The sequence below is a fragment of the Schistocerca americana genome, unplaced genomic scaffold, assembly GCF_021461395.2.
Source record: "Schistocerca americana isolate TAMUIC-IGC-003095 unplaced genomic scaffold, iqSchAmer2.1 HiC_scaffold_34, whole genome shotgun sequence".
Taxonomy (NCBI): domain Eukaryota; kingdom Metazoa; phylum Arthropoda; class Insecta; order Orthoptera; family Acrididae; genus Schistocerca; species Schistocerca americana.
Window position 1 is genome coordinate 4,104,121 of NW_025726060.1, and position 72,089 is coordinate 4,176,209.

The window sequence follows — 72,089 nt, forward strand, 5'->3', positions numbered from 1 at the left end:
GGTGACGACGGTTAGTCCTTGGCATTGTGCAGCTATTATATTCTGTTGGGAGCATTGGTCATTGCCCCTAGGGCTATGTTCCTGGTCATAACCTCCATGGCGAATGCAACTGCGGCTGCGACTGCTTCTTTGAGCATGCGCATGGTGACTGGGCTGTTGTCTTCTGGCGGTGTCGGTTGAACTGTTGTCTGCATGTGGGTTGCCTTGGTTGTCGTCGGGGGAGGTGGCGCAGGTCGGTGCGGGATGTTTCGTTGCCGGGTGTCTCTCGTTGCTGCGTTCGCGTATGTGACTCCTGGTCTCCGGTTTGCTGCTGGGCGCTTTTGCCTGACAATGTGAGCCTTTACGACTTCACACCCCATGTAGTTTGCGGGGTGTTGCTTGTGACAGCAGGCACATGTGGGCGGCGCGTCTTTTTCCTTTTGGCATTCTGTGGCTGGGTGGTTTCATCTGTGGCTGGGTTTAGAGTGAGCACCAGGTACCTCGCTTTGTTCTATGATCCACGTGCTCCTGGCGAGGGATCAGGGCTTTCGGCTGCTTGCGACTGCTACGGTTGCAGGTTCGAACCCTGCCTCAGGCATGGATGTGTATGATGTCCTTAGGTTAGTTAGGTTTAAGCTGTTCTAAGTTCTGGGGGACTGATGACCACGGCAGTTAAGTCCCATAGTGCCCAGAGCCATTTGGCTTCGGCTGCTGTGTGGCTGGCACGTCTGCTTGCATCGGGCTACGCCAGTGGCCGGTTCTTCCAGCCAGTTTTTTTTTGCATTTCGTAAACACCACCATGATATACAATTGCTTTGGTAAAGTGGAATCTGCCATAGTGTACAGACAATATCCTCTTGAATTATAGATTGTTGTGCAACCGAAAAATGATAGAGTTTTTTCCGACATGTGAATAGATTGCGTGAAACAGGCTGTTCTGTGATGACTAAACTGCTTACAAAACTACAACGTAGTAATCTGCTGCTATTGCAAATTATGGTCTGCTGGGTATGGTCTTATTCTTCAAGTACAGATGACAAAAACTTTATGCACAAGTCGATAGAGGCGAGTTATGGAGCAAATGTGTCCGAAGTCAGAACACAGACGATATTTGTTTTCCATGTATCGGTGAAATCTTGTAGGGCTCTGCTAGGAGATGTTAGGAAGTTCTATTATAAAGCATGCTCAGACGACTTGTTTTTTGTGTGTGGTAAACGCCACCATGTTATACCACTGTATTTGTAAAACAGGATCTGCCAGAGTGTAAAAACAAATCCTTTTGAATTATAGCTTGTTGTTGCCAAACGTAAAATGATAGTGTCTTTTCCGACATGTGGACAGATAGCGTGAAAGGCTGTATTCTGTAACGTTACTTCATGCGTCTCAAATTTTTGTAATAACCACGTGTACGACAATTTATTTACATATACTGACCTGAATGTCAGAGACGCTCTAAAACCATGCTGTAATTTTGTCTATCAACCTGAAAGAAATCGGTTAACACGGATGTTTCATTAGACAGTACTATTTTTCTTAGGTGTTTAATGTTCTAACTTTTTCTGTACTCTGATGAAAATTTCGAAATAAAGAGTACATTCTGCAGTGATTGATAGTTTTCAGAGCAACACAGTGGAAGTTTTTTATATGGAAGATGTGAGATAAGTTAATACATCTGTCAGATGTATAACTATAGAGTTCCAGCCTCTGTAGTTTGCTCATATGTATTCAACAGCAATGCTGTAGTTTATTCACTTTGTTGGACGTCACAAAATAACAGGAGGTGGGGAGAGGAAGAGAGATGTGAATTGTATTCTGGAGTCGAACGTAAAGACGACTGTATAGATCCTGTTCTATACTGATAATTCAGTTGTCTGAAATGAGTGTAATACCCTCATGCATGAGGAATGCTAGTAATATATCTATGAGGCTTATGCAAAAAAAAAACACATTTTTTAAAAACTCTCTAATATAAAACAAAAATTTTAGTTATATTTTTTCCTCCATCTAAAAATTTATCTATATTGAAGAACGAAATTTTCATTTAATAAAAAAAAATGAATTTATTTAAAACACAAATTTAAAAATACAAATTTTCCAAAATTTATTCAAACGCTACAACATGAACTGATTTATACTTATTTTCGTTTTTACCTCAATAAATAAAATGTGATCCAATAATTTTCTGTGATTTATCATTGTCTTCTGAAAATATGTTAGTATAATGATACGGATGATTTATATATATATATATATATATATATATATATATATATATATATATATATATATATATATATATATATATACCCTCCGCGCTGCCCTCCAATACTATATTGGTGATCCCTTGATGCCTCAGAATGTGGCCTACCAACCGATCCATTCTTCTAGTCAAGTTGTGCCACAAATTTCTCTTCTCCCCAATTTTAGTCAATACCTCCTCGTTAGTTATGTCATCTACCCATCTAATCTTCAGCATTCTTCTGTAGCACCACATTTTGAAAGCTTCTATTCTCTTTTCATCTAAACTATTTATCGTTGACGTTTCACTTCCACTTTTCCAAAATTTATTCAAACGCTACAACATGAACTGATTTATACTTATTTTCGTTTTTACCTCAATAAATAAAATGTGATCCAATAATTTTCTGTGATTTATCATTGTCTTCTGAAAATATGTTAGTATAATGATACGCACATCCGTGCCCGAGGCAGGATTCGAACCTGCGACTGTAGCAGTCATGTGGTTCCGGACTGAGGCGCCTAGAATCGCTCGGCCACCGCGGCAGGCAGGGCAGAAAAGACTTCCTGACACTTAAATCTACACTCGATGTTAACAAATTTCTCTTCCTCATAAACGCTTTCCTTGCCATTGACAGTCTACATTTTATATCCTCTCTACTTCGACCATCATCAGTAATTTTGCTCCCCAAATAGCAAAACTCATTTACTACTTCAAGTGTCTCATTTCCTAATCTAATTCCCGCAGCATCACCCAATTTAATTCGACTACATTCCATTATCCTTGTTTTGCTTTTGTTGGTGTTCATCTTTTGTCCTCCTTTCAAGACACTATCCATTCCGTTCAACTGCTCTTCCAAGTCCTTTGCTGTCTCTGACAGAATTACGATGACATCAGCAAACCTCAAAGTTTTTATTTCTTCTCCATGGATTTTAATTCCTACTTCGAATTTTTATTTTGTTTCCTTTACTGCTTGCTCAGTATACAGATTGAATAACATCGCGATAGGCTACAACCATGTCTCACTCCCTTCCCAACCACTGATTCCCTTTCATGCCCCTCGACTCTTATAACTGCCATCTGGTTTCTGTAAAAAATGTAAATAGCCTTTCGCTCCCTGTATTTTACCCCTACCACCTTCAGAATTTGAAAGAGTGTATTCCAGTCAACATTGTCAAAAGCTTTCTCTAAGTCTACAAATGCTAGAAACGTAGGTTTGACTTTCCTTAATCTATTTTCTAAGACAAGTCGTTGTATTGCCTCACGTGTTCCAACATTTCTACGGAATCCAAACTGATCTTCCCCAAGGTCAGCTTCTACCAGTTTTTCCATTCGTCTGTAAAGAATTCATGTTAGTATTTTGCAGCTGTGGCTTATTAAACTGATAGTTCGGTAATTTTCACATCTGTCAACACCTGCTTTCTTTGGGATTGGAATTATTGTATTCTTCTTGAAGCCTGAGGGTATTTCGCCTGTGTCATACATGTTGCTCACCAGATGGTATAGTTTTGTCAGTGCTGACTCTCCCAAGGCTGTCAGTAGTTCTAATGGCATGTTGTTTACTCCTGGGGCCTTGTTTCGACTTAGGTCTTCCAGTGCTCTGTCAAACTCTTCACGCATTATCATATCTCCCATTTCATCTTCATCTACATCCTCTTCTATTTCCATAATATTGTCCACAAAAATATCGTATTTGTATAGACTCTCTATATACTCTTTCCATCTTTCTACTTACCCCTCTTTGCTTAGAACTGGTTTTCCATCTGAGCTTTTGATATTCATGCAAATGGTTCTCTTTTCTCCAAAGGCCTCTTTAATTTTCCTGTAGGAAGTAGCTATCTTACCCCCTAGTGATATACGCTTCTACATCCTTACATTTGTCCTCTAGCCATCCCTGCTTAGCCATTCTGCACGTCTTGTCGATCTCATTTTTGAGACGTTTGTATTCCTTTTTGCCTGCTTCATTTACTGCATTTTTGTGTTTTCTCCTTTCATCAATTAAATTCAGTCTATTTTCTGTTACTCAAGGATTTTTATTAGCCCTCGGCTTTTTACCTACTAGATCCTCTGCTGCCTTCACTATTTCATCTCTCAAAGCTACCCATTCTTTTTTTACTGTATTTCTTTCCCCCATTCTTGTCAATCGTTCCCTAATGCTTTCCCTGAAACTCTGTACAACCTCTGGTTCTGTCAGTTTTTCCAGGTCCAATCTCCTTAAATTCCCACCTTTTTGCAGTTTCTTCAGCGCCAGAGTCCACATCTACCCCTCGAAATGTCTTACAATCTAAAACTTCGTTCCTGAATCTCTGTCTTACCAATATATAACCTATCTGAAACCTGTCAGTATTTCCAGACTTCTTCCATGTATACAACCTTCTTTTATGATTCTTGAACTTCCATGTATACAACCTTCTTTCATGATTCTTGAACCAAGTGTTAGCTATGATTAAGTTCTGCTGTGTGCAAAATTCTACAAGGCGACTTCCTCTTTCATTCCTTACCCCCATTCCATATTCACCTAGTACGTTTCCTTCTCTTCCTTTTCATACTATCGAATTCCAGCCACCCATGACTATTAAATTTTCGTCTTCCTTCACTATCTGAATAATTTCTTTTATCTCATCGCACATTTCATCAATCTCTTCGTCATCTGCGAAGCTAGTTGTCGTATAAACTTGTGTTCCTTTGGTAGGCGTGGTCTTCGTGTCTCTTGGCCACAATAATGCATTCATTATGCTGTTTGTAGTAGCTTACCTGCATTCCTATTTTTTAAATTCATTATTAAACCCACTCCTGCATTATCCCTATTTGATTTTGTATTTATAACCTTGTATTCACCTGACCAGAAGTCTTGTTCCTCCTGCCACCGAACTTCACTAATTCCCACTATATCTAACTTTAACCTATCCATTTCCCTTTTCAAATTTTCTAACCTACCTGCCCGATTAAGGGATCTGACATTCCACGCTCCCAGCCATAGGACGCCAGTTTTCTTTCTTCTGATAGCAACGTCCTCCTGAGTAGTCCCCGCCGGAGATCCGAATGGGGGACTATTTTACCTCCGGAATATTTTACCCAAGAGGACGCCATCATCATTTAACCATACAGTAAAGCTGCACGCCCTCGGGAAAAATTACTGCTGTAGTTTCCCCTTGCAGCACAGTAAGGCTGTTTTGGTTAGTGTTACTAGGCCAGATCAGTCAATCATCCAGACTGTTGCCCCTGCAACTACTGAATAGGCTGCTGCTCCTCTTCAGAAACCACACGGTTGTCTGGCCTCTCAACAGATACCCCTCCGTTGTGGTTGCACATACGGTACGTCTATCTGTGTCGTTGAGGCACGTAAGCCTCCCCACCAACGGCAAGGTCCATGGTTCATGGGGTGGGGGGTACGTCTGTATGGTTTAATTTAGTATAAAATTTTGTGAATGCAGTGATATTATTTAATCTTGTGTTTCATTCATGTTGCAAGCAATTGTTCCAATTAAACAGTGTCTTGGAAAGGCTGAAGTTCCGTGTTACAAATTATATTAAGATCCAGTACAAAGCTCTGGAATTATACAAACTACGAATTCCGATATTTTTAGAAAAGTCATGGTCAATTAACAATGAATGAACATTACGCAAAAAGCCTTTGTCAAGCGCGAAAAAAGTGTAGAAACTGACCACATACTATTATTATTAATTATTATTATTTGCTTGTTCTTCAATATACTTAAACCAGATAGGAAAAGCTGCGATAAATCAAACTGGTATCTTCGTGTCTGGACCATTTACTGTATTTGCTACATTGTTTTTCTTTGTTGCGTGGATAATAGGATCATATCTGACGAGCCATTGCCACTGAATATTTGTAAAAACCAAACAAAAAGACGAACCAGTGAAATTGTTGATGGAATCTGAAATCCACACTGCATATTTGGATCCTAGGTAAGACATCACATTTTTACATCAGCACACTAGTCCAAGCTCTTTCAGTAATTGTAGCTTGTTAGTAGTTTTGACAAAATTTTCCATAACCGTAGCAGTCATTTTTGCGCAAGGCTCCGTATTTCAGATTATTTTTGTCGTATAGTTTCTTACAACAACACAGTCATACCATTCCACAAAATGGCCAACTTGTGTCATGTGCGACGCAAAATGGCATGCAGCAATGAATGTTAATTTGTTCACCATTAATTGTAATTCTTGCTCAGTTAAGCCAACATTGTTGCCATACTAAATTAATTTCATGAATTAATTCTCAAACATGTTTAAGGATTTTTCTTGCAATATACATTACGTGTAGCATGGTGGTAATGCGTGAACAGTTATCAGAAATGGAAAATGTCAGAAAACAGATGCAAACCGAATCCAACTCAGAGATTGGACAAAACATTGACAATGACTCAGCAGGTAACATGCCTAGGGACGGAAATTTCGTAAATAGACCGACCACCAGTCAAATAGCTAAATTCAGTTCAGAGCCCATTCTTGTACGTGACGTCATGCCAAACGACGTAGCGGGGGCAGAGCAGTCTCAGTTTACAAATATGGTCAGCATGTCTAACACTGTTATCAAGCAAATGACTGAAAACAAAAATCAAATGACTCAAAACAAAAAAGACATTGACGAACACATGACAGTTTTAAAAACGTGACATAATGAGATTAAGCTGAATTAAGAGCACTAAAAAGTTGTGGTGATGCTTTGTGTGAAAGAGTAGACAAGATTAACATAAGACTAAGCGGCCAAGTGTCCAAACTTGACTCAAAATTTTCCGAATTGAACTTACAGCAGGAAAAAACCAGAAAATAGGTAAAAGATATTAATATTGTTGTCAAACATTTAAACGCTACATGCGAAGCTGTTCCCACTCAAGTGAAATCTTATCCATCAGTTCATGACTCAATAAAAACACGCATTACTGTAATTGAAGGCAAAGTTAACACTATGTATAAACAAGTTACAGACAAACTGCAATTGCACACTGACAATCATTTTGCCAACACTAATAAAGAATTTTATGACTGGGTTGATCAGAAACATAAATATTTTGACCAATGTGTAGAGGAAAAATTACCATCAGTTGTGCACGACACCGTAGCCTAATTTGTTAAAAATTATAAAGATGTCATAGCTGAGGCAGCTCAGTCCAACGCAGCATGACAGAAACAACTAAGCGATGACATACGATCGGAGTGCAGTAATACTAATAAACACAGTGCTCGCTTTGGTACTGAAAACATATGTATGACACCTATTCCCCGTACAAAACACACACCTCACAGCAACGACTGTAGACACCCGTACACATGGCACCTAATTACGATAGCGACATTTATCGGCAGTACATTCCTTTCCATTAACCAGCCAATCACTACAATAATTAGAGTGAAAGCAATCGACATTACAGTGTGAAAGAAGAAGAAAGTCTGATTAAACATCGGTAATTTCAACCTTCCATCCCAGAAAACATAGTGTACATCCTGCAATTTTATGAAAGCATTTAGAAATGCGTTCCCAAGAGCATGGAGTGACCGAAAGTGAATGTCTTACGTTGTAGGTTACGTCCAGGGTGACGCAGCTGTCTGGGCATATAATGTAGCTGAGAGATGCATGACATATCAACAATTTGAAATAGCTCTCTTGGCCAAATTTTGGTCGCAGTTGGTACAAGAACATCTACGGAAACACATTGTGGAACCAGAGCCCTACAATGCTAAACATGGCAATTTTCGGCGGTATTTTGAGAAATATTTGAATATGGACCACTTTCTCGATGAACCTGTAGCTACGCACGATATATTCTGTGGATTGATAGCCAGATTACCTTCAAACATCCCCTTAGAAAAATGAAGAGTAACAATGCAGGTAAACCTCTTATGTTATCTGATTTTCAAATAGCTGAGCAAAACTGAACATACTCAGACATTTCTCTCTTTACTTCTTCTGATCAACAGTAAACTGACACACTTTTTTAGCGCAACGCAATCTGACTTTCAATAATCCCTACAAAAGAATGGCCCTGACTAGCAATAACCTATACCTTTCATGAATCACTTACCTCACAAAAATCTTCGTTACTCCAACTACTGCAATACAGTGTGCACCAATACTGCCAGCTAAATAAAAGATTCTAACTACTGAACACGCTAACTACTGATAGGCATAGTTAGCAAATGAAAGATTTTGATGCAGAACAAACAATGTATTTACCTTAATAGTGTTCAAAAGTCATTTTATATATATATATATATATATATATATATATATATATATATGTCTGCTTGTGTCTGTATGTGTGGATGGATATGTGCGTGTGTGCGAGTGTATACCTGTCCTTTTTTCCCCCTAAGGTAAGTCTTTCCGCTCCTGGGATTGGAATGACTCCTTACCCTCTCCTTTAAAACCCACTTCCTTTCGTCTTCCCCTCTCCTTCCCTCTTTCCTGATGAGGCAACAGTTTGTTGCGAAAGCTTGAATTTTGTGTGTATGTTTGTGTTTGTGTGTGTCTATCGACCTATATATATATAAAAAGCGCTGGCAGGTCGATAGACACACAAACACAAACATACACACAAAATTCAAGCTTTCGCAACAAACTGTTGCCTCATCAGGAAAGAGGGAAGGAGAGGGGAAGACGAAAGGAAGTGGGTTTTAAAGGAGAGGGTAAGGAGTCATTCCAATCCCAGGGGCTCTCAGAACTCTGTCATCTCTCTCCCCACATCCACTACTGCTGGCGACCCACCTCCAACTGCACAATGCTACACGCTGTTCACATCCAACTCCCCATCACTACAATAGCGAATATTCCAACAATGCCAACCATCCACAGACTGCACACAGCACAACCAGTGAGTTTCATACAGAGCGCTATGTGGTGTTACCAACATAAAAATCTAAACAGCCTACTTACATAGCTCCCATGCTCCCCACCAAAAATTTTACAAATTGTTTTGGGCAGTGCCCAATACTTATTTGCTAAAAATTTTTATATCAACGCTAACAAGTATATCAAATGCACACACTTATCGATACAATGTTGGTCAAAAGCAAAAACGTTCTCACAGTCCATAAAGACAGTCCTGATCATTCATCACAGTAGTAATTGCAGTTTTTTTCTCAAATTCTGAGCAGTAAAAGAAATTGCACACGGAAGTAGTGGATTTCCATGCAGTCTTTAAGAAGTAGTGTTGTCCTTCCAATGGAAGGACAGTGCTGACTCTTGACATGCAGACAGGTAATGGGTCACAACACAGCAAACCCACAGCAGAATCAGTCGAAGTTTTGAAGAATATTGGTAAGTAGATTATCACAGAGCAGACCCACTGTAGTCCTGGTAGAGATTATGGTATTGGTGAGCCACCAGAGGTGCAGACCCACTGCAGTCCTTGTAGAGGTAATGGTATTGGTGGGCCATTAAATGTGCAGACCCGATGTAGTCCTTGTAGAGATAATGGTATTGGTGGGCCATTGAAAGTACAGACCCCCAGCAGCCATCTGTTGCGACTGTGGGGGTGCACAATCACCATTGAAGAGTCTTGCGGACAATATAGCAAGTCCATGAACCACCAATTGTGCAATCACAAAAAAAATTTTTGAAATGTTCTTAAAACCAGCAATGCTGGTAAGCAGTCCGTTGTTGAATTATCAACACATGTGCAATCACCAAGAGTCCCTTTTTTCACATATTGTGCATATACTATGACCAACAGAAATGTGTTCAGTGAAATGAAACTTAATTTGAAGAACTGGTGTCTATACAATTACAAATTTACGACATGAAAATACAATTACAAAGGTACAAAATACATCATTAAAGAACATAGTAATACAGATAACATTTGTAGTAATGTGGGCTTTACAAAAGAATAGAATTAAACATATACATCAGTGTTGTAGGAACTATGACATAAGTAAATAAATAAAAAAAATGAGAAGAGCTTTTGAATGATTAACTTCACACATGACATTAAAACAGAACAGAATAAATAATGTTTAAACATCTTTACAAAGTAAATAACATAGAATTAGAAAAATTCTCCAACGTATCTCTTATCAGATAAACACATAAAGACAGGAAGAACACAAATACACAAGTGCACACAAACACATAACGGGATAACACAAAAGGAAAGGACAGGGTTTGTTTTCAGTATGACATTTGGTACTGCAGTATTTATCATATATGATTTGCAAACAAAACTTTATTTACTTCTTGGAGATCTCCCTGAATTCATCATTATTCCCAAAAAGTTCTCTCTATACCTGCTTTCTGTATTCTATTCATATCCTCTTTCAAAATAATTATTCTTCATTGTGCACTAATTTTTTCTCCCAAACCCTTTTTTTATATAACTTCTCAATGAATTTCTTCCAATTCATCGCAACTCATTCTCTTATATAGCCTATCCCCTCTTAAGCTAACTACTGAGCTTACACAAACAGCAATGACAAAAAATGCAAATTGGCAAAGCAAGCACATCTAGATTAGCAAAGGAAATGCAACATTACAACTAATTTAGGCCAAAGTGCAGCAACAAGCAAAAATAAATCTGTAGTAAAATTGGGATAATACAATGTAAAATTCAGTGGAACTATGCCTGGCAAACAGCAGCAGCAAATGCAATAACTTATACCTAAACATGATAAAGCTCAACCAGAAAGAATATTACAGTAAAGATAGGAAATGTCTAATACCTATGTCAGATCTTAACACTACAGTGATGCATCACCTTAACTTACTCTACCAAAAAGTTACCAAATCGAAAAAATTATGTATGCAATTCCTGTGACAGGAAATGTCTATTTGTCCTTCCTTTTTTTAAGAAAGTAGATCATAAAATTATTATTTAATGTATCTGTAGGCATAAAATAGTGATATTAGAACATCTATTAAATTTTATTTTAATCAGTGCTGCAGTGCAACTAGAAGCTAGATATTAAACAAATTGAGCAAATATATACATAAAGTAAGGCGTGAAACGCCATTCACTAACCATTTGGCATTTCATAAGGCAGTAAAAACTCTCTCAACTAGCAAGAAAACAGACATAAAATTTTTTTCATCATTTTATTAGGCATTTCAGTAAAAATTAGAAATTACAAGCTCCAAAGTGTAATGATGTGTTTCCAAGTATGAGCGTGTCGTATTTGCGATGCTTTCTACAAAGGAATATCAATATCGAGGTTAATGGCCTCTTTTTTCTCCACGTAATGGCTTTTTACCTGGGTGACTGTTGAGCAGCTGGGCGCCTACAGTGCATTGCGACAAGGTCACTTACCTTCCTTACCGAAATATTTACGCCAGCAGTCTCTGCTACAGTGTCAGTCTGATATATAATTTCACACGTTGAGAATTTTCGTTACAAATGTGTAGAAACGAAATCTCATGAATAGCATCGTTGTGATACTCACATTCATGCATGTCTGACAGTAGAATTCTTGGTTTCCAACATCTTTTTTACAAATCAGAGTCCCTAACCACTACTCATCATTCATATACATATAAACATGTAATCACATTTCTCATATAGTATCATCTTATTGATCATAAACATATCTCAACAGCATAATACACATAGTTGTTGCAATAATAACATCATAACACCTCATTCAAATCTCAAAAATGTCGTAGCTTTCTTCAGTACTCTCACAACCTTTAAAAAATGGTCTCTGCTCGTTTCAATAAAGTCATCTACCTCAAAAGTACTTCAAAAATCATTATCCCATACCAAATACATCATTCAAAACTCTCATAGTATCACAATGGTTAAAAAAAAATGAAGAGTTCACAAAGTACAGGCAAAATACAATTTCGTAAGTGTGAAGTTATCCAACTGAATAATTGCGTAAACATGTGTCACTGATAAGTAAATAAATGATTATCTCTCTGAGTTAAATGATCAGATAGCTGTGTAATTCTGTGTTAGAGAAATATGGTACCGATGTGTTAAGTTGTATAAGCAAATACCATATTAGCTAGGGCTCCTAGTGCTTGCCACACGCTTAGTACACAAAGTAGGCGTTTACCCCCTGAGGATTAATGTAATTATACCCTCAGGTGTTACAGATTACAGCAATGGAATGAAATGCATCATGGAAAACCTTTGTATCTTTGTAATTCAAAAATCTTTAAAAATAAATGTTTTAAGTACAAAATTAATCACTCAAATACGTGAACTGTAGCGCTAAACTGTGTGTCTTGTTGTAAGATAATCTCTGTCATTAATGAATGGTAAAAATGTGCCAAGTGCCGTAATTATCGTTGTACTTAAGCAAAGTTCTGTAGAAGTCAATGTACTTACCTCATAATGAACAAAAGTGAAGTGCTATGCATATAGATATCATAGTTATCACGTACATTACCATGATCAAGAAAGTACTATACTATAACGTATTGTTGTGCTACCAGAGAGACTGCATCATTGTAGCTATATGATAAAAGTTACTACTAAAACATGTTTTACTTTCCAGAAGAATTCAAAAAATCTGTGTAGATATAAAACAGATCTAGCGCAAAAGCAATAATATAAATTCTGTCACTTATCAGTAGCATCGCGATATAATGATGTAGCTGTCAAACAAACCAAATACTAAGTCATCTGTAATCTCTCAGAAACTACTTTAAATCCAGAATGTTTTTTCAAGTAAACCAAAATGTTGCATCAAAATCTCATTAGCAGTACTAGTATATGTTCTAATTATGTAGGCCTTATAGTCATAATGTAATCTTGCAACTAACAAGCAAGAATGTACACACACTATAACACTGTGTCGCCTGTTCACTATAACAATGCATTCGTAATTACTGTCTAAATATGTTCCCAAGGTTCTAGACTGGATAGTTAACTTCAAAACATTGTTGCATATTAGCGATTTCTAAGTGTGACAAAGCGTACTAGCAACATGAAGTAAAAAATTTTATGGCAAAGACTAAGTTAAAAAGCAGATTATCTCTCAATAAACGGTTTTACATGTGAAATGTGGTGCAATCCTTTACTCTTCCTAGTACGCAGAGTTTCAACTTCAACGCAATTATCATGTGGTATACATCGGTAAAGAATGCTTAGATCTTTCTCAAGGATAGCATCTATGTTATTTTTTTCTGAGCCAGTCGGCGCACGTGGCTATCTGCGGTGCGAGTCATTGTCTGTTACCTTTGCTGTCGTGCATCATTACTGGTATTTGGAATCTAACTTCTACAAATTCACCTTGTCGAGAGGGCCCTACCCTGTTTGAATCCCGCCAGTTCTGATGACATTCAGGCTGTCGTTATGATTATATCGTCTGTCGTCATGTCGGTAGTTTCCGTAGTTTCTTTTTGTCGGTCATGTGTGGAGGATTTCTCCCAGAATCGTAACTGCGCGGTGGACCGTTACGTCTGAAGTTATTCTGTCTCCCTTGGTAATAATTATGTTGGTGCCCATATTGTCTGTTTCCCTGATTGTATCTGTCATAGTCATTACCGCTGACAGGTGAACTTTCCCTGTAATTATTATTAATCTGCCAACAGTTGTCATATGGGTGGTGTCTGTTTTGGTCACAATTTGCGTTGTAAGAATAGCTTTGTCGTGTCCAGTTGTTATTTCTGTCGTCGCAGAATTGTGATGGATGTGACCTGTAATTGTTGTGTTCCTGTTTTCGCATCCCGCGATTGTCAGTGTAAATTCCCAATTCTTGTAACAGTCCCTGAAAAGCTTCGATGTCGTTTTTGCAATGTCCTGCCAAAATAATATGTCTTAAATGTTCAGGCAGTTTGATTCAGCAAATGTGAATAAGTTCTGAGGGGCTGTATGGGTTTGACAGATACTGATTCCTGTGCAACATGTCTTCAAAATATTTGACGAGACTGAAAAATTCAGATTGTTCGAAATGTTTCATGATTCTGATGCTATGTTTCACGCGATCTTGAATAACTTGAGACCAATATGCTGAGAGGAAGGCATGATAAAATTCTCCTTCACTGTGACAATCATGAAATACCGATCGCGTTCTTACAGCTGGTATTCAAATCTGTGCTATAATCTGTGCCCCAATGACTAGTTGGGATGAAAACAATGAGAGAATTAAAGAAGCCATGCTTGTCGTTGCCAGAATTCTTAAATGTTTTGAATTTATGTGTAGTAATGAATAGCTTACATTCAAAGTCATCATGTCGGCGAGTCACATATCGGTCATTGTTACGTCGTATCGGTGGTTCCATCTCAAAATTTGGCGCACCTTGCCAATCATGAAAGAAGGTTGTATACATGGAAGAACACTGGAGATACTAGAAGATATCAGATAGATTATATAATGGTAAGACAGAGATTTAGGAACCAGGTTTTAAATTGTAAGACATTTCCAGGGGCAGATGTGGACTCTGACCACAATCAATTGGTTATGAACTGTAGATTAAAACTGAAGAAACTGCAAAAAGTTGGGAATTTAAGTGTATGGGACCTGGATAAACTGACTGAACCAGAGGTTGTACAGAGTTTCAGGGAGAGCATAAGGGAACAATTGACAGGAATGGGGGAAAGAAATACAGTAGAAGAAGAATGGGTAGCTCTGAGGGATGAAGCAGTGAAGGCAGCAGAGGATCACGTAGGTAAAAAGACGAGGGCTAGTAGAAACCCATGGGTAACAGAAGAAATACTGAATTTAATTGATGAAAGGCGAAAATTTAAAAATGCAGTAAATGATGCAGGCAAAAAAGAATACAAATTTCTCAAAAATAAGATAGACAGGAAGTGCAAAATGGCTAAGTATCGATGGCTAGAGGACAAATGTAAGGATGTAGAGGCTTATCTCACTAGGGGTAAGATAGCTACTTCCTACAGGAAAATTAAAGAGACCTTTGGAGAAAGGAGAACCACTTGCATGAATATCAAGAGCTTTGATGAAAACCCAGTTCTAAGCAAAGAAGGGAAAGCAGAAAGGTGGAAGGAGTATATAGAGTGTCTATACAAGGGCGATGTACTTGAAGATAATATTATGGAAATGGAAGTGGATGTAGATGATGATGAAATGTGAGATATGATAGTGCGTGAAGAGTTTGACAGAGAACTGAAAGACCTGAGTCGAAACAAGGCCCCCAGAGTAGACAACATTCCATTAGAACTACTGACAGCCTTGGGAGAGCCAGTCCTGACAAAACTCTAACATCTGGTGAGCAAGATGTATGAAACAGTTGAAATAGCCTCAGACTTCAAGAAAAATAAAATATTTCCAATCCCAAAGAAAGCAGGTGTCGACAGATGTGAAAATTACCGAACTATCAGTTTAATAAGTCACAGATGCAAAATGCTAACGCGAATTCTTTACAGACGAATGGAAAAACTAATAGAAGCCGACCTCAAGGAAGATCAGTTTGGATTCCGTAGAAATGTTGGAACATGTGAGGCAATACTGAGCCTACGACTTAGCTTAGAAGAAAGATCAAGGAAAGGCAAACCCACGTTTCTAGCATTTGTAGACTTAGAGAAAGCTTTTGACAATGTTGATTGGAATGCTCTCTTTCAAATTCTGAAGGTAGCAGGGGTAAAATACAGGGAAGCGAAAGGCTATTTACAATTTGTTCAGAAACCACATGGCAGGTATAAGAGTTGAGGGGTATAAAAGAGAAGCAGTGGTTGGGAAGGCAGTGAGACAGTGTTGTAGCCTATCCCCGATGTTATTCGATCTGTATATTGAGCATGCAGTAAAGGAAACAAAAGAAAAGTTCGGAGTAGGTATTAAAATCCATGGAAAAGAAATAAAAACTGTAGTTGGTCTTTGGCCTCCCCAATCAGCCTCCTCCAGTGTCCTTGGTCCGTGTATTCTTATTCAGACAGCCCCAGCATACTCATATCCTCTCTAACCTGATCAATCCATCAGAGTCGTAGTCTTCCCTGTGGTCTTTTGCCTCTAATATGGGGTATGTCCACAAAGTAAGTTCTGTTTGGTTATATAAAACAAACATGTACAGATACAGAATAAATATTTATTCTACAAAAATCTACAACTGTTAAACTACTTTTCTACATAGCTTCTGAAATTTTGTAGGCACTTGTCATAGTGTGGCACAAGTTTTTGTATGCCTTCTTCATAGAAGGTTGCCACCTGTGTATTCAACCATGTGGTAAAATGTTATTTCAGCTCATCATCATTGTTGAAGTGTTGACCACCAAGGACAGATTTTAGCTGTAAGAAGAGATGAAAGTCGCTAGGAGTGAGGTTCGGGCTGTACGGAGGAACATGTCCCAGTGAAATTCCCATAAGAGTTGTTTGGTCACATTCACCGTGGGTACCCAACGTGAGCAAAGTTTTCGAAATTTCAGTTTTTCAGTAACAATTTCATGAATTAGCAAGGGCACTAACTGTAAACTTACAGTTGTGCTTAATCTTCTCTTCAATTGTGTGAACCAGTTCATCAGTAACTACAGATGAGGGGTCCACTTCGTTCTTCATCATGCACTTGATCACGTGCTTCATTGAACAGTCTGACCCATCTTCTAACCATTCAACCATTCATAGCATTTTGTCCATAAACCTTGCAGATTTTCCGGTGGATTTCCTTTGGTTTAACTTTCTTTGCATTTAGAAAATGCATCACAGATTTGATTTCACACGCAGCAGCATTTTCAATTATGGCTGACATTATAAAGAAGCACTACAAAGTACACATCGGCAGCAGTGATATGAAAATGATGTACATGTCTTCTCCTTGAGTCAAAGTAATTGCTGCACTTGCTCAGAACTGTGATCGTAGCACTTCTGCGAATAGAAATAGAATGGAACTTACTTTTTGGATGACCCTCGTAGTTTGCTCCACTGCCTGCCTGATGATCTGGTCTTCTCAATGCATACCACTTCAGTCTTCTTTCTTTGATCACAGCCACGATGTCCACCCACTTGTATAGCTGCTGCAATTCACAGTTATTTCTTTTCCTCCATTCATCTCCATCCTTCACTGGCCCAAAAATCTGTCTGAAGATTGCATTCTCAAATGTCAGGAGTTTTCTTTCCATCTTTTGGGTAATGGTCTAGGTCTCTGCTTCTTATAATACTGCAGGTTGTATTATTGTCTTGTAGATCTTGGTCTCTGAAGATCTTGATAGAAACCGGGACTTTAACAGCTTTCCCGGAGCAAACCTTTACATGTTTCCTGCTTGTATTCGTGCAGTAATTTCCTCGTCTATCTCATTCCTTTCATTGAGTATAGCCCCAAGATATTTAAAGTCTTTTTGCCCTTTCAAAGACTTAGTCCTCCACCTTCAGGGGTCTGTCATCATTTTCTCTGCTAACTATGAGGTATTTTTTCTTATCCATATTCAACTTCAGGCCTGCTCACATTGCCTCTTCTATTAATGTTCTTGTCATCTGAACCAGATCTTGCTCTTTCTCTGCTATTAAAACTACATCATTTGCATAGGCCGGGGTGTTGATCCTTCTTTCCAGCTGTATTCCTGTCTCTAGGCTTGCTATCTTTCTCAGGGCTCTCTCCAGTATCAGGTTAAACAGTAGGGGGGAGAGGCAGTCTCCATGTCGCACTCCAGTCCTCATCTTGAACTTCTTTGATTGTTTCCATTTACTTTCACCATACGTGTTGTCTCCTGGGTGCATATCCATGTCAGTTTTATGAGATTTCTGGGAACTTGAGCCCTTTCGAATTCTTGCCATATTACTTTTTTATTCACACTATCATATGCTTTTTGGAAGTCCACAAAAAAACAATGAACATTTTTGCAGAATTCCCAGCTCTTTGCTAGTACTTGCCATATTGTATGCAAATGGTCTACAGTTGCCTTTCCATTTCTGAAACCTGCTTATTGGAATCCCAGTACTTTCTCAACACGTGGTGTTAGTCGCTTCAGTAGCAACATGCTCAAGATCTTAGAAGCTGTACATAGTAATGTGATTCCTCAATAGTTGCTACATCTCATTAGGTCTCCTTTATTTAATATAGGGCAGATGCCAGACTCCTTCCATTCTTCTGGGATCCTTTCCTTCTTCCAAATTAAGCAGATTAAGTGGTATAGTCTCACTTGTAGAGTAGCTCTTCCCTCCATGAGTATCTTTGCAGGTATGCCATCTATTACTGGTGCCTTCCACCTCTTCAGCAGTTTTATGGTCACTCTTACCTCTTCCATGGTTGGTAGTTCATACTCCCCATGTTTATATCCACATTCAGGAGGTTATCAAAGTAGTTTGTTCATTCCTCCATAGCTTTCATTTCATCTGTGATTATCTGTCCTTCTTGACCTCTGATCATATCAATCCTTAGATTGTATCCTTTCTTGAAGAAACTGACTGTCCTGTAAAAGTCTCTTGTATTTCCTACTGTCCAGTCTTCTTCTGCCAGTTTTATTTTACTGTTTATGAACTCTCACTTTTCTGTTTGAAGGACTTGTCTTGCCTCTCTAGCTGTTTCCATATATCCCAACCTTGTTCTTTCATCCTGTTCATTTGTCAGCCATAACAGTTTTGCTGCTTTTCTCTTGGTGACTGCATCTCTATGCCTATCATTAAACCATCCTCTGCTCTTCCTCCACTTCTCCATTGGCACCTCACTTGTAGCATCTTTTAAACCTGTCTTGATTTGCAATCAAAACTTAAAACTTTTCAATATCATCTTCATCTGCTTCTTCTATGGAAGCAAACCTGTTTCCAATTCCAAGTGCATATCTTTCCTTAATGCGGTCCTCTTTCAGTAGGTCTGCATTTATTTTCTGGTCTGCTTCTCTTCTCCTGCTCTTATGGCTTTCTATCCTCTCCTGTATGGTTGTCACCACAAGATAATGGTCCGATCCTATTTCTGCACCTCTTTAAGATTTTACGTTCTGGATAGCATTTCTGTGTCTGGCATCCATAAGTATGTGGTCTATTTGGTTCTGAGTTTCTTGGTCAGATGACTTCCATGTTATCTTATGGATGTCTTTGCGAGGAAAGTAGGTACTCATAATTATTAATTTTTTTGAAGCTGCCAGATTGACTAATTTCATTCAATTATTGTTAGAGGAATCATGGACTGTGAAGGGCAGCATAAGGTCTCAAAATATCTTCTCTTCCTTCTATAGCATTGGTATCACCAAGGAAAACCTTCACATTGTATGATGGTGTATCTTCATACACTGATTCTAGGTCTTCATAGAAACAGTCTTTTTCACTGTCATCTTTATATTCTGCAGGTGCATGGAATGAAACCAGAGTTACGTTGCAGAATTTTCCTTTTATTCTTATCGAGCATATTCTTTCATTAACAGCCTTGAAGTCCATGATATTTCCCCTTACTCTGTCGGCTACTGCAAAGCCTACTCCAAACTGATGTTTACCTTCTTTATTTCCTCTGTAGAAGTAGCTATACCACTTATCTTTATGTATTCCTTCTCCAGGCCATCTCATTTCTTGCAGTGCCACTATGACTAGCCTGTACCTATTCAGTTCTTCATCCAGGACCTTCACCTTTCCAGGTGAGAATAGTGTTTTTACATTCCAAGTGCCATACTTCACTCTATGTTTGTCCTGTGATCTCCTGGCATTAACCATTGACTTTCTGGGGTTGTTTCCATTGTTCCATACCAAATGCGAGGCTATTTCCTGGTGTTTCATAACACTCATCTTTTTTACAGTGTGGGGGTGTTGGCCCCATGTCCAACCCCCAACCTGGAGGATCAGGGTGTCCCATTTAGTCTGGATCATCACGACAAGGTAAGGACACCATAGGGGGATATGTTACATACATCAAACTATTCTTTCATTTCCATTCCTATGACAGTTTCTTCATGGGGTTTGTAATATTATTCAGATTTTCATAATACAATGTTTATGTCTTGGATGTGAATTCTGTGAAACAGTATACCACAAGGATGCACCTGCAATTATTTGCAAACAGATTAACACCAGACTAACTGCCTCTAAAAGGAAAAGCAAGAAGGGGAAGATGAGTAAGAAGATGGTGAGGTGAGCTGTAATCATATGGTGAACATAATGGCAACAATAGCACAAGACACAGAGCAGTGGAACCAGTCAGAAACAATAGCAGTCACTAATTGCTAGTTACAAAATTAAAAAATAAACATAGACAAACAAACGAATACACCACTGAATGTCTACTCATGACTTGGATTCAATTCAAACCATTGACCTCTGGTTATGCCTGATCTAAATATGCTCATGGTGCAGATTGTGGATGAATGACAGTAACTGAGGTGTCATCAAAAAGTATGTCAGATGTAGAATATTATATCTGGTGTTGATTTATCTTTTTTGTCATGGTGATGATGATGAAGATTTTCAAAGGAATTTTCTTCAACTGCATGGCCTGTCCTCCAGTGTGGGCCTGCAGCTTAATGGGATTCGGCAAACACTTGCAGTATGCAGATAAAGTGACTTGCCATCCTCATGTCTAGCATCTCTGGCACATTAATGAGTTTTTAGGTATCCTTTAGCCACACAGCAGCAATAAGCAGTAGTAAAATTTATTGTCAAAGGCTATACAAATTCACTCCAAGAATGACTATGGGAACAGAAGTTGCTCTGTATTGGGAACTGTGGATTAAATATCATTGCATGCAATGGCTGGACCTCGGAATGTCAAGGGTCTACTCCTACACTTGAGTTTTGGACCAAATAAATACACGGTAGTCAGAAAACAGATGCGTAGTAATTGTGAATATTACCAAACTATCAGTTTAATACGTTGCAAAATACTGAAACAAATTATTTACAAAAGAATGGAAAAACTGATAGGAGCCAACCTCGGGGGAACATCTATTTGGGTTCTGAAGAAATGTTGGAAGAGGTGGGACTGTACTGACTCTACAACTTATCTTATAAGATAGATTGAAGAAAAGCAAACTGAAGTTTATAACATTTTTAAACTTAGTGAAAGTTTTCAATAATTTTGACTGGAATACACTCTTTGAAATTCAGAAGGTAGCAGGGGTAAAATACAAGGAGCAAAACGCTATTTATAATCTGCACAGAAACCAGATGACAGCTACATGAGTCTAGGGGCATGAAAGACAGCAGTGGTTGAGAAGGGAATGAAACAGGCCTGTAATGTATCCATGATGTCATTCAGTCCATGCAGTGGGTGAGCAGTAAAGCAAGACAAAGAAAAATTTGGAGAAGGAATTAAAGTTTGTGGAGAAGAAGAAAAAACTTTGAGTTTTGTCAATGACATTGCAATTCTGTCACAGACAGCAAACGACTTGGCAGAGTACTTGAACACAATGGACACTGTCTCGAAAGGAGGATGTTGGGTGAAGATAAACTTCTGTGTTCTGGCCAATCAGACCTGGCTGACTGCCATGGCATCTTCTACCAATAGCATCATCGGGTGCAATATGGAGGAGCATGTTGTCAGCAGACTGCTCTCCCAGTCATTGTCACATTTCTTGACCTAGGAACCACTACTAAACGACTGAGTAGCTCCTCAGTTGGCTTCACAGGGCTGAGTGCAGCTTTTGAAATATAATACTACAGATGAATGCTGAAGATTACCAAGGCCATTCAATAAGTAGTGCAACACTTTTCTTTCTCGGCCAATTTCAGAATCTGTTGTGGGACATTGTGGAATATTCCTGCTTCAGACCCTATAGTTTCATGAAGTTCCAGTAGGTGGTGGTACTATATGCAGCCTTCAAAATGGCATCTGTAACATAGGCGCATTTCAAGTTGAGAGTTCTCATTGAGTTTCTTTTGGTAGAAAACCAGTGAACTGCAAATATTCATAGGTGCTTTTAGAATGATGACAGAGACCTGGCAATGAACAAAAGCATCGTGAGTCATTGGGTGAGGCATCTGCCATCACCGCAACGACGTCACGCAAACCTGTCTGATCTTCCACATGATGGTCAGCCGCACACAGCTGTGATTTCTGCAATGCTGGGATGTGCAGACACTCCCATTCAAGGTGATCAATGGATCACAATCAAACACCTTGCTGCTCAACTGAGTGCCTCTGTTGGTAGTCCTGACAGGCCTGTACATCAGTTTGGGGCACTCAAAGGTGTGTGCCTGCTGGATTCCCCGCTGCCAAACAGAAGAGCACAAAGAGGAACAATGAACCATCCGTGTGGAATTTCTTGCATGTTACAAGGCCGATCATGACAATTTTTTATCAGGCATCATCACAGGCACTGAAATGTGGTTTCACCACTTTGAACCAGAAACAAAACGGCAATCCATGGAGTAGTGCCACACCACCTCTCCTGCAAAGAGAAAATTCAAAACCACACCCTCAGCTTGTAAAGCATTGCGTCAGTATTCTGGGACTCTGGAGGGGTTAATCTGTTTGATGTCCTCCCTCATGGTGCAACGATCAACTCTGAAGTGTATTGTGCTACCCCCAGGAAATTGAAGAAATGACTTTAGTGGTTCATTGCCACCAAAATTCTAATGAACTTCTCTTTCTCCATGACAACACAAGGTCTCACACAAGTCCACACACCTGATGGAATCTCACAAGACTTTGTTGGTCTGTTCTTCCTCATCTGCCCTACAGCCTGAATTTTGCACTTTCTGACTTCTATCTGTTTGGCCCAATGGAGGATGTAATCCATGGGAAGCAGTATGTGGATGATGGGGAGGTTGTTGATGGAGCACGATGTTGGCTCTGATGTCGATGGTAGAGTGGTATCATGCAGACAGATAGTCCCTCCCAGTAAGGTGGCATAAGGCCTTTGTATTGAATGGACATTATGTTGAAAAATAGGATTTTGTAGCGAGAACAGTGGGGCTAATATGGTGCATTGGACTGCTGAATAAAAAGAAAAAAGTGTTGCATTACTTAATGAATGCCCCTCATAGGTGGGCAGATTATGTAATTTATGAGGACGTATTGAGTAGAATTGCAAAGAAAAGAAAACTGTAGCATAATTTGACTAAAAGAGGGAATAATTGATACGATACATTATGACTCATTAAGGAATGAAACTTCCTGGCAGATTAAAACTGTGTGCCGGGCTAAGACTCGAACTCGGGACCTTTGCCTTTAGTGCTCTCCATCTGAGCCACCCAAGCACAACTCACACCCCATCCTCACAGCTTTACTTCTACCAGGACCTCATTTCATATCAGCGCACACTCCACTGCAGAGTGAAAATCTCATTCTGGAAACATCCCCCATGCTGTGGCTAAGCCAGGTCTCCGCAATAACCTTTCTTTCAGGAGTGCTAGTTCTGCAAGGTTCACAGGAGAACTTCTGTAAAGTTTTGAAGGTAGGAAATGAGGTACTGGCAGAAGTAAAGCTGTAAGGACGGGGTTCGAGTCTCGGCCCGACACACAATTTTAATCTGCCAGGAAGTTTCATATCAGTGCACACTCTGCTGCAGAGTGGAAATTCTCGTTCTGGAAACATTAAGATATCATCAATTTAGTATTGTAGGGAAGTGAGTTGGGTAAAAATTGCACAGGTTGACCAAGAGATGAGTGCAGTAAGGCAGTTCAAATGGATGTGGGATGCAGTAATTATTCAGGGATGAAGAGGCTCGCACAGGACATAGTAGCATGGAGAGCTGCATCAAACCAGTCTTCAGACTGAAGACCACAACAATAAATTCAGGGTAAACTAATAATAGCCTGATGTACAATACATTTATATCTGCTTTAGCTATATCCAGTACATGACTCTTTTTCCCTTTTGTTTAACAATTAGGCATTAGACATAACATGTTAAAATGTTTCATATTCTTGAAATTGGCATTTGACAATTAGGTGAAACAGGCATTGTTTTGGCGTATCATTATTAGTCACAAAGTTCACAAAACAACAACAGAAATACTATATGAAAATCACCATGCCTTGGACCAAATCTGAACTGGTGAATGACATACATATTTTAAAGAAACCAGCCATGGATACATGCCTACTATAGACATCCATCCCTTTGCTAACTACTAGCATTCAGAAACTTTACAGTGCGGTAATCAACTATTTGTTCAAATAAAAGCAAATTTCTTCAGAAATAGTTGACAACATTTTATTCAGGGACAACAAAAAATGCATGGATGGTACCTAACACAAGACAAAAGTGTCCTTGTCATGGGCAGGATTTATATCCCATCTCAAAAAAGCATGTTAGTGTCTTGGCCCATTCAGCCAGAGCCACACAGGTGTATGGGATGATTTAAACTGGCAAGAATTTCAGACTTGTATTCCTTCAGACTGTCACCACTACTGCTCCTTTTGACAGAAATACATTTACTTCATCCTTAGGCATCAGTGTACGAATGGCAAGCATAAAGAGATAAAAGATAGAAACATAACTATCTACTACAATTAGAGATTAAAAACTAAGGATAGGAAATTTTCTGTTCACGTTCACGTTTTGCCGCAGCAAATCTATAGAATTTCAGTAAGTTGTTCTTTGCTCTCTCCAGCAGTTTAACTGTAGTGTACCTCTTCATTATTTAACTAGCATTTCCAGAAAGTGGCGTAAAGTTTACATTGTTATTTCAGAAACTTTGCACTCTTGTTTTTGTTTACACACAGTTGCGTATAGGCCAAATTTGTCGAACCATATTTTCGTGTTGATCTGCAATTTAACTGACTTATTCTTAATAAACTATTACGTTTATCATGAGTAAAAATTGCTTGACTTGCCATAGAATTGTTAGATCGGGGCTTTGGTTTGATGGGTGCTGTAATTTTTTCCATGTGGGCGACTGTAGTGGCATGGGAATAGGGGAAGTAAATGAGACTCATCAGTGGTTTTGTAGGATTTGTAGCAGAGATAGAAAGATACTAGAACAGGAGTGGAAAATTGCCACCCTTCAGGCTGAGTTAGACAAGGCCAGGGGAGATCTTGACAGGTTAAGGAGGGAGAAGGGTAAAGAGAGGTGGGAAGTGACAACAGGCAACAGGAGGAACAGGCCAAGAACTTTGTCAGACAGTTTAGTGGTGAATGTGGAAAATAGATTTGACCTGTTGCTTCAGTTAGAAGCTGGTGAGCCTCAAGCAGTTGCAGGTGTAGACAGGGCACAACAAACTTTCAGCAGCAAATTGAAAAGTAAGAATGCAGGGAAATCAGTAAATAGAAAGAAAAAGAAAGTGTTGTTGTTAGGTAGTTCCCATGGAGGAGGTGTTGACCAACTTTTGCAGGATGAACTAGGGTCAGAATACCAGGTCATCAATTTTTTAAATCCTAGTGCTGGTCTGGAGCAGCTGACAGAGGATTTAGGATCACTTTGCAAAGATTTCACTAAAGAAGACACCATAGTTATAGTGGCAGGTAATAGTACTGACAGAGATTCTGGGTACAGTATAGAGTGTGACCTGGCAAAGATTGCATCAGTATCGAAGCATACTAGTGTTGAGTTTGTATCTGTTCTTGGGTGCCATGATCGACCTCATTTGAAGTCTTCTGTGAAGAGAGTTAATTTGGAGTTGGAATGGCTGCTTATGTCAGGTTCAGGGTCACACATTGGTGTGGTTCCTGTTGATTCTCTCAATAGGTGGGATTATACTAAGCATGGCCTTCACCTCAACAGGAAGGGGAAGGGTAAACAGGCTGGGAAAATAGCAGGAAAGTTAAAGGGGGGAGGCACTGTCATGAGTGATAAAATACCAGTGGTTATAGGGGTCAGAAAAGACCCTTTTTTAGGGTAGTGAGGACAGAAAGAAACCAAATTTTAAGAGAAGTTAGGACTGACACAAACCTTCAGTTTGAGAAAGAAACCTAAAAACATAATTCTAGCTTATTACATCAGCATAAACAGCTATTGGTTAATAATTTTCAACAGTCAGCAGATATTTTAACTCTACCCAATTTTAACTCAGTTAATGTGAAATGTCAGCTATCTTTATTGCATCAAAATATTCGAGGACTGAGAAATAAAATTAATTAATTAATTATCTGCACAGATGAATTAGAGTCTTCAAACCCTACTGACATAATCTGCCTCTCTGAACATCATGTGACCACTGGTATAGAACTTTTAAGTGTTACAGGATTTAGGTTAGCATCTCACTTTTGTAGATCAGAAATGGAGAAAGGAGGAGTCGCCACATTCATCAGGAACTGTCATAAATTTAAGAACATAGGCATTCATAAATTTTGCCTTGAACAGCATATGGAAGCATGTGCAACAGAAGTAGAATTTCACAAAAAATCTTTCATAATATTAAGTGTATATCGAGCACCTGCAGGTAACTTTAATCTGTTCGTAAACCACCTTGAAGCTGTACTGGCCCATTTAACAACCAAAAACAAAGAAATAGTGGTTGCTGGTGATTTCAATGTAGATTTCCTTAAAGACTCTCCCAATAAGAACTTGTTTGAGTTCGTAACACTATCATTCAACTTAATTCCCACTGTAAAGTTCCCCACTAGGGTAGCCAATTGCTCACAAACAGCTACTGATAATATCTTTATAGAAAAGTCCAATGAACAAAATTACATTACAAAACCAATAGTCAATCGCCTCTCAGACAATGACATGCAGTTCCTTCTGTTAATTGTTAATACTGAACAGGATATAAAATCTGTGAAATCTGAGCTCAAGACAGTAATCAATAAGCCAAAAATTGATTATTTTAGGACACTACTCAGAGACATTCACTGGACTGATGTTTACAGTGCTCATGGCATGAATGAAAAATATAACACTTTTGCTAATAACATGCTTACCTTATTCAAACACTGTTTTCCCCCAAAACTTACCAAGATTAGAGAAAAGTCTACAAAGAAGCCATGGATTACTCAAGGAATAGGGGTATCTTGTAAAACATAAAGAAAGCTGTATCTGTTAATCCGAAACAGTTCCGATGTTGATGCTATAGCACATTACAAGAAATACTGCAAAATATTAAAGGCTGTAATATGGACATAAAAGCAAATATATTACAAGGAAAAGATTGTCATGTCGGATAACAAAATAAAGACAATATGGGATCTAGTGAAGGAGGAGACTGGTAGAACCAGACATGAAGAGGGACAAGTAGCATTAAGAGTAAATGATACATTTGTGACAGATGTGTATAGTGTTGCAGAACTTTTTAACAAACATTTTACAACTGTTACTGACAAGATTGGGTTGTCAGGTTCTGTAAATGCTGCTATGGAATACCTCAGACCAGACATTTCAAGTAACTTCCATAATATGAATTTGACTGTCACTACCCCAGCAGAAATAATATCCATCATAAAATCTTTAAAATCAAAAACATCAAGTGGGTATGATGAAATATCAACAAAGTTAATTAAAGAATGTGATTCTGAGTTAAGTAACATATTAAGCTATCTGTGTAACCACTCATTTATCAGTGGAATATTTCCTGAATGGTTGAAATATGCTGAAGTTAAGCCACTGTTTAAGATGGGAGATAAAGAAATAGCATCAAATTCCTACCAGTTTCACTTTTGCCGGCATTCTCAAAAATTTTAGAAAAAGTAATGTACAATCGGCTTTATAACCATCTTATCTCAAATAACATACTGTCAAAGTCACATTTCGGATTTCTAAAGGGTTCTGATATTGAGGAAGCTATCCACATTTACAGTGTAAATGTGCTTAATTCATTAGACAAAAAATTGCAGGCAACTGGTATATTTTGTGATCTATCAAAGGCATTTGACTGTGTAAATCACAATATCCTTTTAAGCAAATTAGAATATTACAGTGTAACAGGAAATGCTGCAAACTGGTTCAAATCTTATATCTCTGGCAGGAAACAAAGGGCGTTGTGAGGAAAGAGACATGTATCAAGCTATCAAGCATCATCAAATTGGGAACTAATTACATGTGGGGTCCCACAAGGTTCCATTTTAAGGCCCTTACTTTTTCTTGTGTATACCAATGAACTTTCATCAGTAACATTACCAGAAGCCAAGTTCATTTAGATTGCCAATGATACAAACATTGCAATAAATAGAAAATCAAGTGTAGCCTTAGAAAGGTCAGCTAATAAAATATTTTTGGACATTAATCACTGGTTCCTAGCCAATTCTTTGTCACTAAACTTTGAAAAAAAAAAAACCACACTACATGCAGTTCTCTGTAAGGGGGTCCCACGAGTATATGCCTAACATATGATGAGAAGCAGATAGAAGAAGTGGACAGTGTTAAATTCTTGGGATTACAGCTTGATAATAAATTCAACTGGGAGGAGCACACCACAGAACTGCTGAAGCGTCTTAACAACTCTATTTGCAATGCAAATTGTGTCAGACATAGGGGATATAAAAATGAAAAAGCTGGCATACTATGCTTACTTTCATTCCATAATGTCACATGGGATTATTTTTTGGGGCAGTTCATCAAGCAGGGCTAAAGTTTTCTGGGCACAAAAACGTGCAGTAAGAGTTATATGTGGTGTGAACTCAAGAACATCCTGCAGAAGCCTGTTTAGGGAACTAGGGATACTAACTACTGCTTCCCAGTATATTTATTCCTTAATGAAATTTGTCATTAAAATATATCACTTTTTCAAACCAACAGCTCAATTCATGGAATCAATACTAGAAATAAGAATAATCTTCACAAGTATTTAAAGTCACTTAGTCTTGTACAAAAAGGTGTGCATTATTCAGGAACACACATTTTCAATAACTTGCCAGCAGCCATAAAAAGCTTAGCAACCAATGAAATTCGGTTTAAGAGAAGCCTAAAGGATTTATTGGTGGCCAACTTCTTCTACTCCATTGAAGAATTTCTCAGTAGAACCAACTGATTTTTTATAACTTCTGCACAATTTCAGTGCAGTAATGTGTTCATTGTAAATAAGTGTGTGTGTGTGTGTAAGTACAATCTAACTTCTGCAACAGTTCAGTGCAGTAATGTGTTCATTGTAAATAAATTTTTAGTAGTTGTATTACATTTTTATTACCTTATAAATAAATAAAAAACTTTTTTATTTTAAATTCAGTGCATTAGTATTTGTGAAATGATTCTTTCACATAGCGTTCATTAAAAAATGATGACCATGTCACTTTGGACCTATGGAATGGTACATTAGGTTATTTGTTTGAGTTGTAAATATTTGTCATGTATTGTTGTTTTTCTGACATGCTCTACAACCTGGAGGACCTCCTCACTACGGGTCAATTGGAATGAAAGTAAATCTAATCTAATCTAATCTACGATACAAATGCAATTTACCTCTCATTTTGCTACACTGCAACAAGTCACAACTAATGTAAATATAATATGAGTCAAAACTGCCATGCATGCATTACCTAAAACTTGCATTGCAGATATTGTGGAAATGGAAAGTATTATTGATATACGGTTTTCACAGAATGGATTATTAGTCCGGGGCTCATATTGTTAACCAGTAAACAGATGGTTATATCACTTAGAAAGTGTATTTTTTGTGCAAATATATACTTTTTTAAATGGAACAATGTCTGTTGACATGAACAAACTAAATGTAAGGTAAATTCAAATTTCAGTGGTGTCTGCTGTAGAATTCTAGTGTGGACCTTTTACAATATATCATATTTTGAAAAATTTCCACACCGACACTTGTTTCTCTCATACAACCTGTGTAGTTGCTAGTTATGATGTTGTTATGTTTGCTTATGGTGCGCTTGTGGGTTCCTTGAATGCATTGGAACTTCCTAGTCTAAGCAGTAGGTTGTGAGTGGACAATGTGATTTACCGATGCAGAAAAAAACCAACATGCTCATGGTGTATGGAAAATTTAGGAAAAATGCAGTTCATTCCTGTACATTGTATGTGGCAAGGTATCCCAATAGACATCAACCATCTCAGCAATTTTTTATCAACCTTTTCAACCAGTTACCTGAAAGTGGTAGTGTATCACCTAGACAACATAACAGTAGGAGACAAGTGATGACAGAAGAAGCAGAAATTAATGTTCTTGCTGCTGTTGCAGCTGATCAGCAAGTTAGTTCCCACACACTCCTATGAGGAAGTGACATAAGTCAGGCAAGTGTCCTACACATTCTCCATTGACTTAGATTCCATCCCTATCACATCTCTCTCCATCAAGAGCAACATGGAAATGATTATGAGAACTGTGTTAACTGTTGTATGTGGGCATTAAGACAGTTTACTCCAGATGTGTCATGTATCTTGTTTAGTGATGAAGCCACAGTTACCAATCATGGCCAGGTAAACTGATGAAACATGCACTATTGGTCTGTTGACAATCCCCGTTGGCTTCGTCAGGTGGAACATCAGCATCCGTGGAGTGTAAACATGTGGTGGTGAGTAGTGAACCATTGGCTCATAGGCCCACTTTTCCCAGACAGAACACTGAATGTTTACAAGTACCATAGCCTCCTAACAGACCATTTTCTGTGGATGCTAGAAGATGTTCCTATGTATATTAGGAGGAACCTGTGGTACCAACATGACGGTTGTCCAGCCCATAGGGCTTGAAGTATTACAGCATGTCTTCATTAATTGTTTCCAAATCGTTGGATTGGATGCAGAGAACCTGTACCTTGGCCAGCCCATTCCCTGAATTTGATGCCTGTAGAATTTTTTCTGTGGGGAAAGCTGAAAGGTGCTGTCTACAGGGACATACCAACTACACCAAAAGATATACAATAATGTAGTACTGCAGCCTGCTCAGACATCTCTGCTGAAATGCTAGCACATGTGCTGCAGTCGTTCCATACCAGAATGGAAGCTTGTGTTGCCACTGTTGGTGGTCATGTTGAACACAACCTGTTATGGCCACTTGTCTTGTTACTGGACAGAATCCACATAACTAGTGTATGCACTTGTGTTATGCTTTAGTGGTGGTGGTGGTGATGGTGGTTAGTGTTTAACGTCCCGTTGACAACGAGGTCATTAGAGATGGAGTGCTAGCTCAGGTTAGGGAAGGATTGGGAAGGAAATCGGCCATGCCCTTTCAAAGGAACCATCTCGGCATTCGCCTGAAACGATTTAGGGAAATCACGGAAAACCTAAATCAGGATGGCCGGAGACGGGATTGAACCGTCGTCCTCCCGAATGCGAGTCCAGTGTGCTAACCACTGCGCCACCTCGCTCGGTTTATGCTTTAGTGTGTGCTACCACAGGTATTGTACAAATGTCAGTGTGGGAACTTTTCAAAATATGATATCTAATAAATGACTCGGACTAGAATCCTGCAGCAAACACCAATGACATTTTAATTTACATTACTTTTAGTTTCTTAATGTCAACAGGCATTGTTCCATTTAAAAAATAATATGTTTGCAGAAAAAATACACTTTCTAAGTATTATTAAAATCTGTTTACTGGCTAACAATATGAGCCCCTGAGTACCAATCCATTCTGCAAAAATTACACATGAGTAGCGCGTTCCATTTACTCAGTGTCTGTGGTGCAAGTTTTAGGTGAGTTGCACTGTATATAGAATGCAAAACTATCCTATAGATCATTGGTGCATGCATAACATACAGATAATTATGCAAAGTAATTGAAAGAAGGTTAATTTAAAATCACAATTTGTTAAAGCATTCTCAATTTTGTTTAAGTAAGCATTTTTTTCTATTTAACTATCCAAAAGTTTTGCCCACTGCTCCCAGTAGAAGATACCTCAGTATTTTGGAAGAACTTGAAATTTTTGACAGTAACAAACAACACCCTGAGCATGTTCTTAACATGCAAACTGATTTAAACCAAAAATTTTATTTCAAAATCTTTAAAACACTTGTTAGAGTTCCTAGTGTGGAGTGTCACCATGCACCATTGAAAGTTTGCAGAGGTCAACAGTATCGCCTTCATCTACAGATCTTTATGGTCACACAGCACATGGGGCAGCATACTAGTCCATACAGGAATGTCTGCTGCCTTGAATAACACCTGAAGAACTGCAACCAAGATAATCTAAGATGAAACTGTGAGTAGCCTGTGCCATCTAGTGACACTGCTGCATTTCACTACCTTCCCACTACAAATTGTGCTATTTCTCATTTTTTTATATCAGTGTTATTATATTTGCTTCTTTCTCGCTACTTCGTGTTAATTTTCTTTCCATTTTCGTTTTTATTATTTCTATAACCCTGTACATAATACTTGTGTATGTGCTGTGGCAACAGTCCACTGGCAGCCTACACTTAGAATATTCCACCACTGGCAACTGCACAAGCCGGCCACCAGAGGCTGCCTGCAGTGGGTCACATGACTTGTGCACACAGTATGGCATCTGTTGCACCATCTAGCAGAGCCCTATTCTTTATAAGTGCAGTGCAGCAGCCACTAGCCCGTATATTGTGTCCATACTTATTCTCAGCAAGGGCTTGTATGAGCACTTGGGTAGTTTCTATGTTTGTATCTATGTTCTTAACTGTTGTTTGCTTGTATGTTGAAGAAGAGTATACTTTGATTCATTGTGGCAATACTGTTGGTTGTGTTTAACAGCATCATACAACTGGAGACAGGTGTGGTGTTTACTTCCACGTGCTCAGTCTATTTGGTTGTTCCCTCAGTTCTTCTGTCTATGGAGGCAGTGCTCCAATCACTCCTCAAGCAGCAGCAGGCACTTATGTTTGCTACCATGAACTTGTCAGCCACAGTGACTATGCAGGCTTCCACAACATTGGTATACACGCCACTCTTCCCCTCTTACAATGATGTGGCCAAAGACTGGGAGGCTTACGAGAAGCAGCTATGGCAACATTTTCTTGCTTTTGGTGTCACTGTTACAAACAGGTGTAAGGCTGTTTTCTTTTCTTGGACTTCTCCTCAGATCTACCAGGTGTGGCAGTTAGCCCTGCTTCAGGAAGCTGCCTCACTTTTGTTTGGCAATATGGGTAAGTTGTCCAGTTATCACTGTAAATGCAAGCTTGTCATTGCAGCACATGTAGAGTTGTGTTGATGTTATTACTATTCCCACCAGTCCTACCAGAGTTGGGTGGCTGAACTCCATGGCCCTAGTCACAAATGTCAGTTTGTCACCAATGCTCATCAGGATTCCTGTGCTGGTTCTATGATCTGTGATGCCATCCTTCGGATGGCTCCTGAGATGGAGGTGCATCAATGTGCACTATGGTGTGAGAATCCATCTTTCGCTGAAGCATAAATATTGCTCAATCTTTTGAGATGTATCATATGTATCATACTGCTAGGAATTAGATCAAGGCTCGGTGTGACATCACTGTGAATAACAGGGTTTGATAACACCAAGTAATTTATCATTTTGAGTCTATTGATTTCTCAGTGGATGTGTGGACACTTGTTTCAATAAATTGACAGAAGTTCTAGACAAAATCTCAAGTAAAAAAGTCAACATAATTTAGTATCAAGACATAAATATTAACACAAATATCATGAATGAAACTAGTAGCAAGCTCATAAATATTCTTCAGGGTTTTGGCATGTCCCTGTTGGTCAGTAGTGTAATAGGGGTTAGTACAGTGACTGCATCAGTAATTGATGGTGTTGCTACAAATACGAGGGCTATGCCGAAAGTTTTTAGCAGCCCGTAAACCGTAAGGCGAGGACAATGGGGTTGTTCTCATTCGAAAGAGCGATGTTTTTTAACCTTGGGATGTACTCGGGCAGCCCCTGTCTAGTGGCGATCTCCCCACAGTGTGGTAAGAATGCACAGGCAGTGCTGAGTCAGAGACGGTGCAGGATGGAGCTGTCGCGCCGCGACTTTTGTGCCATGATTTTGTACAATTATAAAAAGGGCTTAAGTGCTGAAGAATGCCATTCTTCTTTGCTGCATGTTTTTGGTGAAGCTTCCCCTTCTAGGGCCACAGTTGGAAATTGGTTTCGCGAGTTTTCGAGGGGTCGGCAGTCGATTGAAGATGAACCTCGTCCCGGTCGGCCAGCGACAGCTGTGACTCCTGAAAACATTGATGCTGTGAGGAAAATGATCAAAGAAGATCCACATCTTACTTTTGTGACACTGAAGGGACCCTAAATATTGGATCAACAGCAGCACAGACCATCGTTCATAGTCACTTAGGCCTTACTAAGAGATGTGACCATTGGGTGCCACATTCCCTGACAGAAAGCCAAAAGGACGCGAGAATAGACTGGTGTCATTTCATGCTCGAAAAATTCAATGGAGGGAACTCCCAAGACACCTACAATATCGTCACAGGTGATGAAACGTGGGTCTACCATTATGACCCTGAAACGAAGAGACAATCTTCTGTGTGGTGCTTTCCAGGGGAGGAACCACCCACAAAAGTTTGACGAAGTCGGAACTCTTGAAAAAAGATGGTGGCAACTTTTTTCACAAAGATCGGGCATCTGACTCTGTGACTTTGGACACACATTTACAGTCCATGCTGAATGGTACGTGAATGATTGTCTTCCAAAAGTCATCACCACATGGAAGTCACAGCATTCAAAGTCCAAGAGTGGGCACCTTCTGCTGCATCACGACATTGCATCTGCGCACAGGGCTGCCAGAACGATGGACTTTCTGGAGAAGGAAAAAGTGCGAGTGTTACCCCATCCCCACTATTCACCTGACCTGTCTCCCTTTGACTTCTTTCTCTTCCCTAAGGAAAAAATTCGACGGCAGCGCTTCTCATCAGATGAAGAGGCCATTGTAGTGTACGAGAGTGCACTAAGTGACTTCCCAAAAGAAGCTTGTACTGACACATTTTCTAAGTGGTTTCAGAGAATGGAAAAATGTATACATGCTAATGGAGAGTATTTTGAAAAGTTGTAAACGGTTTTTTTGCAAATAAATTTTTTTCCACACATTCTGCTAAAAACTTTCGGCATAGCCCTCATATGTACAGGGAATAGTGTGATGTGGCTGTAAAAGGTCTTGGACTACCAAACCATTTCCACAATATGATAACAGAAAAACTGGGCATGGAAAAATTCCCTAAACTATAAGCTTACAAAAGACATTTATCAGAAACCAAAACACAAGATTATTTATTTAAAAAAAAAAAACTAAGAAACGAAAGCTGGGGATGAATTCTGTACATTATTTAAATTTAATTTTAAAAAGGCATTTCCAAAAGTACCCACATCAGTATCAACGTCTCCCAAAAATACACCCCTAAGTGCCTCAGTTCCATGAAAAAGAGTAATAATGAGCCAGAGTTCTTGAATTTCAGTCATAGATACAAAAGTATTTACAGGAAGGTGCTGCACGAAAGTCATTTAATGACAAAATGATATACAACACAGAGAATAAAAGCAAAGCAGCCTGGGATCTCATAAAAAAGGAAACAGGTAGTGAGGAAGGCAAACCAACATACTGATAAGGGAGGGTGCTGAAGTATTAAATGATCCACATGACCTTACAAACTATGTGAATGAGCATTTTTCGAGTATCAGAGAGAAGTAACAGCAAAAATTTCCCAAAACAAATGTAACACTTGTAAATAATCATGCACTAAGTACAATAATGTTGCTACCAACCAAAGAGCATGAAGTCAGTAAACCAGTACGAAAAATAAAAATTAAAAACTATATTAGGTCCCAATTTATCAACTAAAACAATGCATAGGGAGTATACAAACTGTCTTAACAAACATAATAAATGATCCTTCACATCAGGGTAATTTCTAGAATACTGAAAATAGTCAAGAGTAGTACCTCTGCTAAAGATAGGTAATACAGAAAATTGAAAACTACTCGCCCGTTTCCCTGATGTCACCATTCTCAAAATAATAGAATCAATTATGAAAGACAGGTTAGTGAGTTTCTTGAATGAATATAACCCTTTAAGTGACTCAGTTTCATTTCTGAAGTGGTGGTCAGTATGGAATCAACCATAACAGAATTTGCAAAAGTGGTACCTGATGCTCTTGACAAAGCTGAATGTGTTACAGGCATATTTTTAGATCTTTCCAAGGTTTGTGATATGCTGACAATAAGATTCTACTATATAAGCTAGAAGAATTAGGAATAAGAGGGGAGCTAATAACTGGTTCCAATCACACCTAGTAGATAGGGCGCAAAGGGGAGAGATAACACATATCTCAAATAAGTCTAAAGTTTTAATAGAACACTTAGCAGAGCCAAAATACACTTAGGATTTCCTCAGAGTAGCATTTTAGGACCAATTCTGTTCCTGATATACATCAATGACTTTCCCACAAGTGTGAGTCATGGGGAAAAATTCCCTTTGCTGATAACAGCAGAATTATAGTCACTGAGAAAATGAGAACTCCTTGCAGAGAAAGCCACTGAAACCCTCAAGGATGTTTACAACTGGTTGATTAGAATAAAGTGACAGTGAACGTAAACAAAACAAATGCAATGAATTTCAGTTTGAAGAGGGGAAATGACACTATTAAATTAAACATAGATGGCACCTCTATAGTAAGGGAAACAAATGTAAAATTTCTAGGAATGAATACTGATACTCAGTTGACTCAGTTGAAGGGGTGTGAATGCAAAGATACTTGCAAATAGAATGTCATCAGCATGAGTTCTGTCATCAGTGTGTAACAACCAGTGTCTTTTATCTACATGCTATTCATATGTACACTCAGTTCTTAGCTATAGCATTCTTTTATGGAGATCAAATGTACAAAATATTAACACAATTTTTGAACTGCAGTAGAGGACCATAAGAACAATAACTTTCAAAAAACTGGCGATTTTAACTGCACCATATGAGTACATTTACTAAACAGTTGACCACATCAAAAATAACATTGATAATTACTGCAAAAATAGCTCTTTCATGACCATGGAACAAAATCTTGACTAGATTTACATTTACCAAAAAAAAAACTCAAAATAGCATTTTCTAACAAGGAAAAAAACTGTACAATAAATTACCAAAGGATACTACTAACAAAATTGTCAAAACAAACTTATTTAAAAAGGCAGTTAAAAAGTACCTGCTACCCCAAACAGTTTATACATTGAAGGATTACTTAGAGTATTAGTTTTGTGAAAAAATTTAACACAAATAATAATAATGATTATAAAACATTTAACATTCCACATAACACTTTCACACTCTGTATTTTCCTTCTTTTTGTCCTTTTCTGGAAAAACTTACTCCCAAAGCTGTGCACTGTATAGTACTAACACATTTTTCTCTTTCTGAGCTCAACCTCTCACTTGTTACAGAGGGATGTTGACTCAGTTTATCAAGCTAGCAAACAGGAAGTTGTGGTTTACAAAATGGTTCTGACATCACCTGATAGTGTGTTTAGTGTTATGAAACAATGTGTGGGGTATAGTGTGTGCAATGATGGGAGTGAGAAATGAATGAACAATGTATCATTAGTCTTTTATCATTACTAAATATCTTATGCTTAAAACAATATTGTGCACTAGGAGTAAACCATATGAGATAGCACTGTTTTAACCAGAGAGGTCTTGTATTTGGGAGCTTGGAGGTTCCAATCTTCATCCAGCCATCCCCATTTAAATTTTCCATAGTTTCCCTAAATTATTTTGGGCAGATACCAGGATGGGCCAATGGCCTTGCCACAGTGGTAACAGATCACCAAAGTTAAGTGCAGTAAGGCTGGGCTAGGCCGGCCGGAGTGGCCGAGTGGCTCTAGGCGCTTCAGTCTGGAACTGCGCTACTGCTATGGTCGCAGGTTCGAATCCTGCCTTGGGCGTGGATGTGTGTGATGTCCTTAGGTTAGTTAGGTTTAAGTAGTTCTAAGTTCTAGGGGACTGATGACCTCAGATGTTAAGTCCCATAGTGCTCAGAGCCATTTGAACCATTTTTTTGTAGGGCTGGGCTAGCACTTGGATGGGTGATCACCTGGTTTGCCAAGCACTGTCGGCAAGTGAAGTGCACTCAGCCCTTGTGAGGCAAACTGAGTAGCAACTTGATTGAGAAGTAGCAGCTCTGGTCTTGTAAACTGACATACGGCTGAGAGGGTGGTGTGCTGACCACGTACCCTTTTATATCTGCATCCGGAGATGCCTGTGGGCGGAGGATGATGTGGCAGTTGGTTGGTACAGTTGGGCCTTCATGGCCTGTGTGGGCGGAGTTTAGTTTTTTTAGATACCAGGATGGTTCCCACCATAAGGCCACAGCTGACTACCTGTTTCATCCTTGTCATTCTAGACCTGTAAGTTTGAAAATGTCTCTGTATGTGAATTACTTTGTTTTTATTGTTCTTGATTTTAATATCAAGATACTCCAATAATGTTGTAAAAGCAATCTACACATAAATAAAACTGCTACTGCTACTACTACTACTACTACTGCCACTACTACTACTGCTACATATCACACATACACTTATATTTAGCACACCATATAGGTGTCAGGTGGTGATAAATGATCACAAAGGGCACACACATTATTTAAGCTCTCAAAGTGCAATAGAAAGCATCCAGTGTTTTCAGCACTTGTAAGACCTTTCAGATCCTGTTATTTAAATGAATGAGGATGTAATGATGTTTTTGTTGTGTGCTTAATTCATAAAATAGAAAGGCATAATTAGTAATCTGCAATTATTGCTCAATGGAGTATGGCAGACACTCATAATCATGTTCCCCTAATTCTTTTGAGTAGAGTATTATTTTTACACGGTTATGACTTGTTGCAGAGCAGCAGGATGATAGGAATATTGTGTTTATATTATATGTTGCTACTACATGCCACCACATGCTACTACATGCCACAGATAGCTAAATGCTATAATGACATAATTTTAACTTTTTGAATTATACAATAATTGTAAAAAAATTGAAAAACATTTTCTGTAGTACTAAATGTAAGTAAACTGGAAACATAAGTAAATTGGATTGAAATTAGAATATAAATGAGAATATGTTGTAGAACTAAGAAGTAAAAACGTTGAATATTTATTATCTAAATAGAAATTGTGAATATTATGAATAGCCAGAGACTACCATCCTCTACAATCACCACTTTTCAAAACAGTCACTGCAAACCATTTCTGCATGTGCCAAGCATAACCACATCTTGCAAAATTTGCAAAAGTGTTTAATTTTGTTGTCCTTTCATTTGCAGCATCTTCCACTTTTCCCTGGTTGTGGATCTTCAACTATTCTTTGCTCCTGGGGCTGGAGAGGTTAAAGGCAAGCCTGTGGATTTTGTATGGGAGGTTGGGCTGGGTTGTTCGCATTGTCAGATATAGTATTATGAGAGACATTCTTAGGGTTCTGAGGTATTCACTTCTAGCTGAAACACTCTGGTTTGCTTTGAACACAATGCAGCGATTGAGAGCTGCAGTGTTCCCGAACTGCCTTGTCCCTCTGGCTTGTTTCTTATAAGTCAGTTGGCAAAAATAGTGTCAATCCAAACACTAAAAATTGTTTACTATGGAACAGCTTATCCATTTCTTAACTATGGTATTGAACTGTGGGATTGTGCAGCAGACCTGCACTTGAATGAAATATTTGTGTTACAGAAAAAAGCCATTGGGTTAATGCATGGACTAAAGTCCAGAGAGTCCTGTCATGAAACCTTTGTTCAACAAAAATATCTAACAGTATATTCCTTGTATTTGTATAAACTTATTATATATTTTCTGAATAGTAAACACAAACTAAATAAGTGCAGTGATATACATATTTATGTTACTAGAAATAACGGAACTCCTTCAGGCAATGGACAAAATTAAAAATAACTAACAATACTTCCTATATTAATGGGCAGATATGGTTCAACAAGGTGCCACAAGCTTTGAAAACTTGTGAACCAAAGCTGTTCCAAAGGGAGATAAAAGCCTTTGTGGCATCGATCCACGGATCTATAGGCTAGAACATCATGTGCGTATTATGTCTTCGAGTTGACCTTTGTTTGGGTTACTTCCAGGACCTCAGTTCCCGCCTAGTCTTCAACCGGTACATTTGTTGTGTAATAAAAGTATTGATGATTAGAAGAGAGAACTGTGATCATTACCTTATCACCTCGTTATCTCCTTCAGTGGTGACCCCCAAGTTCGAATAATCTGTCGAAAGGAGTACAAAGAGACTACCGTGACGGCTTCTGCGTTCCTCGTGGACCTTTGTCCACTACGCAATGGCCTTCTACAGCACGCTGCAGCCACCTGGTTTTCACCAGCAACAGGAACTAAATTCAAGCATGCCAGCTGTAGTCAGTGCCCAATGGGAATTTCCGCTGTCCTATAGCCTCGAGAACCCAAGGACCTCGTTAGGTGCTGTGGTTTTGAACATGATGCCAGCGGTCTCTGCCTTCGGATTTGTTAACCCCAAAGTGCTTCAGTTTTCGCCACACAGCAGTACAAGAAACCGCTACACACTGATACCGAACTTTAATGCAAGTACTGTAAATAGTGGGGAGCATAGTTTTCATAATGTGCTACAACAGGACTCCTTTTTGAATGTGCAAGCTCCACGTTTGTATCACTCTGCACCGGTTGCACACTATGTGAATGACACTCGCCAGCCTGTTACTTCGAATGTTCATCAGTGCAGTAATTTGAGCGTGTCAGGTTCCACCAAGCTCATCAGTGACTCTGTGATGCACATTTTCACTGCAGATGTGGAGGACCAATTGCATAATAATCTATCGAGCAACCACCGTGACCACTTTGAACTTCTGCCGCAACAACCGGTCCCGCTTCTCTCCATGCTGGGCTTCCTGCTAACGGATTTCGCTTCCCCTCCAGCTACTATGAACACAGCCGGCACGTCTGCTTCCTCTGTATCGCCCTCACTATGCAGAGTTAACTTTGACTTGCCTACTCCTGCGTCCGCTAGCAGCTGCCCGCATTCTCCCACCGACAGTTCGTCGAATCTACCGAAACTTCCGGCATTCAAACCTGCTCACCCAGAATTCTGGTTCAACTTGGTCGAGAAAACTTTCACTGTCTGTGCACTTGATGACAACGCCTGTTTCACATGCCTCGTGAACCACCTCCACGACTGTGTCGACTTAATTTATCACCTGGTTAAGTCACCTCCTCCGAACGAGAAGTATGCTATGGCTAAACAAGCAATACCGGAACGTGTCTCCAAAACAAGAAGAGAAAACGTTCGACAGCTCGTCTACGAAAAACGCTTCGGCGACAGATCTCTGTCCCAGCTGTGGCGATACCTTCGACTTCTCGTCGATGAATGCGATATGCCAGAAGCCACGCTCACCGACATTTGGACGGAAAAGCTGCCTCTGTCTGCCCAAACGGCCATCTCCACCTACAAGGATAGACCACATAGCGAATGCTTGCATGCCGCAGGCCGAGCTTACTCTGCTCTATTACGTGAACGCCGTGCCCAGCAGTCCGGCAGCTACACCAGTTTCCAACCACAACCAGGACCCCAACGTGGACGCCCCACTAAACCTAAGTCCGTCAAGCTCGCAGTACTACCGGCACCTTCACGTCTGCACAACAACAGCACATCTGACTCTGCGGAAGATTCTGGGCCGCCGCCGTCTGACCACTCACAGGAGCAGACGTCCTCCCATAAATACTGTTTCTTCCACGCAAAATTCGGGGAACAAGCACTAATTGCAAACTGCCGAGCTCCTACCCAAACTTCAACTTGTAAGGATGATGATGATGATGTTGGGGTTGTGGGGCGCTCAACGGCGTGGTTATCAGCGCCCGTACAATCAGCCAATCTTTGCTCAGTCCAATTTCGCCACTTTCCTGGATGATGATGAAATGATGAGGACAACACAAACTTGTAAGGGGTCCGTAGGCCCTTACTATAAGTTTTGCGACAGCACAGGTCGACAGGACAAACAATCGATAGTGGGCGTCGGTTTGCGAGAGCGAGAGCGAGTGTTGAGATAGGAGTAGAGTGTGGTACGCGCTGCGGGCCAAGCCGGGTGGAGGTCTGTTGCTGGAATGCAAGACCGTACCGACAAAGGGAGTGGCCATCGCCGCGGTTTAACCCCTTTGTGTTAGAAATATACTGGAAAGTGTAAAAGTATAATTAATAGCGTGATCAGTGAGATTTCTGTGCCAATATTTGTAATTACGCGTCTACCGCGCCGGCATCATCTGGATTGCAGTGTTGGATTGCAGTGTTGGATTACAGTGATTGAAATTACGTGTGACGATAATAAATAACGAAAAGGACTGTGCTGTGATTAGCCGTTATTAATTCTGTACGACGAAGGCAGTGGCTGTCTCCTTACGTTGTGTTTTTGGTGATAAATATAGGTTGTTGATTAATGAAGCTGTGTTGCTGTTCTTCTTGGCACCAGACATTCATTATTGCAGCATTCGAGAAGGACAAAATGGAATGTAACAACTCCGTAGCAGTCCAATCCGATTGCCAGCCCCATTAGGTACACGGTCACATTAATTAATATCTATTTGGGCTCCTATCAGATCCCGATCGAGCGGGATAAGTCAGTAGATTAAACTGGAGTGTTACAAACTGCAGGTAGGCAGTGGCGCCACCTACTGCGACGTAAACAACAGGCGCCGTCCCACGCTCCATTCTGTGTCCAACACTAATGCTTCAAATTGACGAGTCTACGTCCACGACTTGAACTCTGGCACAAACTTTCTCATCGACACGGGTGCAGATGTTTCCCTACTTCCATCTCGTCTTGCTACCGAAGAGATCCGACTACACAAAACTGTTATACGTGCTGTAAACTCGTCTAGTTTGTCGTGCTTAGGTTCTACTTCATATGCAGTGTACCTTTCGCCTGAGTGCAACCTGAAGTGGTCCTTCCTGGTGGGTGACATCGACGATCCCATTTGGGGCATCGACTTTCTATGACACCACAAACTGTGCCCTGACCTCGTCAAGAATACAGTGTTCTACCAGCCTACGCAGGAACACATCCCGTGTGCTTTGTCGAGTGTCAATAGTACTGCTAAGCAGGTCCACCTGGCTAGGAAGTGTAATAACCCCACCTCCGAGCTCTTGTCATGGACAAATAGGTGGCTCACGGAGCGTTTCGAGTCTACACGCCTGCGCTTGGAACAACTTGAGCGACGCCGTCGCCTCAACAGCTTAAGTAACGAGTTATCTTTGGCACGGCAGCAGCTTGCAGCAGACGACGCCTCGGCAACACACGAGGTTAGTCGGTGCCACTACAGTGTTCTCGCGCCCGAGTGCATTTGTGACCGTGTGCCACATAAATTGTACAGTGTCCGCGCTCCCGCCAGCTCTAACTGTGTTAATTCGAGCGCACATTCATCCCCCTCCTCGCTTGGGCAGCTAGCTTCCCAGGCGCAGGTTAATGTTTTTGATTTAGCGCCATCAGCTGTTCATTCATGCCCGCTACCGCCAACAAGCTCGACTGCGGCGCCTTCGATTACTAATAAACAGTGTACCAACCTTGTTTCGCGTAGCTCACTTGTTTGTCACTCCCAGCCACCCAACAGTTGGCACTTATGCAAACTTTCGCCGTCCGCGCCACAACCCAGCCTAGCGGCCGCCGCGCTCAATATACCACAGTCACCTCATGTACCGCGTCGCACGTTTCCGTGGTTACAGACGGCACTGCCCACAATCTTCGCTTGCAAGACGGACCCGCTTGTCTCTTGCCGACCACACCGCCTCAAGCCAGAACTAATGAATGTGGCTTGCGAACAAATAGACGATCTCTTAACAGCCGGCGCAATAGAACCATCTGCCGGATTCAGGGCCTCGCCTATCCTCTTCGTCGCAAAAACCGACGGCACCTGGCGTGTGGTTGGCGACTATACTAAATTGAACTTTCGTACTATCATAGAAAAGTACCTGGTTCCTAACATCGCGGATTTTAACCATGCTCTTGCAGGCGCTAAATATTTCTCGGTAGGGGACTGTAGGAGGGCCTGTTATCAAATTCCGATGGCACCAGAGGATATTGAAAAGACAGCTGTTACAATAACTTTCAGCCTTTTCCAGTACCGGTTCATGCCCTTTGGCCTCCGCAACGCTGCACAAACTTGGCGAGATTCATAAACAATGTGTTGTTTACCTGGATTCTTGTTTCGTTTACTTGGACGAAATTCTTATTTTCAGTCCTACTTTGCAAAAGAAGACGCTTTTAACGCTGCCGGTGTTGAACTGAATAATAAGAAGCTTCAGTTGCACCAGACTTCGGTAAGATTCTTAGGCTACATCGTGTCAGCTAAGGGCCTCACTCCACCCGAGGATAAAATCAAACCTGTTTTGGATTTGCCACGCCCTCACTCATTTAAGGAGCTGCGCAGGTTCATGAAACAGTTAACTATTATAGGAAGCACTTGCCTGCCGCAGCCGAGATTCAGGCTCCCCTAACAGACGCCCTTGCTGGCAAAAATACGACCGGTATCCGCTCGGTCCCCTGGACTCCTGCCATGGAACAAGCTTTAGACAAACTGAAGCACCTACTAGCAAACACAGTGACTGTTGCCCATACCTGCATCCGGACGCTACATTTTTTATTACCGTGGATGCCGTTGCTACTGCATTAGGTGCTATCCTCAGTCAAACCGTCGGAGATACTACCTCTCCTTTGCAGTTCTTTTCTAAGAAGCTCAACGGCGCTCAAAAAAAAGTTCTCAGCCTTTGATAGGGAGCTCTTGGCAGTTTACGAGGCTGTGAAACACTTTCATGCTGAGTTTGAGGCTAGGGACTTCTACATTTTAACCGACCATAAACCTTTGCTTGCTGCTGTAAAGAAACCCCTGACTGACCCTCCACCTAGAAGCTTCCGTCATTTGTACTTTATATTGCAATTTACCTCTGACGTACGATACATCAAGGGTGCAGATGATGTGGTCGCAGATTTTGTGTCTCGTGTCGGCGCTCTCACAACTCTGATAGACCTCTCCACCTTGCCTCAGCTGCAGTCTGCCGACACGGACACCATGGACCTTATTTCTGATCACAGCTCGTCACTCAAACCTGTGTGATCCACCTTTTCCGGTGTCACAGGCGAGGTTTAGTGTGACGAATTAACTGGTACGCTGCGTCCCTTCATACCCAAACCTCTACAGAGACAAGTGTTCGACAAATTACACAACCTATCTCATCCAGGTGTGAGAGCCTCTACCAGACTTATTGCAGCACACATCGCCCCCACTAGGCAGCTTCACCGCTCTTCCCAGCTGCTTCCAGCACGTTCACATCGACGTGGTGGGTCCCCTCACCCCCTCCGAGGGTTACAGATACGTGCTATCTATTATAGACAGAACCTGTCGTCGGGTGGAAGCTGCCCCGCTACCCACTATTACATCCGAATCAGTGGTATGATCCTTCATAGAAACTTGGATTTCACGCTTTGGCTGCCCTGTTTACTTGACGACCGACCAAGGCCATCAATTTGAGTCTGCCTTGTTTTCTGAACTATGTATGCTGTGCGGCATCAAGAAAATTCATTCAACAGCATCCCACCCCCAGAGCAATGGCCTCGTGGAACGTTGGCATAGGACGCTTAAGATGGCCCTACGTTGCCACGGCCTCCTTTGGACGGAAGCCCTGCCATTCGTCTTACTCGGTTTGCAGACTACTTTCGAGGAAGACCTTAAAGGCTCAGTGGCCGAGTTCGTCTACAGCCAGTCCCTTACACTGCCAGGCGAACTTGTTGCTCCTACTCCATTCGCCAAACCGTCCAAAGTGCCGTCCTTGGTAGAATGGGTGAGGTTACACTGTAACAAGCTTCAACCCCCGCCCCCTTCCAGCCACACTCCTCCGCACACATATGTTAGCAAAGCGCTCAACACTTGCGAATTTGTGTTCCTTCATGACAACACTGTAAAAGACCCGTTACAACACCCTTACACAGGCCTGTACAGAGTTGTCAAACGAACCAGAAACACAATGGACATCATAATTAAGGGCTCAGTGACTACTGTCTCCCTCAACAGGGTTAAACCTTCTCGCATCGAGTTTTCCCATACCTCACCCACCGTTGAAGGGACCTCGCTCTCTGGCCACCCTCGGCATTCTTCCTCTGCTCATGATTCGAGTAAACTCACGCCTACACCGGCCCTGTCAACTAGCATGCACTCATTCCGGGGTTTCCGCCTCCCGGCTCCCATAGCAGAGGCCCCAGCTCCCAGGGCTCTAATATAACAGTTCTATCTTCGTGCGACAGCACACTGCGCTGCTCCTCTAACCGGTTCAGCCCGCAGGTTCCTGCCACGCCCACCCAGACCTCACTGTCTAACACTCACCCCGCTACTCACAGCACACCGCCCTCACTGTGCTATGGATTCCCCACTCCACCGGCTCAGAATATCTCTCCGTTAGCAGGCGCCACTTACGAGCTCTCTACCCATGTTCATCCTAATGAAATTTGTGGTTTATCTGTCGTCGTTAGTGGTGATACTGCATTAGTGCTGCTTGCGTGTGACAATTCGTGTGACTCGTTAGGTGGTGTGTCACAACGTGTAGTGAAGTGTATCAAAATCTCTCGAAGTGCTACGTGTGGCAACCTGGATGCTTATGTTAGGCCAAGTGGAAAGGTGATCATTAGGTTCCCTACTGATGACACCCTTCCGCACCAGTGCTCCCGCACCGGCTGACGACTACGACCGCCGCCGTCGTTTAAAGACTGCAGCATCAGCATTCCAGGATTTGCTCCACGCTCTCCTCCCACATGGCCCGTGCCGTCAGATGTGGAGGAGCTCACTGTAACCCACTTAAACTCTGGCCAACCTGCCCCTCCCCCACCTTCGGCTTGGGTAAATACTCCATACTGCGAGGGGGGGGGGGGGGGGCTATGTGTCATTGATCCACGGATCGATAGGCCAGAACATCATATGTGTATTATGTCTTCGAGTTGATCTTTGTTTTGTATACTTCCAGGACCTCAGTTCCAGCCTAGTCTTCAACCTGTCCATTTGTCATGTAATAAAAGTATTGATGATTAGAAGAGAGAATCGTGGTCATTACCTTACCACCTTGTTATCTCCTTCACATTCTTAGCAAATAAATGTTTATATTCAGTCAGTGAATTCTAATGTACTTGCCTCTCTGTTAACATGTAATGTAATTAGAATATTAAGACAAATGTATGTACCACTACTGTACCTAAGTGGTATCTATAGAATCTACTAAGCCAATGTATTTGCTTGATGGCGTACACTAAAAAAATGTAAATAAATAACAGTATATTCACCACACATAGCATCCATGACATCTACCCACCCTTAATTCCATTGTAGTACTTTATTATACTTGTTCTTTTCTTTTCGCCGCTGTCGCTGTCGGTTTCATCATCATGATGCACAGACGAAAAAAGCAGTACTGATCTGTTTTGTTTCGGTATGTATGAAAGTAATGTGACATCTTCCTGAAATCAAAACATGATTGAGTACTCTTTTTTCAATTTCTTTGTTAAAAATTCATCTGGAATTTAAGGCTTATGTTTTTAACCTTCCATCAACAATAATATACTTGTGTGGCGCCGATGAGGTCGACACCAGCATCGATATGCGTTCGTCTTTGGACTCTGAGCATCGTCTTTGGACTCTGAGCATTGTCTTTGGGCGGTTCCGCCATGTTCAGTTTTTTGTGAGCCTTGTATTTGTTTAGGGGAGTAAATGAACTACTGCTAAATGGGTGTTGTCTGGTGTAACCAACCCGAACTTATCCCCTCACTGGTGACCTCGAGTTGTAGTGTCTTCTGTTTTCATCGTTTTACTGTGTCCGCGGCCTCTGCGTCGGTTATTTTCGCGTGTATTACATCGACGCAGCATTTCAACAATGACTATGGCCCAGCGCCTAACGCCAAATTTTGTGATCGACATGCATTGTGTGGTGGGCGATGTACACCCAAAAGGACTGCAACACAATGCCTTTCACTCGACGACTCCACCGGATGTTTTCGAGCCTGCAACAATAAGTGAGGTTAGGAGTGTGCACGACTCTGGCTATGAAACGCCTTTGTTCCCGCCACATGTGCCCTCCCTCATCGACTGTGCAGTTACCTCTTACGGATCTCCGTGCAGTGCGGGACCAATGCCGATTTCTGCAAATGCTTCGTCGGACAACCTACTACCGCCAGGACAACTATTTGCGACGCCAAAATCCGTGAATCCGTGCAGTACCACGTGGATACCTGCCACGTGGCCAGAACAGCTTCGTCCACAGGTCAACCTCCTCAGCATCCGACCATGCCCTCGCCTGCCTTGGTTCAGCATCACCACATGCATTCCTACTTCGATACCTCGGCCTGCAACAGGAACAATTACTTGTTCTCTGTGCCTGACCCCCACCTCTGTCCCACTGCTATGCCTCAGTGTTTTTTGCCACGACATTCACCTTATCCGCACACCGTTTTGAGTAGAGTGACTATGAGCAGTGAACATTCACACATTCCATCCCATGTACGACATCATTTCCCACACTGTGCTTCTGGACAGCCCACACCTTCGCAGCCTCCCTGCAACACAGGTGGCCCCGGCTCTGATCATACATCGAGCTTTCCATGGACTGACATGCGTTCTCAAACTTTGAACTTTTTCTCACCTGTCGCCCCTGCGCCGGCTCCAGTCGAGCTTCCGCTACTGTTCTCGGCACATCTTGGAGCTTCATCCGCATCAGTCTTCCACGACGTGTCAGTCCGAACACACCCGCAATGTGTTGAACAACCGCAATCAACACATTACGATGTCTCACACCCATCGGCTTTTCTGTGTCGCAACGGATCACTCTCAACCTTAACATGTCACATACACGCTGCCGCATAAACAGCCGTCATTGAGACATCCCCTGGAGGCACACTCTCCTGGAATATTACAGCTCGATTCAGGCAGTGCCCCGATGAACTCAACTCAACTTGTTCTTCCGAACATTCTACAATGCTTACCGACACTGTCACCGTTGAATCCCGACAGTGCAACAACCTGGTTAAAAATTGTGGACGAGGTGTTCGACCATTACAAACTCGATGAGTCAACCAGGTTTCTGTGCCTCATCACCCACCTGCACGACCAGGAGGACTTGATTGCTGACCTGGTCGATGCCCTGGACTCATCTACCTGGTACACTCTAGTCAAAAAGACAGTTCTACGTCGGCTTGCATGCTCAACTGAGGCAGCAATACAGCAAGTGCTCCACGCCGAGCAACTAGGCAATGATAAACCTTCCCTGCTCTGGAGACGACTACATGCCCTGCTCAGCGCCGACCTATTTTCTGAGACAGCTCTCCTCGCCATCTGGTCAGATAAACTATCTCCTCACATCCGCTTTGGACTGGCTCAAAGGTATCCTGAAGCTGTTGAGCAAAGAATGACAATTGCTGACAAGCTACACAATGAATCACTGCTCTATTTCGCCAGTCACTGCCTACTTGGCAACTCTCAGGTTCAGGCTCATCACCCTGCGGCCGGATGTGGCCGGGGCAATACTGTGCCGACCATTCCGTTCGCTTCTGGAAGCAGTAAACAAGCAACTGGGATGTCACTGGCTCTGCCCACGGTCACGCCCCCTCATGCAACCGAACCTGCTGCGGCCACCGAACCTCGGCCGCCACCACTGGCAACGAACTTTCCACAGGAAGTGCAAACGCACTACCCGTGCTGTTACTTCCACACATGGTTTGGTGAGACGGCAGGGAACTGCAGACCACCCTGCTACTTCCCAAACGTCAATCGCAGGTAGGTCCGGGTGCCCCCTCCTGCGCACATCATGACAGACACCCCCTAGTGCTCCATTCTGACCGGAAATGACCGGATAATTGCGGACCACTTTACATTAAAGACATTTCGTTGTGATACCTTTTCCTAGTGGACACAGGCGGCGATGTTTCACCGCTGCCTACGTCCTTAGCGTCGTCAAACATCCGCCCTCATCATACTTCACTGCAAGCCGTGAATTCAACTAACCTACAATGCTAGGGTTCAACTTCCTGCGCCATCTCACTCCCCATGAACTGCAAACTCAAGTGGACTTTTTTAGTGTGCGAAATTAACGAACCTATACTAGGCATTGACTTCTTGCGAAAACTTTCACCGGACCTAGTGTGAAACACCGTGTTTCATCATCCGTCCAAGACTCACTTCCCCTGTGCTTCGTCGAGCTAACCCCCGCTGACACATTGGTCTGGGCTCATCTCATCCATACATGCTCATCTCTGTCGACGACATTACAGGAAACCATGACAAGTGCCTTGTCAAGCTTGAACACGTCGCTCGCCTGTGCAAGAAAAACCATGAGCACTCCATCAGGCTCCACAAAACACAGTTCCAGCTCCTTGTTGCAGCAAAGGAATTACAGACACTACATCAAGGACAAAGCAAGGTCAGTAAGTGCTCCAAATCTGCTTGCAGTCCCAGCAATCGAGCCTCCATGTGTTTACCTTCCGCTACCCCTCTCAACTGTGCTATCAAGACTGCGATAACCTGTACTGAAAGTTCGGCAGGGGCACACCCTCCTAACATGGTGCAACGAGTGTCAAGTGTTCCTGAACTGACGGCTCCTACCCCGCCCCTCACGGACAACACATCAGTCTATGCAACTTTGGCTCCTGCGCGCCGCCGTGCGACCGCCACTGACAACACAAATAGTACATTCGCACCTAGCGTTTCGCCCACAACCGTGCTACCACAGACCACACCCTCAGACTATGGACTCACTAACACCCAACGAGCTCTACCGAGCTCACCTGACCACAGTGCCACTGCTTCGGGCCGGCGGCCATCTTGTCACGTAGACTCCTGGGACACTTCACCGCCTTGGCTCCCAACGGATCCCCCGAGTGGCTCCAAACACCACGACCACGCCTCGCCTGCCCAGCCCGCCACACATTGTGAACAAACTGCTTCCCGTGCTGCCGGAAACATTTCCGTCGTCACCAACGGCACGGTTCACAAGTTTCGCCTCTCGCCAGGTCCCCCAATCTTCAGTAAGCCACGTCGACTTTGTCCCGAGAGCCTCTCCGAACTTAAAAATCAGATTTCTGAACTACTAAACTATGACGTCATTGAACCCTCTCCCAGTGGCTGGTCTTCACCCATACAAATGACACCCAAGAAAGACGGGTTCTGGCGCATGTGTGGAGACTACCGTCAAGTAAACGCACAAACAATTATGGACACCTACCCCATACCCAACATTGCTGACATTACCAGTTCCCTAGCAGGTGAGACCGCGTTCTCTGTCATTGATTGCAAATGGGCCTACAAGCAGATCCCCATAGCACCTGAAGACATCGAGAAGACAGCAATCACCACCCCGATTAGGTTATTTCAGTTTCGATTCATGCCCTTCGGTCTAGAAAATGCAACCCAAACCTGGCAACGCTTCATCAACGAAGTACTATTCGACCTAAAATTCTGCTTTGATTATCTTGATGGCATTCTTGTGTGCAGCTCCTCCGTCGAGGACAACGTTCGACACGTGCAAACTGTTGAACACTCTCGCGGCAGCAGGCATCGAGACCAACCAGGACAAATTGCAGCTACATCAAACCGCTTCACTTTTCTTGGTTCTCGGGTCTCTGCCGACTGCACTTCACCACCCCCTGAGAAAGTACAAACAATACTAAATCTACCCAGACCTTCGTCATTCAGTGAGCTCCAGCGCTTTCTGAGGACGGTTAATTAATATCGCCGACATCTACCTCGGGCTGCAGAGATTCAGGCTCCACTGATGGACGCCTTGGCAGGTACCAACACTTCTGGATCTCGGCTTGTTCCATGGACCCCTGCTATGACTGACTCTTTCACTGCCCTCAAAAGTCTTCTTGCCAAGGCCTGCATCATCACGCATCCTCATCCCAATGTGCAGATTTTCATCACCACAGACACGAGCGATACTGCCATCGGCGCTGTCCTTAGCCAGACAATCGATGCCCAAACTTCGCCTCTGCAGTTCTTCTCGTGCAAGGGCATCAAGCATTTTAAGACCAACGTTGAGAGACGCACTTTCTATGTTTTAATGGACCACAAACCCCTGGCTGCGGCCATTAGAAACCCGCCAGCTGACCTGCCTCCTCGCCGCTTCAGATACATGGACTTCATATCTCAGTTCACCACCGATGTAAGACACATAAAGGGTGCTGACAATATAGTTGCTGATTTCCATTCACGAGTCGATGCCGTCCATTCGCTGTTAGACCTCTCTGAACTGCCTAACCTCCAACCCGCCGACAAGGAAACACAAAACCTGATTTCAGACTCTACTTCTTCACTACACTTCGTCCGCACCACCTTCCCTGGCATTTCTGGTGAGATCTGGTGCGACGACAGTACGGGCATGTTACGCCCCCTCATCCCAACTACGCTTCATCGAGCTGTCTTCAATGCATAGCATAATTTAGTGCAGCCATGACTCTCTACGGACAGAGGCCGTTCCCCTTGTGGTACTCGGCATTCGTGCGATCTATAAGGAAGACCTCAAAGGCACAATAGCCGAGTTCGTATACGACCAGGCTATTGCTCTTCCTGCCAAACTTGTGAGCCCTTCCACTTCTCCCCCTCAATCTGACTTACCTTCGATCGTGGACCATGTCAGACGCCACTTCATCGACCTCCATGTCCCTCCGCCCTCCAGCCATTCTCACCCTAAGGTTCACGTCCCGAAATCTCTGGACAATTGCGAGTACATCATGCTCCGAGATGACACTGTCCGTGCTTCCGACCAGCCTCCATATACCGGCCTGTATCGAGTTCTCCGGCGCTCAGCCAACACCTATGACATCCAGATGAAAGATTCAGCTGTTACAGTCTCTCTCAACAGACTTAGGCACGCTCATGTCGAGCCTTCTTCTACCCCCCTTCAGGCCACAACCACGCCATTCTCTATCATGGCTCACGACGCTCCGACAACTCCCTCCACGTCGGACTTACACACTCGATCGAGTGACTTCCAGCTTTAATCGTCGAGCTCTCCTCTGACCTCTCCCTCTGCTCCGGTCTCACGCACTCTGTCGAGTGAGCACATACTCCCCACGTCAAGCTTGCCTAAGATCTTGCCCTCGCCGCCGGGCACTTCGCCAGTCCCTTCGACCTCTCCACTGTCGCCTGCCTCTCCCTGTCGAGGTTTCTCATGCCCACCATCTTGAACGTGCCCTTGTTCAATGTGTTTGTGCTTGTCCCCCCGGACATAATCGTCGACATCTCATTAATACTGCGCGATTATACATTGTTCATCGTGTGTTTCTCTTCATCCAGTGCTCATGACACAACCTCCGCCATTCCCTGCCACCTGGCGAAATGTGTTTCCCTCCAGCCCGAAGTCGACGTGGAGATGCTTCGTGTGGTCGCCACGCCCACTGGAGACATCGTCGTCATCACACCGGTTCACCCGCAAACTGCTGGCCTACCTGTCGCTGCACGACCAGCATTTCCAGTACGATGCCCGGCTTGCTTCAACGACTACCAGATTCGGTGGTCGAACCTTCCTTCACGACACCTACCCACACAGCTCACTGACGACGCTGTCAAGCTGGCCTTGGTCTGGCTCCTGCGGACCACTCCTGCTGACTGCCGACCCCATAGTCACCCCCACCCCCCCTCCGACCTCTAAAGAGTACTCCGTAATGCGTGGGGGGGGGGGGGGGGTTGCTATGTGGCACCGATGAAATCGACACCAACATTGATATGCATCCATCTTTGGACTCTAAGCACTATCTTTGGGTCTTCTGCCATGTTCATATCTGTTCTTTCTGATCCTTGTATGTGTTAAGGTTAATAAATGAACTACTGCTAAATGGGTGTCGTTTGGTGTAACCAACCCGAACACTCCCCTCAAGTTCATTTATTAACCTTAACACATACAAGGATCACAAAGAACTGAACTGAACATGGCGGAAGGTGTCGATTTCATCAGCGCCACATGCAACCCCCCACAGTACGGAGTACTGTTGAGAGGCCAGGGGGTTGGGGTGACTATGGTGTTGGCAGTCAGCAGGAGTGGTCCGCGGGAGACAGACCAAGGCCAGCTTGACAGCGTCGTCAGCGATCTGTGGGGTAGATGTCGTGAAGGAAGGTTCGGCCACCGAACCTGGAAGTCGTTGAAGTGATCTGGGCGTCGTACTCTGCGTGCTGGTCCTGTGGCGACAGGTAGGTGGTGGTTTGCAGGTGTAACGGAGCGACGACGACGATGTCTCCTGAGGGTATGGCGAACACACGAAGCATGTCCAGGTCGACATCAGGCAGGAGGGGAACACATTCCACCAGGTGGCAGGGAACGACGGAGGTTGTGTCATTAGCACTGGATGAAGAGAAAAACACGACGAACAGTGTATAATCGCGCAGTATAGAGATTTCGTGGATAATGTCTGGGGGGGGGGGGGGGGGGAACAGGCACAAACACCTCGAGTGAGGGCACGTTCGAGGTGGGGGGGCCATGAGAAACCTCGACAAGGCAAGGCAGGTGATGATGGAGCAGTCGAAGGGATCAGCGAAGGGGCTGGTGGTGAGGGCAAGTTCATAGGTAAGCTCAATGTGGGAAGCACGTGGTCACTCGACGGAGTGCGTGAGACCAGAGTAGAGGGCAAGGTCGGAGGAGAGCTAGATGATTGGAGCTAGAAGTCCCTCGACGGAGTGTGTGAGACTGGTGTGGAGGGCGAGGTCGGAGGAGAGCTTGATGACTGGAGCTGGAGGTCACTCGATCGAGTGTGTAAGTCCGACGTGGAGGGAGTGGTCGGAGCGTCACGAGCCACGACAGTGAGTGGCGTGGTCGTGGACTGAAGGGGGGTAGAAGAAGGCTCCACATAAGCAGGCTTAAGTGTGTTGAGAGAGACTCTAACAGATGAATCACTTGGATGCCATAGGTGTTGGCTGAGCGCTGGAGAACTCGGTGTGGCCGGTATATGGAGGTTGGAGGGGAGCACGGACAGTGTGATCTCATAGCATGACATACGCGCAATTGGCCAGAGTTTTCGGGACCTGAACCTTAGGGCGGGAATGGCTGGAGGGCGGAGGGATATGGATGTTGGTGAAGTGGCGTCTGATGCGATCCACGAAGGAAGGTCAGTCTGATTCAGTGAGAGAAGCGGAAGGGCTCACAATTTTGGCAGGGAGAACAATGTTCTGGCCATATACGAACTCGGCTATAGTGCCTTTGAGGTCTTCCTTATAGATCGCACAAATGCCGAGTAGCACAAGGGGAAGGGCCTCTGTCCATAGAGAGTTGTGACATCGAAGAGCCACCTTGAAAGTGCGGTGCCAACACTCGACTAGCCCGTTACTTTGCGGGTGATATGCTGTGGTATAGATGCGCCAGATGTTGCAAATGCAACAATTCTCGTTGAACAGGGCTGACTCAAATTGTCTGCCTTGGTCAGTCTTGATGATAGCTGGACATCCGAAACGCAATACCTATGACTCGACGAAAGCTCGAGCAACAGTTTCTGCCATAATATTGGATAGGGGGACAGCCTCGACCAAGCAAGTTTTTTTGTTGATAGACGAGAGAACATAACGGAAGTCGTTAGAGGGGGAGAGAGGGCCAACAATGTCAATATGAATATGCTGCAATCGGCCAGGAGGGATCGAAAAGGCACCGAAGGGGGGAGGGTGAAGTGTGGTTGTGTACTTTGCAGCGTTGGCACGCATCGCAGGAGTGTGCCCATTGCTGGCAGTCCTTGTTGACATTTCTCCACACACAGCACTCCGCTACGAGGCGGGCAGACGCACGAACAATGGTCTGGGCTAAATTATGCAATGCGTTGAATACAGCTTGATGGAGCGTGGTTGGGATGAGGGGGCCTAACGTGCCCGTACTGTTGTCGCACCAGATCTCACCAGAAATGCCAGGGAAGGTGGTGCGGATGAAGTGTAGTGAAGAAGTAGAGTCTGAAATCAGGTTTTGTGTTTCCTCGTCGGCGGGTTGGAGGTTAGGCAGTTCAGAGAGGTCTAACAGCGAATGGACGGCGTCGACTCGTGAATGGAAATCAGCAACTATATTGTCAGCACCCTTTATGTGTCTGACATCGGTGGTGAACTGAGATATGATGTCCATGTATCTGAAGCGGCGAGGAGGCAGGTCAGCTGGCGGTTTTCTAATGGCCGCAGCCAGGGGTTTGTGGTCCATTAAAACATAGAAAGTGCGTCCCTCAACGTTGGTCTTAAAATGCTTGATCGCTTCGTAGACCGTGAGCAACTCCCTGTCAAACGCAGAATATTTCCGTTGTGCATTGATGACCTTGCGCGAGAAGAACTGCAGAGGCGATGTTTGGCCGTCGATTGTCTGGCTAAGGACAGCGCTGATGGCAGTATCACTCGCGTCTGTGGTGATGAAAAACTGCGCATTGGGATGAGAATGCGCAATGATGCGGGCCTTGGCAAGAAGATTTTTGAGGGCAGTGAAAGAGTCAGTCATAGCAGGGGTCCATGGGATGGGCTGAGATCCAGAAGTGTTCGTGCCTGCCAAAGCGTCCGTCCGTGGAGCCTGAATCTCCGCAGTCTGAGGTAGATGTCGGCGATAGTAATTAACGTTCCCCAGAAAGCGCCGGAGCTCTTTGAATGACGAAGGTCTGGGTAGGTTTGTACTTTCTCAGGGGGTGGTGAAATGCTGTCAGCAGCTGAACACAAGAATGTCATCAAGATATGCAAAGCAGAATTTTAGGTCGAATAGCACTTTGTCGATGAAGCATTGCCAGGTCTGGGATGCGTTTTTCAGACCGAAGGGCATGAATCCTAATAGAAATTACGCGATTGGGCCGGTGATTGCTGTCTTCTCGATGTCTTCACGTGCCATGGGTATCTGGTGGTAGGTCTGTTTGCAATCAATGACAGAGTACGTGGTCGCACCTGCGAGGGAATTGGTTAAGTTGGCACTGTTGGGTATGGGGTAGGTGTCCATAATTGTTTGTGCATTTAGTCGACGGTAGTCTCTGCACATGCGCCAGGACCCGTCTTTCTTGGGTGTCATATGTCTGGGCATAGACCAGATACTGGCAGAGGGTTCAATGACGCCAGAGCTCAGTAGCTCAGAAATCTGATTTTTAAGGTCGGAGAGGCTCTCGAGACAAAGTCGACGTGGTTTACTGAAGATTGGGGGACCTGGCGTGTGGCGAGGCTTGTGAACCGTGCTGTTGGTGACGACGGAAATGTTGCCCTCGACACGGGAGGCGGTTTGTTTACTAAGTGTGGTGCGCGCAGCAGGCTAGGCGAGGTCGTGGTGTTCGGAGCCACTCGGCGGATCTGACGGGAGCCGAGGCAGCAAAGTGTCACAGGAGTCAAAACGACAAGTTGGCTGACGGCCCAAAGCAGTGGCACCGTGGTCGGGTGAGATCGGTGGAGTTCGTTGGGTGTTAGTGAGTCCATTGTCTAAGGGCGCAGCCTGTGGCAGCACGGTTGTGGGCGAAACGCTAGGCGCGAATGCACTGTTTGTGTTGTCAGTGGCGGTTGCACAGTGGCGCGCAGGAGCCGAAGTTGCATAGTTTGAGGTGTTGTCCGTGAGGGGCGGGGTAGGAGCCATCAGTTCAGGAACACTTGACGCCCGTGGCCCTGCCGAACTGTCAGTACAGGTTATGGCAGTCATGATAGCACGGTTGCGAGGGGTAGCGGAAGGTAAACACATGGAGGCTCGATTGCTGGGACTGCAAGCAGATTCGGCGCACTTAATGACCTTGCTTTGTCCTTGCTGTAGTGTCTGTAATTCCTTTGCTGCAACAGGGAGCTGGAGCTGTGTTTCGTGGAGCCTGAGGGAGTGCTCATGGTTTTTCTTGCATAGGCGAGCGACGTGTTTAAGCTTGACAAGGCACTTGTGCATGGTTTCCTGTAATGTCGTCGACAGAGACGAGCATGTATGGATGAGATGAGCCCGGACCAATGTGTCAGGGGGGGTTAGCTCGACGGAGCACAGGGGAAGTGAGTCTTGGACGGATGATGAAACACGGTGTTTCACACTAGGTCCGGTGAAAGTTTGTGGTGTCGCAGGAAGTCAATGCCTAGTATAAGTTCGTCACTTTCGCACACTATAAAATTCCACTCGAGTTTGCAGTTTGCGGAGAGTGAGACGACGTGGGAAGTTGAACCCGAGCATTGTAGTTTAGCTGAATTCACGGCTTGCAGTGAAGTATGATGAGGGCCTATGTTCGACGACGCCTAGGACGTAGGCAGCAGTGAAACATCGCCGCCTGGTTCACTAGGAAAAGGTATCCCGACGAAATGACTTTAATGTAAAGTCGTCCACAGTTATTCGGTCGTTTCTGGACAGAATGGGGCACTGGGGGGTGCCTGTTGTGTTGTGCGCAGCAGGGGGCACCTGGACCTACCTTTGGCGTTTGGGAAGTAGCAGGGTGGTCTGCAGTTCAGTGCCGCCTCACCAAACCGTATGTGGAAGTAACAGTACAGGTAGTGTGGTTGCATTTCCTGCAGAACGTTCGTTGCCAGTGGCAGTGGCCGAGGTTCAGTGGCCGCAACAGTCTCGGTTGCAGGAGGGGGCGTGACCGTGGGCTTAGCCGGTGATGTCTCAGTAGCTTGTTTACTGCTTCCCGGAGCGAGAGGAATGCACAGTGCTGCCCCAGGTGTGTCCGGCCACAGGGAAATGAGCCTGAACCTGAGACTTGTCAGGTAGGCAGTGACTGGCGAAATAGAGCAGTGATGCATTGTGTAGCTTGTCAGCAATTGTCATTCTTTGCTCGACAGGTTCTGGAGACCTCTGAGCCAGAGCAAAGCGGATGTGAGAAGTTAGTTTATCAGGCGTTTTTTATTCCGGAGATCGACCAGTGCCCCAGTAAAATACTGCCTGAAATAAAAACCCAAAGCCCCATAATATCTCACAGAAGTAACAGTAGAGATGATAGTTATATGCCCATAGTTACAGCAGTTATTAATATAAAGTGTTTAAGTAACAAGGTGGACCTTCTATCATTCTTTGTAGAAGAAGTCAAACCAGATGTTTTATGAAACTTCCTGGCAGATTAAAACTGTGTGCCCGATCGAGACTTGAACTCGGGACCTTTGCCTTTCGCGGGCAAGTGCTCTACCATCTGAGCTACCGAAGCACGACTCACGCCCGGTACTCACAGCTTTATTTCTGCCAGTATCTCGTCTCCTACCTTCCAAACTTTACGGAAGCTCTCCTGCGAACCTATGTTCTGTAAAGTTTGGAAGGTAGGAGACAAGATACTGGCAGAAGTAAAGCTGTGAGTACCGGGTGTGATTCGTGCTTCGGTAGCTCAGATGGTAGAGCACTTGCCTGCGAAAGGCAATAGGTCCCGAGTTCGAGTCTTGGTCGGGCACACAGTTTTAATCTGCCAGGAAGTTTCATATCAGTGCACACCCCGCTGCAGAGTGAAAATCTCATTCCAGATGTTTTATGTATCTGTGAACACTGGTTAGATGAAGCAGAAGGTTACTATTACAGAGCCATTGAATATTTGGACAGGGTAAAGTCATGGTATCGAACTACTACAATTCATGTCGGTGTATCTGTATATGCAAGCATGACTCTTAGTGTAAAAGAAATAGGCTTATGGAAACACTAAAGAGAGAGTCTTCATGACTTTGATAAATAGCTGTGGGCTGTTTGTTGCAAACTGACTGCCAACAAGATGTGATGCCTGCCAAGACACAGTTATCACAAACCTCAATATCTGGGACTATAATGTCAGTGTAGTTGAACCAATGATTGCTGACCATAGTGCATTAGTAATGGAAATAAGTATGAAATGCTTGAGTCAACTGCAACCAAGATCATGGCACTCCAGTTACACATTTAGTAAAAGTCACATGAGAAACATAACCAGTAGCACTTTTGAAAACTGGAAGGAAGTGCGCCCTAAGGATATTGTAAAAATAGTTAAGTCATACAAGAACTCAGAGAAAGAAGATATCTATTGTATGTCTTGCACAATGCTGAAGAAAATTATTCTGGAGCTTGCTCAACCATCATCTATAGCAATCAACAAATGCTTACAGTTACAGAATTATTTTGAAGTAAATAAACTCTTCCAGGACACGCAGCATGGTTTTTGCAAGGGAAAGTCAACGTTTATGGCAACACTGGACTTAACCAGAAAAATAAGGCAAGGATTCAAAGACAGAGAAAGTGTGGCACTGACACTCTGTCATCTTAGCAAGGCATTTGACTGCATTTCCCACAAGATACTGTACAATAAATTGAAGTGTTACGGTGTCAGAGGTGTTGTTCTGGCAACTTTTCAGTCTTACCTGGAAAACTGGAGACAAGTGGTATCAATTCATGGAGCAACATCACAAGAACAAAAGCTGGAATAGTATATTATGCCCTATTCCATAGCCATATCAATTACGGCCTACTGTTATGGGGACATTCTGTAGGTAGTAAGGATGTGCTAATTCTATAGAAAAAAGCTCTCAGAATAATCACATCAAGTAAAAGACATGAGCACTGCAGGCCTATATTCAAGCAGTTAGGAATTATGACGGTCTTCAGCCAGTATGTGTTTTTATGTCTCATCAGCGTGAAAGAAAACCATGGAGTCTTCAGCATGAGGCAAGATATACACAATCACAATACCCGTAACAAGAGGAGGATCGAAATACCCAGGTGTCGACTGACGGGAACGCAAGACAGCTTTCCAGTGGTTGCCCTAAAGATGTTCAACTCACTGACTCAAGGAGTGCCATGCCACTAGGAACATTCAGAAGGAGAGTAGCACAGGACCAGAATGAACGCCCATTGTACTCCATTGGTGAATTCTTTAATAGTGACCAAAGTGAATGGGCAAACAAATATTTTTTCTATTAAGTATAAATGTCTAAATTATGTGAATATTTCTTTAAATGTATTTATGTAATTAATCTTGACGCAGTCTGTCCAGTCATGACTGGTAAACGACACAGATCTAGTAATAAAGTAATATCTGACCAGATGGCAAGGAGAGCTGTGTCAGAGAGTAGATCGGTGCTGACCAGGGCACGTAGCCCACTCCAGAGCTGGGAAGGTTTGTCATCGCCTAGTTGCTTGACGTGGAGCGCTTCCCATATTGTGCCTCAGTTGAGAGTGCAAGCCGACGTAGAACTGTCTTTTTGGCTAGAGTGTACTGGTTAGATGAGTCCGGGTCGTCGACCAGGTCAGCAATCAAGTCCTCCTGGTCGTGCAGGTGGGTGATGAGTCACAGAAACCTGGTTGACTAGTCGAGTTTGTAATGGTCAAACACTTTGTCCACAATTTTGAACCAGGTTGATGCTCTGTCGGGATTACGCGGCGGAGTGTTGGTAAGCGTTGTAGAATGTTCGGAAGAACAAGTTGAGTTGAGTTCGTCGGGGCACTGCCTGAATCGAGCTGTTGTTGCTGTAGTGTTCCAGGAGAGTGTGCCTCCAGGGGATGTGGCAACGATGGCTGTTCGGGTGGCAGCGTGAAGGTGACACATTGTGGTTGACCGCGATCTGTCGCGACGCGCAATGCCGACGCAGGTGAGACACCGTAATGTCTCGATTGCGGTTGCGGAATCTCAACATGTTGCGGGCGTGTTCGGACTGATGCGTCACGGAAGACCGACATGGATGAAGCACCGAGATTTGCCGGGAGCAGTAGCGGAAGCTCGACTGGAGCCGGCGCAGGGGCGACAGGTGAGAAAAAGTTCAAAGTTTGAGAATGCATGTTAGTCCACAGGAAGCTCGACGTATGATCAGAGCTGGGGCCACCTGTGTTGCAGGGAGGCTGCGGAGGTGTGGGCTGTCCAGAAGCACAGTGTGGGAAATGATGTCGAACGTGGGATGGAATGTGTGAATGTTCACTGTTCATAGTCACTCCACTCAAAACAGTGTGCAGATAAGCTGAATGTCATGGCACAAGACACTGAGGCATAGTAGTGGGACGTAGGTGGAGATCAGGCACAGATAACAAGTTATTGTTCCTGTTGCAGGCCGAGGTATCGAAGTAGGAAGGCATGTGCTGATACTGAACCGAGGCAGGCACAGGTGTGGTCGGATGCTGAGCAGGTTGACCTGTGAACGAAGCAGTTCCGGCCACGTGGCAGGTATCTGCGTGGTACTGCATGGATTTCGGCATGGCAAACCATTGTCCTGGCGTAGTAGGTTGCTCGACAGAGCATTTGCAGAAATCAACACTGGTCCCGCACTGCATGGACATCCGTAAGAGGTAACTGCACAGTGGATGAGGGAGGGCAAATGTGGCGGGAACAAAGGCATTTGATAGCTGGAGTCATGTGCAATCCTAACCTCACTTATTGTTTGCAGGCTCGAAAACGTCTGGCGAAATCGGCGGAATCATCGAGTGAGAGGCATTGTGTTGCAGTCCTGGCAGGTGTTCATTGCCCGCGACACGATGCGAGTCGATCACAAAATTTGGCGTTATGTACTGGGCTGAAGTCATTGTTCAAATGCTGTGTCGATGTAATACACGCGAAAATATCCGACGCGGAGGTCGTGGACACAGTAAAATGGTGAAAACGGAAGACATTACAACTGGGGGTCACCAGTGATGGGAGTGTTCGGGTTGGGTACACCAAACTACACCCATTTAGCAGTAGTTCATTTATTAACCTTAAGACGTACAAGGATCACAAAGAACTGATCTGAACATGGCGGAAGAGCCAAAGATAATGCTTAGAGTCCAAAGGTGGATGCATATCGATGTTGGTGTCAATTTCATCGGCGCCACAAATTACTGCTAAAAGCGTGTGATTATTGGTGCAATGTCATCGACGCCACAGCCTAATGGTAAGACGACCATTCGTGATAAGCAGGAACCCATGTTTGAGTCCCAGTCCGGCACAAATTTTCATTGTCCTCACTCTGTTATACAGCTGATGGTTGTCCCTATTATCAACTGGGAATACATTTCATGTAACTCAGAAAAAGTTATGAGACCAAAATCTGTGGTTCATACATCAAATTATTCCCACAAGATCTGTTAAAAGTTGGTAACCATTGCACTGGCTTAAACTCTTATTCTTTGAGCTACATATTTCGAAAACTGACAAATTTTTCAAGATTTCCCCTTGTCTTCCCTCTTCATGAACCAGTCCCCTTAAAGAAATAGCAAAATGAAGACACAGTATACTAGTTCTTCAGCCAGATTGGAACCAGCAACTAATTAAGCCTTTGTTTCAGACAGCAGCCACATGGCCACTGGGATAGTAAGCCATGACTCTGTTCTCTTCTCTGACACTGCCATAGTGATGGCTACATTAGGTAATTAATAGTTAAAGGGCGGGAATAGATGAACTTTATGCATGGAACTACCTTCATGGGCTCAACACCATTAATTTGATAACTACATGTCATTCATGTTAAGTGGATGTCATTCAGTTTATTTAATGGAATTTAGAAGAACATATCAAGTGAATTTAGCAAGATAACTTTGTGCCATTCTATGGTGTCATCCTAGGACTGCAGAGTTGCCATAAATATTATATAATGTTGCCATCTGTATTAGTCATAGGAAGGATATATTTCTATTGTCGATGGATTTCTTGAATGGGCCAGGAAGTGAGGAGTGCAGCTCATGTTTCAGAGATGTGGCCATTGAGGTAACCCAGGCCAAAAAAACAAAAGTTAAAGCTGATGACTCTTTCTCTCATTCCTGTAACTAGGTGTAAGTGTAATCATAGTTACTAATAATACCCAGATGCACTGAATGCTATCTGAGCATCATAAATCAATAGCTGTCACAATTACTACTGATTTTCATTCTTAAGTGTACTGCAAATTAAAAATCTCATTCACCTGATGCAGTTAATGTTTTTTAGCTTCTTCAGTGGCTCTAGTGAAAGCACTATACATAACACATCTTTTGATACTTATAGACTTAAGGAGACTTGTACATGAAGAACTGTCAAAAACTCGATTTTTAAATTTTTGTCTTAAAAAGCTCTGGTGTCTGAACGCCTGAAGATGGCAAGAAGTCGGCTTGCCAAAATATCGCACCTTTTAGATGACGCTACCTGGCTGAATACCCAAGAAATTTTCAATATAGTGTAAGTCTCTCTTTTTTCTGGTATTATAATCAGGAATGTCACTGTTGTTTTTAAACTGGTCCATGTTGTTCAGAACAAATTTCATTAGTGAGTAAATGTAGTGTGAGGCTGTTGTAAGAATTCCCAATGTTTTAAAAAGATGCCTACGAGATGTGCGACTATGGACCCCACGCATTATTCTAACCACTTTCTTTTGAGCAGTGAATACTTTTTCTCTAAATGTTGAGTTACCCCAAAATATTATTCCGTATGACATCAGAGAGTGAAAGTATGTAAAGTATGCTAGCTTACTAATTTCTATATCTTCAAAATTGGCAATTATTCTGATTGCAAAAGTTGCTGAACCTAGTTGCTTTAGAAGATCCAAAATATGAATTTTCAAATTAAGATTCTCGCCTATGTGTACACCCAAAAACTCAGTCTTTTCCAAAGACCTTATTTGTATCATTTTCAATTGGAGTTTCTTTTACCAGATTAATAATGATGCTTGTATCATCAGCAATCAGTGTCAGTTCAGCTTCCTGTTTCAGATAGGAACGGAATTGGTTCACATATATCAAGAACAGAAGGGGACCCATGATTGAACCCTGTGGAACACCTAAGGTAATTTCACCCCAGTTAGATGTAGTGGCAAACTTTTTTAAATCACTTGACCCATAAGGAAACTTTTTGCTTCCTATTCTGTAGGTATGACTTAAACCACTCATATGCTATTCCATTTATACCATAGAACTGTAATGTCATGGTTCACACAGTCAATTGATATGGACAAATCACAGAAAATTCCTATTGGTGACATTTATTATTTAAAGATTCTACTATGTGGACAGTGAAATTGTATATGCTGCCTCAGTGGAACAGCATTTTTGAAATCTGAACTGTGATTTACTAAGTATCCCATTACTGTTGAAATGGCTAACCACTCTTGAGTACATTACTTTCTCGAAGATTTTTGAAAATGCTGTAAGTAAGGATACTGGCTGATAATTATTAGCAGCATTAGCCGATTTAGGAAAAAAAAACTTTTTTCCAAGTAATAATGATTAATTTTGCACTCTATTTCAAAATGTATTCATAGAACTATAATTTTTATCACAGATTTATTTTTTCATTTTTATAAACATAAATGCAGGACATCATAAACTTTAATCTTGAAAAACCGTAAATAATGAGCCAAAGTTGGCCCAGTTTATGGTTCTACCTGAATTAATTACCATGTCCTGCAGCCATGTGGCTACTAGGACCTCTCTGCTATCTTTGACAAGAGAAAGCAACTGACTCGTTGTCAGTGGTCACTGAACTATTTTAAGATCTATGCATTTTAATTATTTGGCTCTGAACCTACAGTTTGTCTGGAATCTTGCTGCACCCACTGGCCTTTGTGATATTCTAGCCTCCTATGCCATCAAAAGGACTATTCTATAATGGTTGTATGTATGTATTGAACCGAGTACAAAGAAACGAAGAAGAGTCTTCATCCCGCTGTAGCCTCCAGTGGTTCACAACCCCACAATAGGCCACAGCAGTCCACCCACCCACCTCACCACTGCCCCACACAAAACCCAGGGTTATTGTGTGGTTCGGACCCCAGTGGACCACCTTGGGAATGTCTCATACCAGACGCGTGTAACCCCAAATGTTTGCGTGGTAGAGTAATTGTTGTGTACACATATGTGGAGACAGTGGTTGCACAGCAATTGCCGACGTAGTGTAACTGAGGTGGAATAAGGGGAATTAGCCTGCATTTGCCAAGGTAGATAGAAAACTGCCTTAAAAACCATCCACAGGCTGGCCGGCTCACTGGACCTCGACACTAATCTGCCGGGTGGATTCATGCTGTGGACCGGCACAACTTCCCACTTGGGAAGCATTATGTTATGTTAGACCGCATGACTAGCAGTGTGGGTTTCTATAATGTACTGCATTCTGATTTAAACTCAACTAACTCTTTCACCATATACATCAGAAAAGTTCTCATGATGCCATAGACACCTTCACATCAAGTCCAGAACAGCTAATAAAAGTGGGGTTCCATCATTAATGGCTGTATACAAATGGAGACATCCAGCTTCAATACCATCCTCAGGCCCACAGATCATTCCATTGTTAAAATCAGAAACTGATTGCGACAAATTACTCTTCTACCTATTCATTCCTATAGGCCAGTAAATTACATTTTGCAAAATAAGTCTGTAGCATCCAACTATGCCTACTTCCAGAAGATAAAGAATCAAGGTCGTCAGGGTACTTATGAGTAGTCATATATGCCACAAGAGAAAAACAGTCTGTAGCTCTGGGAGTGTGACCCAAAAGGAAGAAATGACCTGTATTTTGAACTTTTCATACTGGTACCTTATAAGCTAAGCACCAGATTCACAATGTCATGAAATATTATCTACCATATTCAGTTAATTCAGTGGAGCCAGCAGTTGAAATAACAGTAAACCATCCTAGTCTGTTTAAGACAACACATTCATGGCTTTCTGGTAATGTGTATTACTCATTCAATAGTAGGGTAACATACTCTAAGGTGAATTCCTGTGTCATCATTGTGATAAATAATCTGAAATGGTTGCATATTTGTATGTATGTAAACAACATCCTGTATCAGCTATTCTGATTGGGTGTTCTCTATTTTCTCTGACGATTAAATGAACAGCTAAGGTAAATGCGTATACTGGGTGTGGAAAACATGCTTCCTTTCTTCCAGACCCAGGATTTTAAAAAAATTCTGTGTGTGCAGTTTGAGTCGGCATGATAAATTTTTCACAAAAATGTCAGGATAAAATCATAACAAGTGTTTTGTATTAATATATAATTTAATTATCAATCCCTTGAATATAATGGTTATATAGTGTAGTATAATGGTTACAGAATAGATAAACCACAAGTGGGGACTGTTGCTGACCACCTTATGCCTGATGGACTGACTACATGATCGATTTGCGATGTTTTTCCATTTCCTTTTCAGTGCTGCCATAGCTCTTGCATTTGCTTGTGAGTGTACTTGTTAGGCTTTTTTGATTTTTTTGACACAAGCTTTCCTCTGATGTGTGTATGCTATAATTCTGAACATATTTACAAATCATATGAGATGACATCTTTCATTTTTTACAATTTTTGGTTTAATACCAATTTTCACTCATATTTTGGCGAATATTTTTATAGTCCCACTTTGGGTGCTTGTAGTATTCTGAAAGCTCTTCATAGTGACACCTGAATCAATGTCTCAGTTAAATGTTTTTCCATGTTACATCAATTTATAGTTTTATGTAAAACTAGTAATTTGTGATTCCAAACTATCATTGTTTTTAACAATGGTGCATACTGATAGATATGAGCTGCAGTTTTGCTTGGAATCAATAATCATTGTAAACTATACTACTCAGTTATTTGTTCACAGTAGATTTTCTGTCACTTATTTTCACTACTTTTGACATGAAAACGTCTTTTCACACATCAGCTGAACATTCTTGAGTGACAAAAAACCATCGCTAATAACTATGATACTGGAATGAGATTTTCACTCTGCAGTGGAGTGTGCACTGATATGAAACTTCCTAGCAGATTAAAACTGTATGCCGGACCGAGACTCGAACTCAGGACCTTTGCCTTTCGTCGGCAAGTGCTCTACCAACTGAGCTACCCAAGCATGATTCACGCCCCATCCCTCCTACTTTCCAAACTTTACAGAAGCTCTCCTGCGAGGTACTGGCAGAAGTAAAGCTGTGGGGACGGGGCGTGAGTCGTGCTTGGGTAGCTCAGTTGGTAGAGCACTTGCCCATGAAAGACAAAGGTCCCAAGTTTGGTAGTTAGGTTTAATTAGTTCTAAGTTCTAGGGGACTGATGACCTCAGAAGTTAAGTCCCATAGTGCTCAGAGCCATTTGAACCAATTTTATTATTACCATAATCAATTGGATGTATTCATTAATTGAACTTTCCTAGTTTATTCACACCATTTCTTTGCCTGCCTCTTGTGAGTGGTGTCTGGAGCATTTCTCTGTAGCATCTAGCAGAAATGATCCAACATAGCAGTCATGCACCATCCTGTGTACCGCTGTTTCATGAGAGAAATGTTCTGGCGGAACCATTCACCATGCTCATCACAATCTGAACCAAACGCACACATCAAGGAAGTGCATTTTCAGGGTCATGTTGCAGCCAGTGACATTATAAGCATGAATGAGTTCATCCACAAGGTCCCTGTAATTTTTGCCTCTCCTGTTTCCGAAGAGCAATGTTGTCACATTATGAAAATAATGTCATATGTGCAGCTAACCAGAAGTTACAGTGGGCTCAAAGTATATATCCTCCAACAGTTGACATATTTGTGGACTAATGAATATCCCATACATGATCTTCTCTGTGCTGAGTCATGGAAACGTCTGACACAAATACTGAAATGCTGTTTCATCTCTGTGCCTTAACAAAACCTGTAATGAGTCCCAACTTAATGTGCACAAATGGGAGAACAATTTAACTACAGGTTCTTTGGCACTATTTCTACACCCAGAGCTGTTTTTGGAGTCCATTTTCTCTGTGGGTAGCATTTTTCTCTTATGTGACTGTCCCACTCACACAGGTTGCAACAATAATGAATGTAATCCTCTTACAAATCCAACTGCATTGAATCAGTTTGAAATCTCCATGTACCAGCCACTCATGCTTACTGTAATTAACAAAGTGTTTAATAGATTTTAACATGGTATAATTTTCTTTAACTAAGGCAGCATATATGACAGGGATGGATGGCATTTCATTACTACATTGCAGCAGTACTATGTTCAGGCTTGTTTTTGAACCATCTATAAAGAGACTTCACCTGTCTGATTTGTATGTAATGTTCAGGTCGTCCAACAAACCATCAAAGTAATGGCACCTTCCATACTGAAATGACACTCAATTTTTTTCTGGCTCTTCCAAAACACAAATACACATATTGTGTCATCAAGGAGATTCCACTGCTGCAGCCATGGGGCCAAAAGTATAGCTTTACACTTCGGTAGAGCTAAATTCTTAATCACATAGCTGAGTTCACACTGTGTGATTGTGCCTGGCCCTCTAGATGACAAAGTTGGTGTAAATGTAGCTCCAGTGTCACTGGTGGACAACTACAATTTATTGGTTGTATGTGTTGGTTCAGTGTCATTGCTATCAATACTTGAGGGTGTTACATCTGGTGGAACAGGAACTAACAATTCTTTGCCATGAGCCACAGGAAAATAGCAGATATGATATCAGGGAATGGAAAATTCCTTTTCCTCTTGGTATTAACTCTTTTCCTCAAGGGACATACATACAAAAATAGCAATCCAATGCATTGTTAATGGGTTCACACCTAATAGCAGGCACACCAAACTTCATGGAAGTGTTTTTACCATGCATCCAAGCATTCAGTGCAGATGAACATAAGGTATATACATGCATGGAGCCTAAAATTTATCTTGACCTCTAACTCATTACTGAAACACAAGACATATGGTTGTTTCACTGCTTCAGTCAATTTTCACCTTCTCGAACCACAAATAACATCTGCACTTATGTAACAAAAGTTACCTGGTTTGTTACTGCAAGTGTGGGGCATTTTTGTGCAAGCATAAATGTACACAATGACACAATTCTTCAATTGCAACACTTCACGTCACATACATTCACTGCTAACTGCCATGGCACTTGTTCCGGTAACAGCAAAAGACAAGTGACAATAACAATCACATGTTTCCTATATTTGATAATTCTCATGCAACTTTATGGTGCACACATGAGTCATGATGTAAAGCAGTGTTGCCATATGGTACTGAAGCACTCATCTCACTCACTTATGGCAGAGTGTCCCTTGACACAATGCCTTTGCGTGTAGCTCTCATAATGTCCCATAAGTGTGACTGTGAAACATAAACATCTTATTTAATATAATCCTAGGAGACAATTTTAACCTTGATATTCTTGTTTATCACATCTAAATCTATAAATTACAGCTACTTTCATTTCTGTAAAAGGAAAGAGTGATAATTTTTGGACCAGTGTTAGCAGCAGCTGGTTAGCCTCCCAACATTGCAACACCAACAGCCCATTGGCACCTTTACCCATCTGTGCATCATATAACGAGGCCTAAAGCTGTATTTCACTGAGACCTCTACACATTACAGTCAGTCTCAAAGAGGATGCGAGTGACATGTATTAGGAGTAATTTCATCGTCCAGGATCAAATCAAAGTGGAAAACTTAATGAAGCAATACATTTTGTTTACATACTGAAATATTTATTTTGTTCCTTCCCCATATCATCAAAATCTGTAGCTTTACCATTTTTCAATTTCTTAATGAATTTTTAGGTTTTCAGAGTGATATCAGTAGGATATCAGGACCAGTTAAAATCCTGACAATGGTCTTTCCCGAAGTCACTCATGTGCAATTGTGTATGATACATTCAAGGTCAAGATATAACCTGATACCTGTCACATGTTCTTCAAACATCACCCATGCCTGTAGGACAATGTTGTGACATAAAAATAATAGGACAATTAAGGTCACATATTCACTGTACCAATTCTGGCTCAGAAAATGATCTAAAACAAGGTCACTCTCCCTCAATTGATCTAGACCAATAGGAATACTTAAGAAAGGTGGGAAATCAAGTCCTCCTCCCCTTTTATTTCTGTAGATCAGCTGTGTGAGCCTTGTGATTCTTGGTCAGCTAACCACAGTGAAAGGAATGGCTACCAGGTTTCTTAAAAATAACTTTTCTTTGCCAACAACTTTTTGCAATGCATATAATTTTTATTAACAGTTTTTTAGTACAGAGAGATGCTTTAATATAAAACTTAAATTTATATATACACACAAATTATTATTGTGGGGTTTCAATGTAAATTTTCTGAAAGAGTCTGGTAGATAGAATGACCTTGAAGTATTAATTGCTTCTTTCAATTTGACATCAGTTATTGATTTTGTTTTTACTACTTGGGTAGAAGAGGAAAGCAGCAAAGGATAGATAATGTTTTTATATAACAAGGTAATTTTAACCAAATAAAATATTTTCCTGTTAAGAATAGTCTTTCTGATCATGATGCACAGCTAGTTACATTATCTGATGTAGCTCCATACTGTAATGCAAAACAGTTCTTGAAAATAGTGCATTCAATTAATGATTTAACAGAAGCAAATTTTAGGGAAAGCATGCAACAGTTAGACTGGGATGAGGTTACAGAAACCTGATGCTAATTTAAAATTTAACCTGTTTCATGATATGGTTGTGAGTATATTTGAAAACAGTTTCCCTCAGATAAGCCATGGCTTACTAAAGGGGTAAAAAAAAATTGTAAACAGGAAAGGGAACTTTATCTTATAGCTAGAAGGAATAATTATTCAGAAAGACTCAAACATTTTAAAAACTACTGCACTGTATTAAGAAAAGTTATTAAAAAGACCAGAAGTATGTGCATTATGTCTGAGATTAGCTTGTTTGATAGTAAAATTAAAACAGTTTGAAATATTCTTAAAAGGTGAACAGGGCAACAAGAGCATTGGAAGACTGTATTTCGATCAAATTCAATGAAAAGTTTGTTAATAAATGTCAGAAGCAGAAAATATTTTAATTATCTTTTTTAAGTGTTGTAGAGAAAATAGAATCCAGCTGTTCATAAGAAATTGCTAGGCTGTATTGGAAGAGGCAATACCTGTACAATTTGATAAAACTGAAATTCAACCTACCTATCCTAGTGAAATTACAAACGTAATAGAGTCACTCAAAAGTAAATGCTCACATGGAGTTAGTGGCATTTCTAATAGAGTACTTAAAGCTTGTTCCCAACAGATAATTAGGATTCTCAGCTACAGTAGCTAACTGAAACAGGGCACTTTTCCGGATAGACTGAAATATGCCACTGTTAAACCATTGCATAAAAAGGACAGGTCTGATGCTAACAGTTACCACCGAATCTCACTTCTCACAGCTTTATCGAAAATTCTTTAAAATAATGTATTCAAGACTAGCTTCACATATTTGTGAAAATGAAGTACTAACAAATAATGTCAGTTTAGTCTCACAAAGGCTCTTTACAGAAAATGCTATATATGCTTTCACTGATCAAATATTAAATGCTCTGAATCCAAATGGGATTTTTTGTGGTTTCTCAAAGGTTTTTCACTGTGTGTGTCATGAGACTCTTCTAGATAAGTTCAAGTATTGTGGTATGAGTGGGACAGTGCACAAATGGTTAAATTCATATTTAACTGGAAGAATCTAGAAGGTTGAAATTAACAGTACAGTTACTCTATAAAAATCAGCAGCATTCTCTAACTAGGGAGGTATGAACAATTGTTCTTAATATACAGTGAAGAGGCAAAGAAACTGGTA